Source organism: Ctenocephalides felis, unplaced genomic scaffold, assembly GCF_003426905.1.
Source record: "Ctenocephalides felis isolate EL2017-DRISC unplaced genomic scaffold, ASM342690v1 CF-g0.4_SCAFFOLD_01492, whole genome shotgun sequence".
NCBI lineage: Eukaryota > Metazoa > Arthropoda > Insecta > Siphonaptera > Pulicidae > Ctenocephalides > Ctenocephalides felis.
Window position 1 is genome coordinate 60,133,047 of NW_020537646.1, and position 55,000 is coordinate 60,188,046.

A 55,000-nucleotide genomic window follows, 5' to 3' on the forward strand; every position below is an offset into this window, starting at 1 on the left:
ATTTCTTGGCAATGGGAATGTAATTATTTATATACTTAGGTATTTATGTATATTTGTTTATACGTATTTAAATAGAGTATTTGAGGTTTTTGTATTCTAATATCAGCAATAAGATAATCATCAACAATAAATTAAAAATAATATTTTGAAATATAGTTTCTTAACATACCTCAAATTTGTAATAAAAATATAATAGTTATATATTATTGTTGTTAATTTAATTTCTTTATACATATCTTATAAAATGTTTCAGGTGTTTACAACTAATTGGCATATATATTATCAGCAAACGTGCTTTGATTCGACAATAAAAGGTCTAATTGTAATTACTCGACTACCTTATGTTAACTATAGTGATAGAATATTAGTTCTTGGTTCTATATATATATATATATATATCTATATATATATTATATATATATATATAATATAATATATAAAGTCGTGTTAATTACTCCACTTATAATACTGAAGAAGGCTGAACCGATTTAGCTGAAAATTGGCAGTAGTTTGGTAGTTTAGGGTCAGGAGAAGGACATAGGATACTTTTTATCACACGTTCGACTGGAATAACAATAAGCAAATGACAGCTATGTAATCACGTATGGATGACAACTTGATATTTGTAAGAAATTATTATAAAATTATTTCGTTTAAATAAATAATTAACAATTATATGTAATGATAGTTTCATTGCCCATTCGTATAAACAGTGAAGTGAACTATAAAACTCAGCATTGTTTGACAAATCATATTTTTCCAAACTGATGCTCTGAAAGAACTCATTTGTATAATTATATACTCATTAGTATTTATAAAACATTTTCTAGATTTTTTTTTTTATTTATGTTATTTAAAATCAGAACCTAAATTTGGAATCGATCAAAGGTACATTTTGTCGAATAACTTATTCCCAGATAATTTCCCGAATTTATCGAAGAATGGGTAGTAATATATGAAGGTCAGTAAAGCTAAGCAATGTTTAACAACACTATTTGAAAGTAAAGGAAAAAGATGTATAACCAGCTATAACCTTGATTCTTATGACTTTGCTATTGGGAGATAAATGGTAATCTTTGAGAATCCATAGTAAAAGTGTTTTCTTCCGTTGGTAGTTTTTTAGCAATTAGTTAATAATGTAATTATTTTGTAAAATACCTTTGAAATTAAAATATGACATTAGACCTGTTTGTCATCTGGCCGTTCCAAGTTACCCCGTTATAAAGTAAAAAGGTCTAGATAAAAAATTTTGAAAGACATCAAAAAAGCACATTTCTACAATGACGAAGTAGTTGGCACTTTTACTGAACGTAGTCAGATAATTGTTCGTTTGAAATGTGTCATTTGTTGTGATATAATTGGTTTGATTTTCATAATAAAACTTATATTTGCTCAAAGTCTAATTGGATCTTTGTGACTCGCCCTGCTCTACATATATACTTTTTATTGAATTTACTTTAATTCATCGATTGTTACTTGAAACTTTTCAAAAAGCAGGTCAAAGAAGAAATACTTAATTTATTTTCTATTTCTTCTCGCAGAAATTTGAATTTTTTTTATAAGGTCAGTAGTATTATTAAGAATTATACATAAAATCCAGAATCCAAAAAGAATCTGAAAAACTTGAAACGTAATCAATAAGTCGAAAAACCAAAAAAGACTTGGATTGGATTATGCCATGTTTTCTATTGAAAGTGCATAAAACTTCCAGTTTGATTGTATTGACAGAATATAGACGAACTAATGGGATTTATTGTTTTTATAATACCTCATTGTATATAGCATTCAAACAACACATCCTTATACACTTAAAGTATTAATATTTATGATTCTCTAGAAATTGTTTAGAATATACCTTACTAAGCAAAACAACGTTTGCCGGGTAGGCTAGTATAAATATAAATATAAGTATAAGTATAAATAGAAATATAAAATATAAATAGAAATATAAATAGAAATATAAATAGAAATATAAATAGAAATATAAATAGAAATATAAATATAAATATAGACTAGCTGACCCGGCAAACGTTGTTTTGCTTAGTGAGGTATATTCTAAACAATTTCTAGAGAATCATAAATATTAATACTTTAAGTGTATAAGGATGTGTTGTTTGAATGCTATATACAATGAGGTATTATAAAAACAATAAATCCCATTAGTTCGTCTATATTGTATACTGACCTTATAAAAAAAATTCAAATTTCTGCGAGAAGAAATAGAAAATAAATTAAGTATTTCTTTTTTGACCTGCTTTTTGAAAAGTTTCAAGTAGCAATCGATGAATTAAAGTAAATTCAATAAAAAGTATATATGTAGAGCAGGGCGAGTCACAAAGGTCCAATTAGTCTTTGAGCAAATATAAGTTTTATTATGAAAATCAAACCAATTATATCACAACAAATGACACATTTCAAACGAACAATTATCTGACTACGTTCAGTAAAAGTGCCAACTACTTCGTCATTGTAGAAATGTGCTTTTTTGATGTCTTTCAAAAATTTTTATCTAGACCTTTTTACTTTATAACGGGGTAATTTGGAACGGCCAGATGACAAACAGGTCTAATGTCATATTTTAATTTCAAAGGTATTTTACAAAATAATTACATTATTAACTAATTGCTAAAAAACTACCAACGGAAGAAAACACTTTTACTATGGATTCTCAAAGATTACCATTTATCTCCCAATTAGCAAAGTCATAAGAATCAAGGTTATAGCTGGTTATACATCTTTTTCCCTTTACTTTCAAATAGTGTTGTTAAACATTGCTTAGCTTTACTGACCTTCATATATTACTACCCATTCTTCGATAAATTCGGGAAATTATCTGGGAATAAGTTATTCGACAAAATGTACCTTTGATCGATTCCAAATTTAGGTTCTGATTTTAAATAACATAAATAAAAAAAAAATTCTAGAAAATGTTTTATAAATACTAATGAGTATATAATTATACAAATGAGTTCTTTCAGAGCATCGTGTTTGAGAAAAATATGATTTGTCAACCATGCTGAGTTTTATAGTTCACTTCACTGTTTATATGAATGGGCAATGAAACTATCATTACATTATAATTGTTAATTATTTATTTAAACGAAATAATTTTATTAATAAATCCTTACAAATATCAAATTGTCATCCATACGTGATTACATAGCTGTCATTTGCTTATTGTTATTCCAAGTCGAACGTGATAAAAAGTATCCTATGTCCTTCTCCTGACCCTAAACTACCAACTACTGCCAATTTTCAGCTAAATCGGTTCAGCCTTCTTCAGTATTATAAGCGGAGTAATTAACACGACTTTATATATATATATATATATATATATATAGAACCAAGAACTAATATTCTATCACTATAGTTAACATAAGGTAGTCGAGTAATTACAATTAGACCTTTTTATTGTCGAATCAAAGCACGTTTGCTGATAATATATATGCCAATTAGTTGTAAACACCTGAAACATTTTATAAGATATGTATAAAAAAAATTATAAATTAACAACAATTAATATATAACTATTTATATTTTTATTACAAATTTTGAGGTTATGTTAAGAAACTATATTTCAAAATATTTTTTTTTATTTATTTGTTGATGATTATACTTACTGCTGATATTTAGAATACAAAAACCTCAAATACTCTATTTAAATACGTATAAACAAATATACATAAATACCTAAGTATATAAATAATTACATTCCCATTGCCAAGAAATAAATTTCTCCATCGTCTATTTGGATCGCTTGCTATTATTAAGAATTAATTTACTTGCCACTTCGTAATAATTTTCCGTGGTTATTAAAACATTTCTATTATTCACGTAATAATTTTCCAAAAGTGGTGTAAAAAAATGCATATTAATATATTTGTATCAAAACAGAAACACCGAATGACAATTGACAATTGAAGGTAAATGTCATGGATAAAATTATTGATAGAATCATAGATTGAATAAACTAAATGGATATTTTATAAAAAATTAATTTTGAGTTAGAATGAAAAACGGGATAAAAAGTATCCTATGTGTTTCTCCTGGCTCTAAACTACCTCCATGCCAATTTTTATCTAAATCGGTTCAGCCGTTCGTGAGTTATAAGTGTTGCTACTTAAGCGATCCTCTTTTATATATATATAGATATAAATATAAATATAGATATAAATATAAATATAAATATAAATGTAAATATAAATGTAAATGTAAATATAAATGTAAATATAAATATAAATATAAATATAAATATAAATATAAATATAAATATAAATATAAATATAAATATAAATATAAATATAAATATAAATATAAATATAAATATAAATATAAATATAAATATAAATGTAAATGTAAATGTAAATGTAAATGTAAATGTAAATGTAAATGTAAATGTAAATGTAAATATAAATGTAAATATAAATGTAAATATAAATGTAAATATAAATGTAAATATAAATATAAATATAAATATAAATGTGAATATAAATGTGAAGTTAAATGTGAATATAAATGTAAATATAAATGTAAATATAAATGTAAATATAAATGTAAATATAAATATAAATATAAATATAATGAAACGAGATAAGGTGTTGGTAGTGTGGTTTGGGTATGGGTTGGAGGTCCGTTTGTTGAAAGATCCACAGTCCTGGATATTGGTAACTGTAGTAGCTTCTTTATGCGATATGGTAATAATGTCCGTCCAACCTTTCTTGATGCCTTGGGTCGAGCAGTAGGAATAATGTTTGATCGACTGGTTTGATGAGAGTTCTCTTCAGACTATTGGGTCCTTTCAATAAGGTATTCGCTGGAAGAGACAAACTTCTGGTTTCCAATAAAAATTCACTTGTAATGTTTTACACTGTATTTATTTCTTTAATTCACAGACATAATCTCCACTTAGATTATTTAAGACTACTCTTAAGACATTATCACTGGCTAGACTCTTGGATAAGACATCACTGCTAAACTCTTGTCTAAGACATCACTAGCTTATACAAATAATTTTGACTCATTATATATTGTATTGGACGTGAGAAATTCGGGATGGCGCGCTTCCGCATTCATACGAAGATCTTGGACTTTGATCAACATCGAACAATGAATTCATATTTTTATTAAAAGCACGTATGATCATGTTATTACAGAACACGCCACCCCTAAAGAATATTGTTAGTCCTCTAACAATTAGAAGAAAAAAGAAATTACAATTTATTGGGGTTCCTCCCCTCTAAAACAATTTATCGTCCTCGATAAATGAAAAATAATAATCTATGGTACAAGTGATTATAGCAAAAGAGAGAAAACTATTTGCAAAATATAAAAAAAGTAAAAGTATAAAATTTTGTAATATGTCTGAAATATAGTAATTAGATAACAATTCTGATGATGATATAAATAAAAAAAATTAACATCAACCTTTATTTTTTTTTTTTTTAAAAAATCTAATATTGTTATGTAATAATAAAAATACAACTATGAAAATATTAATATGTCAAATGACACAAAATAAATTACGATAAAATTATTCAAAATCAAAATTAAAATATCAAATTAATGGAATATTAATTGAATAAAAATATGTCGCCAATTAATACTTTTCATTTTTTTTTTTTATAATAATAAAATAAAGTTTTGTAAAATACATCAAGATTCATAACATTAACGAAGTTAATACATCATAAGCAAATTTGTATTGCGTGCCTTGTTAAGGTTTGAATCTGAATGTTACGTGATATTTCTTTACTCAAATTTCAAAATAGAAATACGATAAAGCTTTTTATACCATTAACGCAAATAATCGAAATTATATTTGGTACGAACAATTATAAAAATAATTAGACAAAATATTATTATTGTTAATTTACGCAATTAATGTAATAGAAAATAAATTCACTCAATCGATTACTAATTTTCAAAATAAAATTTATTATATTTGTAGAGAAAATTTAGGAAATATTTTACGTTCAATATAACGCCAACAAATTGAATTGAAAAATGAAATCATTTTGTATCAATAATTCAAACATGGCCCTTTTCTATTTTCCTATTTTTTTTCAAATTTTTATTAATTTATAATTCTATTCTATGGGGATAGTTACATTGCTATTATTGACATTAATTTAAATTTATCCCCTTCATTTCTGTAACATTCTGTGTTGTGGGCAGTTGATTAAATTTATTATTGAAATTTGCATTTTCAAGTTCAATTATTTTCACACCAAACTTCGAAATTCAAGATTAAAATTTCATTCTTATGTAATATTTTAAAATTGTTTCTATACTCAACATTAATAGTTGGAATTTATTCTCATGCAATATTTAATAATATCGACAAAATCATCGAGCGTGTTTTGGTCCAAAAATGAAAATAACAAAATAAATTTATTTGAAAGATTTTATTGACTCGTTCCCGCGGATTCATGAGTCTCTTATAAGTCATCAAAATTACGTCAAATATATTTAAGATCTCGCGGTTTTCACTAACCTTACGAGTCTCCATTCGGGTTTTTCCTACCCTGATTAATTATTTATTTGTCAGATACCTATTGTTTCTTTTGAACAATTTAATATTAGGCTATCTGATATGAAGGATTGGCACTATCGCCTGAAAAGTGGCACAATGGCTACACTAAATCCTTTAGGCATTTCGCCTTTATACTGGCATTTAAAGCCACATTAAAAATCGCGACGCTATAAAAAGATCAACAGATGTAAATTTACTCTTGATAGGATACTCAAAGTCATTAACTAGAGTCACTAACTTTTCAATATTACTTTCTGCGTCTTTTATATTATTACTTGATGACTTTGTTACTAATCTTTGCAATTATTTTACTTGAAATATTTCTGTTATGAAATTCGGACCTGGCAATGCTCGTAATTGTTTTTGTTAAAAAATGCTTAGTTAACAATATTTGCTTGAACTTAACCTTGATGGTTATATGAAGTCAACAAAATAATAGTGGTGTAAATAATAATCGAACTGCCCGTTGTTACGGAAATGTTACCCAAGTACAACCAAAATCCTAATACTTAAAGAAAAAAATATTTAAATTGACAAAATATTATTATTTATATTCTAATTGACACATAAAATCTTAAAAAAAAAATTGACGACTATGATGTTCTGGTCTGGATATTTATTTTATTTTATTTATTTATTTATTCATAAGCAAGCCGTAATCAATAATAATAGATATTATTTCAGGCTCTTGTCAAGCTTATTCATAGTTATTATTAAAAGGATAGTAATTTTATAATAACCATAGTAGCTGCACGAATTTCGCTTCTGAAAAAAAAGAGCTGAAAAAAAGCATTCGAACATTAAATACAATGTTCATCATCAAGTTCATCATATTAAAGTCTATTTGACCACCAGTCAAGCTCAAAATTCTTGCACAAGGTTGAAAGTTATACTCATTTAAAACCGTAAAAAATTTAAATTAATAAAATAGCAATAAAAAAAAGAAAAAAAAAATAATGGTTGTACAGGCGATCAAATGGTCAGACTACATAGATACAGGATAAGGATTATGCAAGAAAATAGTTATTGAATTCAAATTGAGAAAATTCAGTAATGTCATAAAAAGCTAAGTCATTAAAAAGTTTAACTAGGGAAGCATGAAATTTTTTGCTGTCTAAGTTTCGGATATTGAGTGGAAGTTTATTCATAAGCTGAATGCCTAGACCGTCGATCGTATTGAAAGAGCTGGCTAATTTATATGTGCGCGCCTTAATAAGTTTGTGTCTAGTGTTATAGTTTGAGGAGGACGAAGCCATATCAAAAAGTTTCGAATTGTTTTTGATGAAAGTTAATGTTACCAGCAGAAAAATGCATGTGACAGTTAGAATATTGTATTTTTTAAATATGGGTCTGCAGGAGGCTTTACTGGGCAAGGAAAAAATTATTCGAATAGCTCTTTTCTGAAGCTTAAATATTTTAATTAGTTCGGATGAAAAACCCCAGAATTGAATGCCGTATGAAACGTGAGAATAAAAGTTGCTATAATAAACTGAAAGTAAGCAATTTAAACCAAGTTTGGGTTTTAGGGTGCGCAACATGAAACATGTTCTAGATAAAGTTGGTGATAGAGAGATAGAGATATGATCAGACCACTTTAAATTATTATTAATATGGATACCAAGAAACTTTGATATTTGCGAAAAATTATATGCTGAATTATTGATGGTTAAAGAAGTAATATTATTGGATAAACGATTTTTTGTACAAAAAGATATGATTTGGGTCTTATCATTATTGAGAACTAGATTATTTTCACAAAACCATTTCGTTATTTATGACATAACCACGCTTAATTTATGTTGTAATTCATTAAGAGATTTGGCCTTGATGATAACGCTGGTATCATCCGCAAAAAGTATAAAATCACAAAGATTTGTACAATGAGGTAAATCATTAATATATATGAGAAATAAGAGAGGCCCTAAAATTGATCCTTGGGGCACGCCCAATGTACTTGTCAATTTATCCGAAATTATTTGCTCGTGATTGTTATTTAAGTAAACGCTTTGTGTTCGATTAGACAGGTAAGATTCAAATAGTTTGAGCGAACGTCCGCGAATACCACAATTTTCTAATTTGTCAAGAAGTCTTTGATGAGAAATACTATCGAAAGCTTTGGACAGATCGCAAAATATCGCAGTACAATATGTGGCTTCTTCGAAGGAGTCAATGATGTTATGAACTAAATTATAAATTGAGTGGGAAGTAGAATGGTTCTTTCGGAAACCATGCTGATTCTTGAACAAAATATTATATTTATTGAGAAAAGACGTTAACCTAGTATGCAAGATTTTTTCAATTATTTTATCGAAAGAGTTCAAGAGGGAAATGGGACGGTAATTATTTATATCGTCTTCATTATTTTTCTTATGAAGTGGAAAAATCTTAGAATGCTTGAGGTGGGATGGAAATATTCCTTCATCGAAGCATTTATTTAAACATAACATAAATTTATCTATGAAAAAGGGATAGAATTCTTTAAGAATAAGACTAGGTATCTGATCCGGACACGCTGAACTAGTAACTTTTATCGATAGAAAGGTTTGCTTTAGTTCTTCTAAATTTACAGGATAAAGAACGAATGTAGAATTATTTCGCGCGGATAAAGATTTAGTCGAACTAGTGGTGATCGAGTTGATTGCGCTTGTTAATTTAGACGCTTCGGTGACAAAAAAGTGATTAAATTTATTAGATATGACTACCTTATCAATAATCTTGTCGCCGTTAATTGTAAGACAATCAATCTGTGAAGATATAGTTTTCGTGTTGATTTCCGAGTTAATTAAGGACCAAATTGTTTTCTGTTTATTTGCAGAATTAAAAATCAAGTTTTCGTTGAATTTGATCTTCGCTAAATTGATTAGATCATTTAAAGTTGCCCTATATTTAAAAAAATAAATTATAAAAGCCATGTTATTATTATGTACCGATAATCTCTCTAGAAATGCTAATCTTTTGAGTGAAATTCTCAACCCTTTAGTTAGCCAAGGAGTTGAAGTATTATTTTTTGGGCAAACGGTTTTTTAATGAGAGGAAAAGCTTGATTGAAGTTGAATAAAAATGTAGAAATAAAGTTGTCGAACATTGTATTTGAGTCTTTGGACTTGTTAAGCAATGTCCATGATTCCTTTTCCAAAAGACATTTGAAAATCAATTTATTTGATTCATCAAAATAATGTTTGTGTAAGATAAAGGTAGATTTAGAAGTTGAAAAATTACAAAAATTTAATAATATGCCTCGATGGTCTGAAAGAGTGGTATTTATAACACGTGAATCAAAGTCTTTTAAATTGGTGAAGAAATTATCAATGCAAGAAGAAGATTGATGCGAAAAACGAGTAGGTTCATGTATAGTACGAGTTAAACCAAAAGACTGCATATTCAAATTGAATTCAATGGATGGCTTCGATTGCTTATCAAAGTGTATATTAAAATCGCCGCAAACAATAATTTTGGAATATTTATCAAAAAGGTTATGAATCAATTCGTACATCAGCGAGATGAACATATCAACATTCTGGTCAGGTGATCGATAAACGCATATAAGACACACGACGTCATTTGAGAGATTAATTTCAACAGCACAATATTCAAAAAGTTTTTCTACTTGAAGAGTATTAGTATAAACGGGTTTAGAACGAATAAAATCACTTACAAAAATGCACACACCTCCGTGGCCATATTGAGTTCGACAGAAATGAGAAGATAAATTATAACCATTAATTTTAATTAATTCAAGATCCGACTTATTTAACCAGTGTTCAGCATAACATAATATTTGGGGTTTATAATTATCTATAACTACTTCTAATTGATTAAGTTTATTGGATAGTTTTTGTATGTTTTGAAAAATAATTGCAAATTTGTTATCAACTTTAGACACGAAAGGAATTAGAAACCGAAGGTTTCATTCCCGCCACAGCCTTGACACTCAACAACTCGTTAGCTAAAACCCTACATAATTTTCTTTTCCCGTTGAAAAGAAAATGTAAGCCATGCCTGGTGTAATCGGACAAACCAACATGCCTGTTGACATCAAGAATCCGAAGATTACTGAACTTTCCTTGACCATAGTCTCGGTTGATCCAGCAATTGGCATCGGAAATCAGCCCGTTGCAACGCACGTCGTCGTATCTGTATGGAATTGTCATCAAACAAAGGTTTGTCTTTTGACATGAACGACGAGTCTTTTCCAATGCACTTTGAATAGCGTAATTGGACGAATCGTCATTCGTTCCAGCCAGAACAACAACATGGTCACCCGGACCAAAGTCAGATACCAGACTCTCGATATCCCCAACCACGCCAGCAAATCCGCCCCCCGGCTTGACTATGCTGAATATATCAAATTTTCGTCCAAGCAATTCTCTCAAGCATCCTGACCACCCTCTGCCGTGGCTATCGGAAAGGAACAAAATTTTACTGTTCTTAATAGAACCTAACAAATCATTATTAACGCGTTGCTCAAGGAGCTTTGCTTTGGACTCTAATTTGATAAATTCATCCCTAAGCTGTTTCAAATCTATGTTCCGTTTTTTTATTAAACCAGATAACTCATTACAGAGTTTTGAAAAAGAACGTGAAAATGTGGACGACTCTTTGAAAACTGAACCTGAAGAGCTCATATTCCCTAATACGGAACTAACACCAGTAATCCTGAGCTGAAGATTCTGGTTTCCTAACTTAACCTCAGACAATTCTTTTGTCAGCCTATCAATTTTAATATCTCTTTCGTGAACAAGAGATTGTAAGTGAAAACAATTTGAGCAAAGAACAGTAGAATTTAAATCGATTGAGTCGTCCAAAACTGAGACACTTGTATCTAAGGACTGGCTTGGCACTTGGCTCCGTGTAACAACCATTTTGAAATATTTAATAAGAAATAAGTAAACTAGAAAATGAAACTAAATAAATTGAGTAATTAACTATTTAAAAAATTCGAATAAAAAAATAAAACGATATAAAATATTTAAATAAATTCACAAATCACAAATTTAATAAACTGAAGGTACTGGAAAAACACTCGCGCAGGTATAAAGAACTACAAAAATAACGGGATTTAACGGTAAATTCAGGTAAAAATAAATAAAAACTAAGGAGCAAGAATTAGATGTTGACCGTACGGAGGTTGATGATAGACTGATATGTTGAAGGATTGGTTTTTCTTACTTGGGGAGTGAGCCTTAGTCAAGAAGTCTGCGTCGATCTGCGTAGTTCTGTCTGCGTAGTTTATCTCGGTAATGCTGCCACCTTTGGTGCCTTTAGTTCCTCGTGCTAGTCCTGGTCTTGCTGCTTGCTGGATACTCCGTTTCAGTTTAATTACTCTGCAGCCTCTGGTTGCGAAGAAAACCGGATCCAGAATTCACCAAGCACAATTCACAAAACTAACACTTCACTACAAGGAAATCTACCGCTTGACACCATGAAATGGAATAATGGTATTGGTAGTGTGGTTTGGGTATGGGTTGGAGGTCCGTTTGTTGAAAGATCCACAGTCCTGGATATTGGTTACTGTAGTAGCTTCTTTATGCGAAATGGTAATAATGTCCGTCCAACCTTTCTTGATGCCTTGGGTCGAGCAGTAGGAATAATGTTTGATCGACTGGTTTGATGAGAGTTCTCTTCAGACTAATGGGTCCTTTCAATAAGGTATTCGCTGGAAAAGACAAACTTCTGGTTTCCAATAAAAATCCACTTGTAATGTTTTACACTGTATTTACTTCTTTAATTCACAGACATAATCTCCACTTAGATTATCTAAGACTACTCTTAAGACATTATCACTGGCTAGACTCTTGGCTAAGACATCACTGCTAAACTCTTGTCTAAGACATCACTAGCTTATACAAATAATTTTGACTCATTATATATTGTATTGGACGTGAGAAATTCGGGATGGCGCGCTTCCGCATTCATACGAAGATCTTGGACTTTGATCAACATTGAACAATGAATTCATATTTTTATTAAAAGCACGTATGATCATGTTATTACAGAACAATAAATATAAATATAAATACAAATACAAATACAAATACAAATACAAATACAAATACAAATACAAATACAAATACAAATACAAATACAAATACAAATACAAATACAAATACAAATACAAATACAAATACAAATACAAATACAAATACAAATACAAATACAAATACAAATACAAATACAAATACAAATAGAAATAGAAATAGAAATAGAAATAGAAATAGAAATAGAAATAGAAATAGAAATAGAAATAGAAATAGAAATAGAAATAGAAATAGAAATAGAAATAGAAATAGAAATAGAAATAGAAATAGAAATAGAAATAGAAATAGAAATAGAAATAGAAATAGAAATAGAAATAGAAATAGAAATAGAAATAGAAATAGAAATAGAAATAGAAATAGAAATAGAAATAGAAATAGAAATAGAAATAGAAATAGAAATAGAAATAGAAATAGAAATAGAAATAGAAATAGAAATAGAAATAGAAATAGAAATAGAAATAGAAATAGAAATAGAAATAGAAATAGAAATAGAAATAGAAATAGAAATAGAAATAGAAATAGAAATAGAAATAGAAATAGAAATAGAAATAGAAATAGAAATAGAAATAGAAATAGAAATAGAAATAGAAATAGAAATAGAAATAGAAATAGAAATAGAAATAGAAATAGAAATAGAAATAGAAATAGAAATAGAAATAGAAATAGAAATAGAAATAGAAATAGAAATAGAAATAGAAATAGAAATAGAAATAGAAATAGAAATAGAAATAGAAATAGAAATAGAAATAGAAATAGAAATAGAAATAGAAATAGAAATAGAAATAGAAATAGAAATAGAAATAGAAATAGAAATAGAAATAGAAATAGAAATAGAAATAGAAATAGAAATAGAAATAGAAATAGAAATAGAAATAGAAATAGAAATAGAAATAGAAATAGAAATAGAAATAGAAATAGAAATAGAAATAGAAATAGAAATAGAAATAGAAATAGAAATAGAAATAGAAATAGAAATAGAAATAGAAATAGAAATAGAAATAGAAATAGAAATAGAAATAGAAATAGAAATAGAAATAGAAATAGAAATAGAAATAGAAATAGAAATAGAAATAGAAATAGAAATAGAAATAGAAATAGAAATAGAAATAGAAATAGAAATAGAAATAGAAATAGAAATAGAAATAGAAATAGAAATAGAAATAGAAATAGAAATAGAAATAGAAATAGAAATAGAAATAGAAATAGAAATAGAAATAGAAATAGAAATAGAAATAGAAATAGAAATATAAATATAAATATAAATATAAATATATATATGAGTGAGTTCTTGAGGGCGATACATCAAACAAAGAAAAGCCAAAGATTTATAAAATAATCTTTATTTCCATACGTTTCGACATTCAATTTAATGTCATCATCAGTGGATATTACGTTGGTTAGTTACATATAGAGAAGTGTACACAGCACTAGAGATTTGGCACTAACATTTATACAACTAACTTGTCAGCACTATGCATTTTTTTATATAATTTTTTTGTATGATGTAAACAGAAAAATGATAGTTTTATTGAACAAAAATGTAAGTAGAATTATGTAATTTCTGCCACGACTTCTGTACTTTGCTAGTACCGAGGCATGTATAAAAAAAATATATATATATATATATATATATATATATATATATATACAGTAGGCCCTCGCTTTACACTGCACTCTGGGTACACGGTTCCCATACTACACGAAGCTAAAAATCCGACATCCCTCCGACTACACGGACTTCTTATTACACGTTATTTGGTCAACAGCCCATAAGTTCGTTGTGCAAAAGGGTATTGTTCGTTGTGCAAAAGGGGATGTAAATTTTGTTATCGACTTTTATCTTTTAGACATGCCTGATTGTATAATAGCCGTCTGAGAACACGTTTGAGCTGACTACTGCGTCGCGCCAATTTTTGAATATGGTGTCAATGTCCTTCATGTCATTTCGTCCGTATTTCTCCTACTTCAAGTTGTATTTCTTGGTCTCCATACAACGCGATAAAAATGGTGCGATTTGTACCAACTCTGAGTCTCTCATAGCACGGATCCCATACTGCACTATGTAAGGTTCCATAGAACGCACTACGAATTAGCCTGAATTGTATGTTAAATACGAGTTTCTTATAGCACGGTTCCTATACTGCACGGTACGCACTTGCCGCGTAAAGCGAGGGTTTACTGTATATATATCTATATATATAAAAGAGGATCGCTTAAGTAGCAAGACCTATAACTCACGAACGGCTGAACCGATTTAGATTAAAATTGGCAGGGAGGTAGTTTAGAGCCAGGAGAAACACATAGGATACTTTTTATCCCGTTTTCCATTCTAATTCAAAATTATTTTTTTATAAAATATCCATTTAGTTTATTCAATCTATGATTCTATCAATAATTTTATCCATGACATTTACTTTCAATTGTCAATTGTCATTCGGTGTTTCTGTTTTGATACAAATATATTAATATGCATTTTTTTACACCACTTTTGGAAAATTATTACTTGAATAATAGAAATTTTTTAATAACCACGGAAAATTATTACGAAGTGGCAAGTAAATGAATTCTTAATAATAGCAAGCGATCCAAATAGGCGATGGAGAAATTTATTTCTTGGCAAGGGGAATGTAATTATTTATATACTTAGGTATTTATGTATATTTGTTTATACGTATTTAAATAGATTATTTGAGGTTTTTGTATTCTAAATATCAGCAATAAGTATAATAATCCACAAATAAATTAAAAAAAAAATATTTTGAAATATAGTTTCTTAACATAACCTCAAAATTTGTAATAAAAATATAAATAGTTATATATTAATTGTTGTTAATTTATAATTTCTCTATACATATCTTATAAAATGTTTCAGGTGTTTACAATTAATTGGCATATATATTATCAGCAAATGTGCTTTGATTCGACAATAAAAAGGTCTAATTGTAATTACTCGACTACCTTATGTTAACTATCGTGATAGAATATTAGTTCTTGGTTTTATATATATATATAAATATATATATATATATATATAAAGTCGTGTTAATTACTCCACTTATAATACTGAAGAAGGCTGAACCGATTTAGCTGAAAATTGGCAGTAGTTGGTAGTTTAGAGTCAGGAGAAGGACATAGGATACTTTTTATCCCGTTCGACTTGGAATAACAATAAGCAAATGACAGCTATGTAATCACGTATGGATGATAATTTGATATTTGTAAAGAATTATTAATAAAATTATTTCTTTTAAATAAATAATTATCAATTATAATGTAATGATAGTTTCATTGCCCATTCGTATAAACAGTGAAGTGAACTATAAAACTCAGCATGGTTGACAAATCATATTTTTCTCAAACACGATGCTCTGAAAGAACTCATCTGTATAATAATATACTCATTAGTATTTTTAAAACATTTCCTAGAATTTTTTTTCATTTATGTAATTTAAAATCAGAACCTAAATTTGAAATCGATCAAAGGTACATTTTGTCGAATAATTATTCCCAGATAATTTCCTGAATTTATCAAAGAATGGGTAGTAATATATGAAGGTCAGTAAAGCTAAGCATTGTTTAACAACACTATTTGAAAGTAAAGGGAAAAAGATGTATAACCAGCTATAATCTTGATTCTTATGACTTTGGTATTGGGATATAAATGGTAATTTTTGAAAATCCATAGTAAAAGTGTTTTCTTCTGTTGGTAGTTTTTTAGCAATTAGTTAAAAATGTAATTATTTTGTAAAATACCTTTGAAATTAAAATATGACATTAGACCTGTTTGCCATCTGGCCGTTCCAAGTTACCCCGTTATAAGGTAAAAAGGTCTAGATAAATTTTTTTGAAAAACATCAAAAAAGCACATTTCTACAATGATGAAGTAGTTGGCACTTTTACTGAACGTAGTCAGATAATTGTTCGTTTGAAATGTGTCATTTGTTGTTATATAATTGGTTTGATTTTCATAATAAAACTTATATTTGCTCAAAGTCTAATTGGACCTTTGTGACTCGCCCTGCTCTACATATATACTTTTTATTGAATTTACTTTAATTCATCGATTGTTACTGGAAACTTTTCAAAAAGCAGGTCAAAGAAGAAATACTTAATTAATTTTCTATTTCTTCTCGCAGAAATTTGAAATTTTTTTATAAGGTCCGTAGTATTATTAAGAATTATACATAAAATCCAGAATCCAAAAAGAATCTGAAAAACTTGAAATGTAATCAATAAGTCGAAAGACCAAAAAAGACTTGGATTGGATTATGCCATATTTTCTATTGAAAGTGCATAAAACTTCCAGTTTGATTGTATTGACAGAATATAGACGAACTAATGGGATTTATTGTTTTTATAATACCTCATTGTATATAGCATTCAAACAACACATCCTTATACACTTAAAGTATTAATATTTTTGATTATCTAGAAATTGTTTAGAATATACCTTACTAAGCAAAACAACGTTTGCCGGGTCGGCTAGTATTTATATAAATATAAATATAAATATAAATATGATTATAAATATGATTATAAATATGAATATAAATATGATTATAAATATAAATATAAATATAAATATAAATATAAATATAAATATAAATATAAATATAAATATAAATATAAATATAAATATAAATATAAAATAAATATAAATATAAATATAAATATAAAATAATTAAATATAAATATAAATATAAATATATTTGCGTGAGTTGAACTCACATTCACCGAAATATGCACATTTACCGTATATATACATAAAAGCACACACACACATATATTTTCACGGATTTTCATGAATCTTTCTGAAGTTTGTTCGGGAAATTTCCTAGAATTTTTAGATTCATAGAAATATATTTAGATTGTAGAAATAAATGGAAAAAAATACAAAAAACCGCTTATCAATGTTTGACCTTGAAAATATTTGAAGCATTGTTTGACATTAAAAACAAGTGAAGACTGTCATTTGCCAAACATTTTTATTCACTTATGGGCTAAGGCAATATTAAAATATAATATATTTATGATTATGAATAAAAAATGTGATGTCTACATTATTATCGCCGAAAAGCAGCTGAAATGTGCCAAAAATTAAAATAATATAATATTTACAGTCAAGATGTCTCTGAAAGGTGATGCAGTCTGCCCATGCGTCTGTCAGTGATTACACATCAAACTTAGCCTATAATTCAATTTGATAGATTATTATTTTTAACTTTTAAATGCAGTCGTGTTTTGCCTTACTTTACTAAGTCACAATACAAAAATAATTTACTTACTCAAAAAATTCTCTAGAAGTTTCATTGTGTCAAAAATTCATATGTTTGGCATTAGATACGAAAGATTTAGTCAAGTCAATGGAGCGTTTTGGGTCTGAATATTTCTCCAATTTGCATGAAATTTTGGACTTAGGTTCATCTTACTCTCGAGTTTAAATGTGAAAATAAATTAAACTCCTTTGCCACTTCCCGGGGAGATGGCATCCCTCTTCAGTGGTGCAGTGGTATCTCTTTCAAAATAACATCAGATATCGATAAAAGAACTAATTAGAAGAGAAAAATGTTTAATAATGTTTTTCAAAAAAGAAATAACTTTTCAAGTTACTGGCTACAGAAAATTTGTTTTTTGCGCTTTTCATTGTTTTTTGCGAATATTTCTAAAAATATACATTTTAACGAAAATCATGTAATGAACAAAATTATATCAATTAAAATCCTAATAAATCGATGTTTTATAAAGTGTTCTAGGAACAATATAAGGCTAATTATGAAAATGGGGTTTTATAGTGCTCAAAATAAGCTTTAAAATGAGTACTTTTGCGTGTAAAATGAGTGAGCTATCATGCAGATAAAAGACGCTTGCAATGTTTTTTTCATTTAAATCAAATAGTTTACGAGTGAGTTTATGAACTTAAGATAAAGATTAGCCTATTTCCGACACACGTTTTTCTCCTCTCCATTTCCAGTTGAAAAAAACACATGTGAACAGGATTTGACAAATTAATTCAATTCAAATATGAATATAAATGATAATGTATATTGAATTATTGGTGAGAAAAATGTAATTTAGATATTAAAATTACTGAAAGCCACTTAAAATATGGCACAAAATCATATAAAAATTAGGCAATATTATTGAAGCAATTATTTTGGGTAGAAAAGTCCAAGATATTATTGTACATTCACCGCGAATGCTATATATTAATTCTTTCTTAATTTGTTATACCTTTTAAAAGACTTCAATTTTCAACACGTGTATCTTATGCTATGACCATGAATCACAAATGCTGACGATGATTTTTTGTGTGATAAATTTGGAAAATCAGTGTTTTAGTCGTGAATAAACAAAAACTCATTCTACATCTACAGGTATGACTAAAAAATTGTATAACCTTTGGCATTAAAATAAATTGAGCTATTGGAAATAAATTTGTTCTATAAATTGCAGTGTTTAATTTTTGATATACAATTTTATTGAACATATTTTAATATTTGTTAAAGGGATAATAAAAGTGTTAACTGTGGGAATTGAGAATCATTTCATTTAAAGCAGTTATACATTTAACATCACTCACATATTGGCGTAAATAGTAATTCAAAAAAACAATAATTATTATTTTTAACTGAACGGTGAATATTAGTATAGAATATTGAAAAAACATAGATGTGGTTATAGGACAACGTCTGTCGGGTCATCTAATATATATGTATATATATATATATATATATATATATATATATCTTATATATAAAATTCTTCTGTAACAATGTAAGTTTCATTAATCCTCCTAAACTATAATTCGGATTTTCATGAATCTTTCTGAAGCTTGTTCGGGAAATTTTCTAGAATGTTTTGATTCATAGAAATATAGTTAGATTGTAGAAATAAATAGAAAAAATTACAAAAAACCGCTTATCATTGTTTGCCCTTACGAATTCGTGCGCCGTACGAATTCGTGCAAAGGAGACGAGCCATAAGTGATTGCGCTCAAAAATATTCAATTTGCAGTCGTTTTCTATACTAAGTCACAATACAAAAAAAAATATTCAGACGTTTTATTGTGTCAAAAATTCATATGTTTGTCATTGGGTACAGAATATTCACTAAATGAAGCGCTTTCGGTCTGGACTTTTTTTACTGTTTTCCATTTCGTTTGGAATTTTGGAACTAGGTTCATCTTACTCTTCAGAAGTGAAAACAATTTGGACTCCTTTAGCACTTCTCGGGTGGATGACATTTCTATTCAGTGGTGTAATTTTACTTTTTTCAAAATAACGTTGGGTATCGTTAAAAGAACTAATTATAAGAGAAAAATGTTTAATAATGTTTTTCAAAAAAGCAAATACTTTTCAAGTTACTGGCTACTGAAAATTTGTTTCTTTTTTGCGTTTTTCATCATTTTTTGCTAATATCTTCAAAAATTTACATTTTAACGAAAATAATTTAATGAACAAAATTATATCAATTAAAATCTTAATAAATCGCTATTATATAGTGTTTTAGGAACATTATTAGGCTAGATATGAAAATGGGTTTTTATAGTGCTCAAAATAAGCATAACATGAGTACTTCTACGTGTAAAATAGGTAAACTAACATGCAAATAAAAGACGCATATAATGTTTTTTCGTTTAAATCAAATAGTTTTTCAGTGTCATTTCCACCAAATTTAAAAATAATCGTATTCCATCTAGAATTAACTTGGTTTAAGAGATCTTGATGGATTCTAGAAAATACCACAACTTTAGTACAAACGATTTTCAAAAAACTCATGATTTTATGAAAAAAAAATATTAAAAAAACATCCAATTTCTCATTATAATATCTCTGAAAGAATACGTATAAAAGTATATATATATGAAAATTCGAGGTATTTTTTTGACTAATTATTGTTGTTTATTATTTTTCCATTACACAAATATTGATAGAGGTATTAATTAAGGAGTGCGCGGCTGTCCAACCAGAGGTCTTTCGAGCCCTTTAACCCTTCGCCGTTTCACAATAAGAGAAGTTACGGTAAAATTTATGATAGAGAAAGTTGTAGCTCATTTAATTATCTTTAAAATTGTGTATTACAAGTTCTGATAAAATCAGAATTAAAAGAGTAATAATCCAATTAATGCGGTGAATGGTGACGGAGTGCAAATTGATTTCTTTTCTGAACTTAAGATAAAGATTAGCCTATTTCCAAAATATCAAGTAACTTGGAGCACAGTAAAAAAATTCACAGAGCAATAATTTTGTTGATCGTAAGTTGAATAGAGCACATGTGAACAGGATTTGACAAATTAATTCACTTCAAATATAAACTTAAGCAATAATGTATATTGATTTATTGGAGAAAAAATGTAATTTAGATATTAAAATTACTAAAAGCCAGTTAAAATATGGTACGAAATTATAAAAATTATAGGCAACGTTATTGAAGCAATTATTTTGGGTAGAAAAATAAAAGGTGATATTGCACCTTTGCCGCGAATGCTAAATATTAATTCTTTCTGAATTTGTTGTACTTTTTAAAAGATTTCAATTTTCAACACGAGTATCTTATGCTATGACCATAAATCAAAAAGGCAGACGATCATTTTTAGTGTGATAAATTTGAAAAATCAATGTTTTAGTCGTGAATAAACAAAAAATCATTCATTTATACATCCACATCTACAGGTATGACTAAAAATAATATGTAACCCTTAAATGCAATAAAATAAATTGAGCTATTGGAAATAAAGTTGTTCTATAAATTGCAGTGTATAATTTTTAATTTACTATTTTATTGAACATTTTTTGTTATATGAATAATTAAAGTGTTAACTTTGGGAATTGAGAACAATCATTTTATTTGAAACAGTTCTACATTCAACGTCACTCATATATTGGTGTAAATAGTAATTAAAAAAACAGTAATTATTATTTTTAACTAAGCAGTAAATATTAGTATAAAATATTGAAAAATTGTAGACGTGGGTACAGAACAACGTCTGTCGGGTCAGCTAGTATATATATATATATATATATATATATATATATATATAGTAGAAATGTATCGTGGCTAGAGGGCTAATAGATTCGAATCTTGTCTTTAGATGGACCGGACAATATTTGTTTTCAAAATTATGGAAAATTTGGAAAATTCATGAGAGCACTGTTTTATATGGTTTATTCCAAATAAAAAACATGTTTCCCATCTGATTTACTCCTCTAATTTTATATTTACACGAATTATACATAATTTTTAAATGAGGGCGGAATCCAAGTTTTTGTGGCCGACCAAAATTTGTTTCTTCAGTATTATCGAACTTGGGAAATACATGGTATTTATAAGGATCACGAAAAAACTAACTTTAAATAATTAATTAGCACCAAAATCAATTTAAAGCTTTTAAAAAGTAATATGCTCGATCGCAATTAATAGCTTGATACATTTTTCTTATTAAATGTGGGGGTTATGCATTTTTTTCTGGGCAATCACGATTCGTTTCTTTAGTATTATCGAACTTGGGAAATATATGGTCTTTATAAGGGTTACGAAAAAAATTAACTTTAAATAATTAATTAGCACCGAAATCATGCTTAAAGCTTTTAAAAAGTCATATGCTCGATCGCATTTAATAGCTTGATACATTTTTCTTATAAATTCAATATAAATTTTAAATGTGGGGTTTATGCATTTTTTTCTGGGCAACCACGATTTGTTTCTTCAGTATTGTCGAACTTGGGGAATATGTGGTCTTTATAAGGGTTACAAAAAAAATAACTTTAAATAATTATTTAGCACCAAAATCATGATCAAAGCTTTTAAAAAGTCATATGCTCGATCGCAATTAATAGCTTGATACATTTTTCTTATAAATTCAATATAAATTTTAAATGTGGGGGTTATGCATTTTTTCTGGGCAACCACGATTCGTTTCTTCAGTATTATTGAACTTGGGGAATATGTGGTCTTTATAAGGGTTACGAAAAAAAATAACTTTAAATAATTAATTAGCACCAAAATCATGATTAAAGCTTTTAAAAAGTCGTATGCTCGATCGCAATTAATAGTTTGATACATTTTTTTACATTAATGCCTTTAAAGTGTCAATATTAGAAAAAACATGGGCTCCATATAAATCCAATATTGATAAACAATATTAAAATCCCATTCAAAACTAATATAAGCTCAATATTGAAAACCAATATAATATTAATATAAATAAACAATATTTACCCCAAATTCAAAATTATTATTTAACCCACATTCAAAAATATTATTTAATTCATATAGAAAACAGAATTTAACACATTGATAATATCTTAGTTAATACATAGCTAATCATTGATCAGCTCGATCGTAATTAACAGTTTGATATAAATTTTATATGAATTCAATATAAATTGTAAACATTATATTCACATTTATTTTTTCTTTATTATCGAACTTGAGAAATAAGTAACATTTACATTGGTCAAGAAAATAATCAATTTTAAATCATTAATTAGCGCCAAAAACTTCAATGGTGACTCTTAAAAAACATATTTTTGATCAGAATTAATTAATTAATAGCTAAATTAATTAAATCCATTATTAAACGTAAAGATATGCAAAAATTTTCATTTTCGATTTTCGTCTCATTACTATAACTACCCTATGGGAAGTTAAAAAAGCAATAAATAATTTAACTATATTGTATTTATTTATTAACTATATTATTTAACGACATTGTAAGTATGCCATCATTCAGTAAACAAAACAAAAACAAAATTATACAAGATTATAATAGTGCAAAGGTATCAGAATATATATATTAAATTTAAATAAAAAAATTCTAAACGAGAAAAAAATGTAAACAAAATGTTTGATGAAAAAAATCAAAACTCCGAATAAAATAAAAGTTAAGTAATAAAATTTTGTGGTTAGTTACATGACTTGCTTAAATTTGTTTTACCCTCGTTTAGTATGTATTAATATTATTTAAATCTGTTATATCTACTAGTAATATATCGATTTATATTTATAAATTTAGATGTTTTATATTTATTCATAGAATAAAAATTTCTGAAATTGCATCATATACATGTAGGCATGACCATACCAGATAAATGTACGAACATCTGTTTTTGAGAAACTTCTCAAGAGTGTCTCTTCTTTCTTTCATATAACCGATATTTGTATAAGACTATAGAATACGATGCGTGTCCTTTGTCCTATGTGTCCCTACGACGAAATATTCTACCTGACTGTGTCAGTTGTGGCCGAAATTATTTTATACGTATTTTATGAACTAATATTTTGTCATTGCAATTTTGTTTTAGTTACATATTTTTACATTTTTTAATAGCAATTATTATTTATATTACTATACTAGTTTATTATTTATATTAATGTTATTTAAGAGTAAAAGTATAATTAAAAAATTGATTCAAATGCAGAAGATGATTTCTTACAATTTATTATTGCGTACATAGAAAAAGAGTGTGATTAAAAAAAGTTTGTTGGTTAGTTCTTAAAGAAGGAAAGTATCCATAAGCCCCAAAACGTAAAATAAATAAGTAAAATATTAATCTTGTTTTGTGAAGATAAAATCTATTTAATATATTTAAGAAAAAAATTCTTTTTAATAATAAATCTAAACATATAAAACGTTAAAAATGTAAATATATTTGATATAATAATAATTAAAAGCGTTTTTATTAATTTTGTTTTGAATATTTTCTAAGTAACGTTTCACAGATTATGTAACTTACTATCTACTATTACTTATCTCATATTGAAATTAATAAAAAAGGAATTATGTATAAACTTTACTGACTACAATACTGAATAAACTAATAACGACAAATTAATGAACGTATAGATGTTGGGTCTATATATAATTTATATTTATAATTAAAAGAACTGAATAACGTGTATATAAGTTTAATTTATAATAACAAAACAAGTATAAAGCATCTCACTGATATAAAGTGTATTTAGGTTAGGTTTTATATCTTCACTCTTCCAAGGGTTGATGCACGAGAGGGTGAGATTGCATTTTTCGCATCCCTCGAGCCCACGCAAGTGTTGCACGATGCGCCGTCGCCAACTTGACAGTTTGCGACGTTCTTCACACGCAACGTGTCTATGAAGTTGGTATTGGCGTTTCTGGTTGTTACTCTCGCCGCTAGGTGTAGGGAGACGCCATATCACTCCCCCCAAGATGAAGGTTAGCTATCTGTCAGAATAGAAATAAGGTTAAATGTGTGTTGTCAAATATTGAACGCAACTTTCTTTTTGGCTGTTTTCTTTGTAGGTTCCTTTGATGACTCCCAGGGATGTGTATGAAGTGGTTGAGAAAGTGATTCGTAATCTGCATCTGTTTTATTTATATATGCTGGTTTTAGTCTTTCAACAGCGAAGTTCTTTGCGGCCCCATTAACGCGAAGTTTGTAAATCCTATCAGAAACTCGCTCAAGTATTTCATAGGGTCCTCTGTAAGGTGGTTCCAAGGGCTTTCGTACATGATCTGCTCTGAGGAATACATGTGTGCATGTGCCCATATCTTTCAAAATGAAAATCTTGGATTTGTTGTGGTGGGCTGTTGGAGTTGGTTTCAATGCACACATGATTCGGCGATGATTCTCTAGAAAGACATGTGGATTCTGTGAGTTATTAGATGTATTGAAAAAATCACCTGGAAGTCTCAGTGTGGTTCCGTAAACCATCTCTGCTGCTGATGTCTTGATGTCTTCCTTGAATGAATTCCGTAGACCAAGTAGTACGTAGGGTAGTGTCTTGATCCACGGTTCAGAAAAACACATCAGTGCAGCTTTTAGGGTTCTGTGCCAACGTTCTACTAATCCATTTGCTTGAGGGTGGTATGCTGTCGTACGTACTTTCTTTGCACCAACTGCCTGTGCCAAGGACTTGAAGAGAGATGACTCAAACTGCGTGCCTTGGTCTGATGTTATTGTAGTTGGTGTACCAAATCTGGAAATCCAGCACGTAAACAATGCCTGCGTGACTGTCTCAGCTGTGATGTCTCTCAGTGGGATGGCTTCCGGCCATCTTGTAAATCTGTCAATAATTGTTAAGCAGTAAGGAAAACCATTAGTATTGGGTAAGGAAATTATGTCAATATGAATATGAGAGAATCTTTCATCAGGAATAGGGATGTGCAAAGGATTGAAATGATTATGTTTATGGATCTTGGACTTTTGACAGGATATGTATTGACGAGTCCAAGTAGCAACATCCTTTCCAATTCCAGGCCAAACATACCGGCTGCGTACCTCCCTGGATGTGGTCCTGATGCTTGGATGAGAAATACCATGGACTACGTCGAATGCAGTTTTGCGGAGGCTCTGTGGGAGATAAGGTTTAACAAAGTTTGACTCAATTATACAATAGATCGGAAAACCATCCAATGTTAATTTATGTAATCTAAGAGAAGTTTCTCCACCAAGCAGCTCCTGCATTTCTGGATCCAAGCTTTGCTCTATACATATTTGTTCAGCCGACAGTCTGTTAGGCATTTCAATAGTGTTAATTCTTGATAATGTATCTGCCACTACATTTTCTTCACCTTTCACATACACAATTTCAGTAGAGAACTGGGATATGTATTCCAATTGCCTACGCTGTCTGTCCGACGCCTTTTCAGGTCTCTGCTGAAATGCATATGTGATGGGTTTGTGGTCTGTCTTGATAATGAAATGCCTACCTTCCAGCAGGTATTCAAAATATTTTATGGCCGCAAAGATGCCTAGAAGCTCTCGGTCATATATTGAATACCTCTGTTCCGTGGATGTGAGCTTTCTGGAGTAGAAACCTATAGGGTGCCATGCACCATTTTCTTCCTGCTCCAGAGTGGCTCCAATGGCTGTTGTTGACGCATCTGTTACTAAACATATATTTGTTGCAGCAGCTGGATAATGAAGTAAAGCGGCGTTTGCAAGAGCATTCTTTACGTCCTCAAAGGCTTGCAGAGATTCTGGGTTCCAAATGACAGGTGTTTTATCCTTCTTGACTGAACTACGTAGGTAACTGTTCAGCGGTGCTTGCAGTTTGGCTGCTTTTGGGACTGATTTCCTGTAATAATTCAGCATTCCCAGAAACCTACGCAGTTCCAGAACTGTTGTTGGCTGTGGGAAGTTCAAAATCTTGTCCACCCGGTCTGTAGCTGGAGAATAGCCTTACTCACTGAGCTTGTAACCCAGAAAATCTACTTGGGACTTGCCTAGGACGCATTTGTTGGTGTTGATGGTTAGAGAATGTTCTTGCAAACGCTCAAAAACTATCTGCAGGTGGCGATGGTGTTGCTCCATGTTCTCAGACATAACCAGAATATCATCCACATATATAAACACAAAGTCAATGTCTTGGAATATGTGGTTTATGTAGCGCTGGAATGTCTGAGTGGCATTCTTCAGTCCAAAAGGCATGCAGAGGTACTCATATAATCCCCATGGAGTTATGATGGCAGTCTTCTGTATGTCCTCTTCATGCATCGGCACCTGATGATACGCTTTTGCAAGATCTATTGTTGAAAAAATTGTTTTATTGTGCAGGTTTGTAAAAACATCACTGATTAGTGGAGGAGGATATTTGTCTGGTTGCGTGCTTGAATTAAGTTTTCTATAGTCACCACAGAGTCTATAAGATCCATCCTTTTTTGATACCATATGTATTGGACTTGCCCACGGACTGCTTGAAGGTCTCAAAATGCCCCTGTTCAGGAGATTTTGTATCTCGGCTTTTGCAGCTGATGCTTTTTCGCCAAAAATCTTCCTGAACCGGGCAGCAACTGGTGGACCTGTTGTGGTAATCCTGTGTGCGAAAGGAGATGGTTTAATTGTTAGTCTCTGTGGCGTTCTAGTGATTGTTATATATTTGTTTAGTAAGCTTCTGAAAGGTTGGTGTGGGTTAATTGTGGAAATGTTAATGTTCTGGGTCTTCAGCACTTTGCCATCAGAGGCTAAGCCTGTCGTTGAATCAATTAGTCTTTTGCCTTTCAGGTCTATTAGTAGATTGTAGTAGCTTAGCAAGTCTGCACCGATTATGGCTGTTGCCACATCTGCTACTGTGAATTGCCAAGTGAAGGGTCTGCGCAGCGAAAGGTCCAGCTCGAGAGTCCGCTTTCCATAGGTGGATATTCGGCTGGAATTGGCTGCATACAGAACAATCTCTTCCTTGGCACGACCGGTTGCAAACTTGCTAGCTGGAAGAATCGAGAGAACGGAGCCAGAGTCTATAAGAAAATTTATCCGTGTTTTTCTGTCTGTCACACATAGTCGGAGCTCTGGACAGACAGAATTAATATCACCATCATTACTTGCTCCTGGTGTTGATGGTGACTTTAGTTTTCCGGCTTCAGGAGAGTCTTAACCAAACAGGGTTCTATGCATTTGGTAGCCTTCTCTCCAAACCTGCTATGGTAAAAGCATAGCTGTGATTTGGACGGCGTCTTTGATCTCCCTCTCCTGTGCCTGGAGTGACTTCTGGTCCTGCTTCTCTCGTCATGTTCTCTGCTATGTTTTAAATTCTCCACTTCTGTCGTCAAGGCATTTAGTTTCTGCATCATGGCAAGCAGAATTTCTTGGGTGCGGTCACTTCTTGGTTCAGGTGCTCTGCTCGCTGTGGCCATCACCGATGATGGCAGTCCACAAGTATCTACAAGCCTGTCTGCCATCTCGCCAATGGCTTGTAGCCCAATGTTTTTCGATACAAGCAGTAGAGGCCGGATGTGTTGTGGGAGTCTGTCCAACCAAAGTTTATGGATGATATCCTCCGAGATTTCACTCCGAGCCAGGTCAATCATTTCCCGTAGTAGCTGGGATGGCTTTTTGTCACCTAGGACAACGTTTGTTAACAATTTGTCTACTTGCTTTGACCTCGACTCGGATACTCGGTCTAGGATTATGCTCTTCAACGTGTTGTATTTATTTTCGGTTGGCGGATTTCGCAACACATCGCTTACCAGGTGTAAAGTAGACCTGTCCAGAGCACGCAATACCGCCGTATACTTCGCATGGTCGGATTTGATCCTATCTCCAAGAAACTCTGTCTCAATCAACAGGAACCATAGATCAGGAGCATCTTCCATGAACGGGGTTATTGTATGCCTGCCCACGTTGTAAATTTGTTCCGTTTTTAAATCATTGTTCACTTGGTTGGAGTTGCTCGCACATGGCGTGCGAACTTGAGTTTCGTCAAAATCGATGAGCGATCGATTTAGATCTTGTGAGGCTTCAGTGTTTGCGGGTGAAGACATTATTAATGATATAGTATACCTCGCTTGTAGTATCAAGATCAGAATTCAGCCACGTGTTTTCTCAGTCGCGGTCACCAATTATATAGATGTTGGGTCTATATATAATTTATATTTATAATTAAAAGAACTGAATAACGTGTATATAAGTTTAATTTATAATAACAAAACAAGTATAAAGCTCACTGATATAAAGTGTATTTAGGTTAGGTTTTATATCTTCACTCTTCCAAGGGTTGATGCACGAGAGGGTGAGATTGCATTTTTCGCATCCCTCGAGCCCACGCAAGTGTTGCACGATGCGCCGTCGCCAACTTGACAGTTTGCGACGTTCTTCACACGCAACGTGTCTATGAAGTTGGTATTGGCGTTTCTGGTTGTTACTCTCGCCGCTAGGTGTAGGGAGACGCCATAAACGTAAACTTCGTAACAGATAATGATACAAAAACAAAAAAACCTGTTAGAACCGCCCTTTGATTAACAATGCTACACCTACACCAGCAATCAAAGCACAAACCAAACATTTTGAGTTTCGCATTTTTCAGTAGAAAGAAATTTGTTACGCAGTTCATTTAGCAATTCTTCATCCTCTGCAGGCCTAGGAGTAATATCTTGATATTGTTTATTTCGACTTTGAAACATTATATGATAAAGCTTTTCAGCCACAAGATTTATATTTACGTTCTGGTTTTATTTTTTCGACTTGTGGCTGAAAAACTTTATCATATAATGTTTCAAAGTCGAAATAAACAATATCAAGATATTACTCCTAGGCCTGCAGAGGATGAAGTTTTTATTTATCAAGATTTTGAGTTTTCACGAATTCTGTTTTATTTTATTTTGTTACTTTGTTTTATTACTCTGTTTGTTTTTTAGCTGAATGATGAGCTAGCAGAATAGCTCGAAACGTATTAAAAAGATTTATATTTACGTTCTGGTTTTATTTTTTCGACTTGGGACTGAAAAACTTTATCATATTATATATATATATATATATATATATATATATATATATATATATATATATATATATATATATATATATATATATATATAGATATATATATATATATCTATCTATCTATATCTATATATATATCTCTATATATCTCTATATCTATATCTATATATATATATAGATATATATATATATATATATATATATATATATATATATATATATATATATATACAGGGTGGCTGATATGTATTGCAACCAGTTTTAGAACGCTATCATTTCTAAACCGCTCATCAGACAGATGACAGATTTATTTCAAAAGCATTTCGATCTAATACATTCAAAAAAAAGTTATTAGTGATGGAAGTCAAGCGTGATAGTGCGATTGCTTCATATTTGGCTGGAAAACCTTAAGTGGCTATCTTTAGAGCCCTCCAGCATTTAAATGCGAACAAATATTTTGTTTCTCGTACCATATCTCGTAACAGTGATACACTCAGTGTTGCACCGCGTTCAAAAAGTGGACGAAAAAAAACACTTACAACACCAGAAATTATCCAAAATGTATAGGCAAAAATCGATCGAAATTGGGGTCGTATTGGTAAAAAAAATGGTTCGTGATCTGAACATATCGCAAAAACGGATGCAACACATATTGAGAAATAAGCTTTGACTAAAGCCACTGAAGTTCTAAAAAGTGCAAGAGCTCATCGATGCACAAAAAAAAGTTAGACGGGAAGGAACCAAGGGGTTGCTTCGCTTGCACGAAAGTGGCTAGTTACCTAATTTGGTTTTCTCAGATGGTAAGTCATTCCAAATGAAGCTATTTGTGAACAAACAAAATGATAGGGTTTACTTGCCAAAAAGGTCAGCTAAAAATTTACACCTTCGATTGGCCACCAGAGCTCAAGGGCCGCCGACGGTAACGGTGTGAACCACCGTAACGGCCGATTGTAACATTCCGCTTTTATTCATCGACCGTGGGATCAAAATAATTGCCGAAATTATCGAGAAAATGTCTTAAAGGCAGTATTGAAGTCCTAGGTATTCAAACATTTTGGCCGCAGACCATGGACAATCCAACAGGACTCAGCACCATCAAACTCAGCACGCGTCAACAGAAAATGGCTTAAAAAAGAGGTTTTTCGCTTCATTTCCATCGCACAATAGCGACCAAAACCTCTGGATCTAAATTCGTTGGACTTTTGTGCCTTGGACATTTTGGAGAGTAAGGTTCGCACTAAAAAATACCAAAGTGTCGATCATCCCAAGAAGGCGCCTCGCCGGAAATGGGCCAAAATACCCCAGAACCACTTTCGTGCAGCTCGTTATGGTTTTTCTGCCGTTTGAAGGCCATAATTCGTACCAATGGTGGCCAATTAGAACACATCTCAACTGATTCTAAAATTTGATGTCATTTCCGAAATTTTTGCGCTGTGCAGGTGTGTGTGATAGTGGTGTTAGGTATTCGATATAAATGAAACATTATTTAGAGCATATTGGTAATTTTTGCAGATGAAGCTGGTGTCTCTTCGTTTGTTTAAACAATTTTTGTTCAGAAAATTATAGGCCGATTTTGAAAAGCGTCTTTTGACTCATGATGAAGAACCTTTGCGTCATAAAAATTGAACGTATGGTTATTTAGTTTTAAATGTTCTGTGATCATTGTTTGCCCTTGATTTTGGTTTATTGAGTTATTATCGTGTTGTTTTAAACGTTTGATGAGGTTCTGTCCTGTTTCGCCAATATAGGTAGAATCACAGCCAGAATCATTGCCAGATATTTTATAGACCACATTGGATACTCGTTCCAAACTAGTGCGCGGCTTTAAATTTGAGAAGAGGGAATTGAGCGTTAAATCTATGTAGCATACTAAACGGATATTTGCGTTATAAAAAAGTTTTTTCCACATCGGATAAAGTTCCTTGAGGTAAGGCAGCCAAATGGTACCTTCAAAATTATTATCCTTTGTGAAAAATAATTTCAGGTTGGAGTTAATTAGTTTGTTTTTTAAAATAGTGAATCTATTGTTTGTGACGGATTTTATAAGATGTGGGGGATAGGAATTTTGTGTGAGGGTTTTGAAAATTAATTCTAAGTTTGAGGTCCAAAATTGTTTGTCAGAAAGGAGGATAGCATGGTCTACTAGATTAATGATAGTACCAATTTTCATATCTGTAATAAACATAGCTGTAATAAAAATAGCTGTCTATGCTGATGGAATTAAAAACTCTGGTTTCTAAATGTTGTAAAGATAATTCTGCTATGGCTGGGGATATAGAAGAGTACATGGGGGTGCCAAAAATTTGAAAATAAAGTTGGCCATTAAATTCAAAGTAGGTGTTCGTGATTATGAATTTGATCGATTCTAAAAACCAATGTAATAAAAGTGTAGTATAACAAGAAATTTCATTCCATCTAGCTGTTATAGAATCTAACATTAATTGTAAGGGGACGTTGGTGAAAAGGAAAACAACATCTAGACTTACTAATAAAGTTTTGTGAGGTAAGACTAACCCGTTTAATTTATTTACAAATTTAAAAGAATTTTTTTATGAAATGAGGGGATCGGACAGTTATGATGGAGAGTATATTGCTTAGAAATTTTGAGAATTTGGAGGAGAATTTATGTCAGCGACTATGGGTCTAAAAGGAACGTCTTGTTTATGAATTTTAGGAAGACCATAAAGTTTGGAATCATAGGGATGTAAATTTTTTAAAGAAATTTTTATTTTTGCTTATGTATATTTAGTTTTTAACATTACTTTCTGTTTTTTTCAAAATTGTAGAACCACTGACGATGACGTAGAATTTTACGTCGAAAAGTACGGAAAAATATAGATGTTTTAAAAAATCTTTAATTATTTATATTTTTTACTTGATGTTACGCCCTCCAAAAAATTAATCATTCATTTCAACATCAAATTTAAACACTTTCAACATATATATATATATATATATATATATATATATATTATATATATATATAAAAGAGGATCGCTTTATGTTATAACACTTATAACTCACGAACGGCTGAAACGATTTAGATGAAAATTGGCAGGGAGGTAGTTTAGAGCCAGGAGAAGGACTTAGGATACTTTTTATCCCTTTATTTCATTCTAATTCAAAATTAATTATTTATAAACTATCCATGTAGTTTATTCAATCTATGATACTGTCAATGATTTCATCCATGACATTTACATTCGATTGTCAACTGTCATTCGGTGTTTCTGTTTTGATACAAATATATTAATATGCATTTCTTAATGACCATTATTTGAAAATTATTACGTGAATAATATAAATATTTTAATCGCCACGGAAAATTAATACAAAGTGGCAAATAAATTAATTCTTAATAATAGCAAGCGATGCTGGATGGACGATGGGGAAATTTATTTCTTGAAAATGGAAATGTAATTATTTATATAATTAGGTATTTATGTATATTTGTTTATACGTATTTAAATAGATAATTTGAGGTGTTTATATTATATATCAGCAATAAGTATAATCATCAACAAATTAATAAAAAAAAATATTCTGAAATATAGTTTCTTGACATAACCTCAAAATTTGTAATAAAAATGTAAATAGTTATACATTAATTGTTGTTAATTTGTAATTTCTTTATACATATCTTATAAAATGTTTCAGGTGTTTACAACTAATTGGCATATATATATTATCAGCAAATGTGCTTTGATTCGACAATAAAAAGGTCTAATTGAAGTAATCGACTACCTTAAGTTAACTATAGTGATAGAATATTAGTTTTTGGTTCTCATATATTATAACCCAGCTATAAACCTCACGGAGCCCCAGACCTTTCCAGCGAATGCAAAATTGTCGAATTCGGTTTGTGCATTCTGGAGTTATATCGTCAGAACTTATAACTCAAGAAGGCTGAACCGATTTAACTGAAAATTGACTTTGGTAAAGTTGGTAAAAGTTGGTTCAGAGCCAGGAGAAGGACATAGGATACCTTTTATCCCGTTCGACTTGGAATAACAATAAGCAAATGACAGCTATGTAATCACGTATGGATGACAATTCAATATTTGTAAGGAATTAATAATAAAATTATTTATTTTAAATAAATAATTAACAATTATAATATAATGATAGTGCCATTGCCCATTCGTATAAACAGTGAAGCAAACTATGTATAACTCAGTATGGTTGACAAATCATATTTTTCTCAAACACAATGCTCTGAAAGAACTCATTTGTATAATTATGTACTTATTGGTATTTATAAAACCTTTTCAAGATTATTCAGATTTAGAACCTAAAATTTGGAATCGATCAAAGGAACATTTTGTCGAATAGCTTATTTCCAGTCATAATTTCCTGAATTTATTCAAGAATGGATAGTAATATATGAAGATCCACGACCGAAGTGTCAAAAACCAGTAAAGCTAAGCATTGTTTAACAACAGTATTTGAATGTAAAGGGAAAATATGTATAATCAGCTATAACCTTGATTCTTATGACTTTGGTATTGGGAGATAAATGGTAATCTTTGAAAATCCACAGTAAAAGTATTTTCTTCCATTGGTAGTTTTCTAGCAATTAGTTGAAAATGTAATTATTTTGTAAAATACTTTTGAAATCAAAATATGACATTAGACCTGCTTGCCATCTGGCCATTCCAAGTTACCCCGTTATAGGGTAAAAAGGTCTAGATAAAAATTTTTTTAAAGATAGCAAAAAAGCACGTTTTTACAATGATGAAGTAGCTGGTAGTTTTACTGAACGTAGTCAGATAATTGTTCATTTGAAATGTGTCATTTGTTGTGATGTAATATGTTTGATTTTCATAATAAAATTTATATTTGCTTAAAGTCAAATTGGACCTTTGTGCCTTGCCCTGTTCTACATATATACTTTTTATTAAATTTACTTTTATTCATCGAATATTACTAGAAACTTTTCAAAAAGCAGGTCAAAGAAGAGATACCTAAATCATTTTGTATCTCTCCTCGCAGAAATTTGAAAAATTTGTATAAGCTCAATAGTATTATTTACAATTATACACAAAATCCAGAATCCAAAAAAAATTTCAAAAAATTTGAAACCCATTCAATAATCGATTAAATGGAATTTGTAATGACTATATAAGTCGAAAGACCAACAAAGACTTGGATTGAATTATGCCATGTTTTCTATAGAAAGTGTATAAAACTTTCAGTTTGGTTGTATTAATAAAATATATACAAACTGATGGGGTTTATTGTTTCTATAATACCTCATTGTATATAGCAATTCAAACAACACATCCTTACACAAAAAGTATTAATTTTTTAGATACTCTAGAAATTGTTTATAAAATAACTTACTTAGCAAAACAACGTTTGCCGGGTCAGCTAGTATATATATATATATATATATATATATATATATAGAGATGAGTAACTCACTCCGGAGTTATAACTCCGATACAACTCCTCCCTCGGAGTGAATCCGAGTGGAGTTGTCTCACCGGATTTGTCATATCCGACTTCCCTAAACTGGTACTATGAATCTGTTACTGCATTTTGCATTGGGAAGGAAGCTGTCGCTTTCTCGTCTCAGAGGCAGTTTTATGACCTTTTAGGTATACGTTTTTTTCCAGAAAATACAAAAATATTACTTCAAAGATACAGAACAATGAAATTGTGTTCAAGTGTGAATAGCTCCAATGTATAATTTATTGAATAGTAAGGGGTCATATTTCTAACTACGACAATCTTTGGCCGTGGATGGCGGCAATCAGGAATATACATACCGAAAAATACACGAAACAAAAGACATTTATTCTGGTTTTTCCATAGCCTGAAATAACAACACTTTAGAGTGCAAAATATATCCGTGACGTCAATAGTATTTAAGCAGAAAAAAATATATAGTATTAAATTTTTACTTTTACATAATTATATAATTGTGTAAAAGTAATAATATGCTAATCGAACTACCCGATATAATATTAATTCTCAAATGGAAGTAGCAGAAGAACAATTAGAAATCAGAAATATTATTATTTGGTGAAAATATTTTATGATCAATGGTTTGCTTTTATTACAAAGTTTAATACATTATTTTTATATAAAATTAATCCAAAAAATCAATTATTTTCTCATCAAAAGAAAATAACTAAATTGAATTTGATTCTCAAGTTTTGCGTTTTTACTTTGGTCAACACTGTTAAAATTACGAGTCATTGAGTCGATCATGTGGTCGACCGAAAAATTTTACAACTCGTCATTTATTTGTGAATTTTTTAGAAAAATTATTTTATTGATATTTTTTAATTTTATTTTATTCATGAATATATATATATATATACATATATATATATATATATATATATATATATATAGAATATATAGAATACATGTATAAAATGTTGTGATATGAGTGGACCGAATATTAAATGTTAAATATGAACAATACAACACTCTGATTTTTAACACACACTTTATTTAATAATTACAGACGTTTTGAAACCAAGGATATAAACATCATTAATAATTTATAATTCAATAAATAATCTGTTTTCATATTTATTGATTTTTGTATGCAATCGCACTCATTTTGTTTACATTATATTAATACCCTTCCTGTTCTCCATCTAGATACTTGAGATTTGTTTAGAATATTTCTGTAAGTGTCACATGTTTTTTAGTACTGAGTCAAGCGTTGCAAGGAATAGTTGGTGTTTTTTGTATATCAAAAATTAAATGTAATTTAAATAAAATCTTAAAGAATGTGTATAAGTAACTGTTTTTGAAATTACACTGAAGATGAGGCATACCTTGGTCTCGAAACGTCTGTAATTATTAAATAAAGTGTGTGTGAAAAATCTGATTGTTGTATTGTTTATATTTAACATTTAATATATATATATATATATATATATATATATATATATATATATATCTTGATATTGTTTATTTCGACTTTGAAACATGATAAGATAAGATTTTTCAGCCACAAGTCGGAAAAATAAAAACAGAACGTAAATATAAATCTTTTTTAATACGTTTCGAGCTATTCTGCTAGCTCAATATTCAGCTAAAATACAAAGTAATAAAACAAAGTAACAAAATAAAATAAAACAGAATTAAAATTATACATACCAAACCAGTTTTACAAATTATTAGACATGCCAAAATTATTTTATACAAAATTTGACGATTAAAACATAAATATTTTGTTCTAAAAACAACAAAAAATATGTATATATACATAGAATTTTGAAAAATAAAATCGAATAATTGAAATATTTCGAATTCTGAAAGAGAAGATAAAAGAAAAAAGAAAATATCAAGTGGTAAAAAATTGTTCAAATATTAAAAAAATCAGATTTACATATATTAATTAAATTTTGATAGCTGTCAAAAAGTAAAGAAGAAGAACTATTCTTATTAACACATTGAGAATTTTAAAAAATGAAAACAGATTCAGCAAACCTTCTTAGGTCAACATTTTGTTCAATATATAAAATAACGGGATTGTTTAAATCAAAGGTGTGTTTAAAATTTTGCATATGGTCTGGAAGCATTGTTTTGTATTGATTTTTATTGTTTGAATTATATTTATGTTGAAGCATTCTCTTAGATATATATTGTGAACTATCCCCAATATAGAATTTTTCACAATTATTACAATTCACCTTGTAAACGGAGTCAACAATTCTATTATATGGTGTTTTATTTTTTACCACTTGATATTTTCTTTTATCTTCTCTTTCAGAATTCAAAATATTTCGATTACTCGATTTTATTTTTTAAAATTCTATACATATAAACATATTTTTTTGTTTTTAGAACAAAATATTTATGTTTTAATTGTCAAATCTTGTATAAAATAATTTTGGTATGTCTAATAATTTGTAAAACTGGTTTGGTATGTATAATTTTAATTCTGTTTTATTTTATTTTGTTACTTTGTTTTATTACTCTGTTTGTATTTTAGCTGAATGATGAGCTAGCAAAATAGTTCGGAACGTATTAAAAAAGATTCATATTTACGTTCTGTTTTTATTTTTTCGACTTGTGGCTGAAAAACCTTATCTTATCATATAATATATATATATGTTGATGTTGGGGGGTTTCTCAACCCCTTTCGAAGTATTTTATACTCCGAGGAATAATAAAAAAAAATTAAATGTATGCAGAAAACAAAAACTAATTGGAAAACAAATATAAATTAAAAATAAAGTTCTTCTTAATCCGTAATTAATAATAAACTAAAATATATTCTATATAAATTTTATATAAATGAAGAAAAACAAAAATGAATACTAATTAATATTGCATGAAAAATGTTATCTGTTTGGAAGTCCAAGCCGCGGCAGCTATTTGGTTGGATCTGGAAACATCAGCGTAGTCGGTTGAAAATGTTGAAAGGGAATTCGAACACACTGATAACAAAACAAAAACAACTGGCTGACTTGACACACAATAGAAACTTAATTCACTGATAATATTGCACTGATAACAAACACTGAAAGGAACTGAATGTACTGATTGAATGAATTAAACCGAAATGAATGAAAACCACGGAAAGAATGGAATTGAATACTGAAAGGAACTGAAATTACTAGTCGAAAGTATCTGAATGAAAGAAAGCCACGGAAAGAATAGCTTCGAACACAAACTATTGCCTGCATCGGCCTTTTCTGAATCGGAATTGCCCGAATGCGTAATTTTGGAACATGTTGTCCGAGTAGAAAATCATAACCTTTTGGAGGTCCGACAACCTATGCAGGTGCGGCGCAAACATTTTCCCCCGACTAAAAGGTTAGCCTTTTATACTTCTGAAAATACTCGAAATTGGTACATAATGAACCTCATGATTAGGAAGGATAGAATTGCCAAAATAAATTCAAACATTCATTCAGAGTAGATCGGGGTTACGGAAGCCTGACCTTGCGCCAGGGTCCCTCTCTCACTACCTACCACATTCACACAATCTAGATTGCGAAAGTTTTATTTTTGCGCCAGGGTCTAGATTTTTTGACATTTACAAGAATCTTCCAGAGACTATGAGGGGTGTTCTCATCGCCCTGGAGATTGAAAATTTAGCAAAACTATATATAGAAGCAAATATATCATGAGATAGAAAAGTTTTTTTTTTGAAATGAATAATTTAGATATAAACTATTGAATAGGTAGGGGGCATAGTTTGACAACAGGCCGCTTGATTAGGGTATTTCCCGTTTTCACCAATGCTACTCGAACCACTCCATCGGAGCCCGGAAAAACCTCTTCAACTCTTCCCAACCCCCAATGGAGCGGACGCGCATTCTCTTGTTTTACAACTACCAAATCACCCTTTTTAATAGGATTAGTGACTGTATTCCATTTCTGTCGGACTTGTAGCTCGGTTAGATATTCCACATTCCATCGCTTCTAGTAAGAAGCGACAATATGATCTAGCAATTGTTTTCTTTTAGTCAAATTCAAGTTTTCATAGTCAACGGGCAAATCCGACAGAGGTTCCTGCATTAAAAAGTGCGCAGGCGTAAGAGGCTGAGGGTCCGACAGATCATTGCTTAGCCAACATAACGGTCTTGAATTCAGTAAGGCTTCGATTTGATTGAGGACTGTATTAAACTCTTAGTAGGATAAAATTTGCAACCCTATAACTTTAAACAAATGGGTCTTCACTGATTTAATATTCGCCTCCCATATACCTCCAAAATGTGGGGCAAACGGTGGATTAACTTTCCATTCAATGTCATGTAAAACCAATAATTCATTGAAACGCTTTTTATACACTTCGGAATTTAGGAGGAGAAATAAGGAATCAAGAGTATTAAGTCGCCCATGAATGGAAAAATGGGTTTCGGATTCTGTCGAAAACAAGTTATACACTTGTGAAGACGATTACGAATTATTGCACGAGCCGACAAGATCCAATATTTTTGCCTCAATAAAGATAATACTAAGTTTGATCCAGTATGTAAATTATTAACATGGTAGTAATCTATGAGACAATTTACTACTTGGTCTCTTTTTGGCAAAAGAAGTGGATTGTTATTAGTTGTTAGTCCTAATCTACCTTTAACGCGTAAACAATTATTAGAATCCAAAACCAAATTTAGTCGGCAAAACTTCTTCGAACAAGACTTTCCGTTCGTTGATAGTTTGAATTCTTCGGGAAAATGATGTTCTTGGACTAATCGAATAAGAATTACCTCGGCTTGTTTCAAATCTGAAGTCAAAAGTCGGTTTCGATTTGTTATAATTTTACAAAACTTCAATATATAAGCGAAAGTTCTTACAAGTTTGCACCAATTAGAGAATTTTTGCGTTAATTCATATAAAGGATTGATCGGTGGTATGACCCTCTTTACTATTAGAACGTTAGCTTTTCTTTCTTGATCAATATCTCCGGAAGGTTCAACCGCCTTTGCGGGCCAAGTTGATATAGGACCGTTTAACCAATCCGGCCCAAGCAACCAATTCCTATGTTGGATAAATTCCTTAGGTCGAAGACCTCGGGAAACACAATCGGCTGCATTTTGATTAGAAGGAATGTGAAGCCATTGTGTATTAGGAATGAGATCCCGTATTTTTGTTACCCTATTGGCGACAAATGTCTTCCAACGAGTAGCCGGTCCTGCTAACCAGTGGCGGACAATCATAAAATCGGAAAAACAGTAAATGGAATCAAAATCTATACTATATTGGTTATTCGTTAATATAAAATCCAGAAGTTTTGACAGTAAATGACAAGCACAAAGTTCAAGCCTGGCTAATGTTTGGTTTTTAATCGGTGTTACTCGTGATTTTGAAATCAATAAGAAATTCGGATTGCCAAGAGATTTAATATAAACTACCGCTCCATACGCTTGCTCTGAGCTATCCGCGAAACCAAATAATGTACATTTGTTTTGTTTTGACGTTTCGAGATAACGCGGAATCTGATAGTTATTAAGATGCTCTAATTCGGAATATACGGCTAACCATGATGTAATAATAAATGATGGTAATTCCTCATCCCAATCGATTTTTAAGGTCCAAATTTTTTTCAATAATATTTTTATCTTAACAACTATCGGAGTGAGGAAACCCAGAGGATCTCAGATTCGCGCTATTACCGAAAGAAGTTGTCTCTTTGTCGATTTTCTCCACGTAAGCTTTATTTCGAATGAAAAATTATCTGATAAGGGATCCCATTTTAATTCCAATACCTTTGTAGAAGATTCTATTTCAAAATCCGATTTAGAGAAATGTTTGTTTTGTACATCAGAATTAGGAAAAAGTTTACGTAGATTAGAATTATTAGATTCCCACTTTTTTAATTCAAAACCACCAGACGATAATACAGTCTGCAAACCCTCGCAAATGGTTTTAGCGCTATCCAAGGAGTCGATACTTGTAACCACATCATCAATATAGACATCGTTCTCAAGAATTCTAGAAATAGATTGAGAGTATTTGGAACATTCGTCTCGGGAAAGTTGTTTGATGGTTCTGATAGCTTGGAAGGGAGATGACGATAGACCAAAAGTTACAGTATTTAATTCATAAATGCCAATGGGTGCATCAAGAAACGGTCTCCATAAGATTTTTTGATATTTTCTATCTTGTTTACGAACCCAAATATTACGATACATTTGTTTGATATCAGCTGTTAATGCTATAGGCCCGAAACGAAAATTTAGAAGGATTGAACAAATGTCGGTTTGTAATTTAGGACCAACATGCAAAATTTCGTTCAAGGAAGTGAATTCTGAATTTTTCGCAGATGCATCAAACACAACGCGTAAAGGCGTGGAGGAACTTTCTTTTTCGACTGCGAAATGTGGAATATAATATTCATTTTTTATTTTAATAAAATCATCGACATCATGATCTACAAGACAATAATCGACAAAGGATAATTGGTTTTGAGTCAGGTAATCTTTTATGACGGGGGCATATTTTTTATGAAATTCGGGATATTTAAAAAAATTATTTTCAAGCATGTGGTATCGCTTTAAGGCTAAGTGAAATGATTTGTATAAATTCCTGCCTTCACTTTTAAAAGGCAGTGCTACTACATATCGTCTAGGTCTACGTTCTAATCATCGTTAGAAGAGGGGATTATTTCGGGAATGTCTTCTAATTGTAAGAATTTATTCATTTGTAAATAAAAATCTGAATCTGAAACATTACATAAATTAGTAGAAGTGCCGGTATTTTCAAATAAATAAGGAATGGAACCTAATATTAAATAACCCAACCGGGTTTCTAGGGCCACAGGTAATCCTTTATCATTTTTAACCTGATTAGTGTCAAGAATTTCGCCGAAAACATCGCAACCCAAAATTCCGTCGACCTCCTGGGGTGTATGAAAGTTAGGATCCGCTAAAGGATAATTCAGAAATGTTTTGATGGATGAAATCGGAATGGTAATTTGTGGTTGCTTTCCCACTATCTCGTGTACTACGTATGCACAGACCGATAACTGATAAGAATCGATTAAAGATTTCAAAGTGAAATTAACTAATCCAATAACTTTATGTGACGAATTGCCTAACCCGATCACTTGGGTTGATATTGGAAGAATTTGTAAATCAGCCTTTTTGCACCAAGTTAATGTCACAAAATTTCTATCGCTTTCCGAATCAATAATTGTCCGTAATAACATGTTTTCTTTTCTAGTAGTAACTTTTACTACTGCTGTCGGCAATATGGTAATATGATGTGCGATTTTGTTTTGATTAAATACGCATAAAACCGTACTATTTGATTTGGAGTTAGGAAGATTATTTTGATCCGTGCTCGCAAAATTGCTACCAGTATGCAATAACGAGTGATGTCGTTCGTTACATAATAAACAGGTTTTATTCAATCGACATGTAGTCGTTATCTTATGACCCAAACAATTGTCGCATAAGTTTAAGTTTTGAATAAGGGATCGCCGATCAGGTATACAATGATAGAAATTTCGAACAAGTAAACACTCTGTGTTGCTCCCGACACACAAAGCATTTGTTATCATATTTATTTTTCAACAAAAATGACCGGTTAATTTTAGTGTTTTTATAATTTGGTTTCTCATTAGTGAAATTATTGGTCATACCATAGACCTGATTTTTCGCTTGTTGTGATTTTTGAAGAAAATGCAGGAGGTCTTGATATTTGGGAAACTCACCTTGATAAAAATGCTCGAATTTTTCTTGTAACAATGGATCGAGTTTCGAGAATGCTAGTGACGTTATAAGGAAATCATAGGCGTCGGGAATATTCAATAGGGAGAGCGCTTGCACCGCGGTATCGAATTTTTCAAGAAATAAATTTATTTGTCCAGAAGAAATGATTTTGAATGATAATAGTTGTTTGAAGTAATTTGTGGCTAAGTAGCGTTTATTTTGGTATTTTTTTATGAGCGCTTCCCAAAGAATTTGATAATTATTTGCGGTCGGTAGTATCGAATGAAATATTTTTAATACCGGACCCTGTAACGCTCCTTTTAAAAAATGGAATTTTGATACATTATCTAACTCGGTATTTTCATGAATTAGTGAATTGAATGTTTCATAGAATAATGGCCATTGTTGAATATCTCCTGAGAATTTAGGTACTTCAATGGACGGTAAATGTTGTTTGGGTACAATGTCTTTAATTGAAGAACTATGCGCATTTTTATTATCTAATAATTTCTCAGCGTGTTTTATTTTGGCATACATCGTTTCCAGGGCCTTTATTGCGGAATATTCCGGAATGAAACTAGGATTATCTAAATATTTTAATTTATTTATTTCATCGCACAATTGAATAAATTGTTCACGAGCATTTTCAGTAATATATAAATTTTCAAGAAATTGTGTCTTATTTGAAGATACATCAATCTGTTGCGATAGATCGTACGTTTCTTGCACAATTGAAAAGTACATCTCTCTCTTGGCGGTTAGACGTGCAATTTCTGCACCAATATCGATTTTAGGCGCCATTATATATTTTTGTTTTCTGTATACACCCAATTAATCCTAATAATAATTAGGATCCGGCTCGAAGGACCAAATGTTGATGTTGGGGGGTTTCTCAACCCCTTTCGAAGTATTTTACTCGTACTCCGAGGAATAATAAAAAAAAAATGTATGCAGAAAACAAAAACTAATTGGAAAACACAAATATAAATTAAAAATAAAGTTCTTTTTAATCCGTAATTAATAATAAACTAAAATATATTCTATATAAATTTTATATAAATGAAGAAAAACAAAAATGAACACTAACTAATATTGCATGAAAAATGTTATCTGTTTGGAATTCCAAGCCGCGGCAGCTATTTGGTTGGATCTGGAAACATCAGCGTAGTCGGTTGGAAATGTTGAAAGGGAATTCGAACACACTGATAACAAAACAAAAACAACTGGCTGACTTGACACACAATAGAAACTTAATCCACTGATAATATTGAACTGATAACAAACACTGAAAGGAACTGAAAGTACTGATTGAATGAATTAAACCGAAATGAATGAAAACCACGGAAAGAATGGAATTGAATACTGAAAGGAACTGAAAGTACTTGTCGAAAGTAACTGAATGAAAGAAAGCCACGGAAAGAATAGCTTCGAACACAAACTATTGCCTGCATCGGCCTTTTCTGAATCGGAATTGCCCGATTGCGTAATTTTGGAACATGTTGTCCGAGTAGAAAATCATAACCTTTTGCAGGTCCGACAACCTATGCAGGTGCGGACAACCTATATATATATATATATATATATATATATATATATATATATATATATAGATGACCCGACAGACGTTGTTCTATAACCACATCTACGTTTTTTTCAATATTCTATACTAATATTTACCGTTCAGTTAAAAATAATAATTATTGTTTATCGAATTACTATTTACACCAATATGTGAGTGATGTTAAATGTAGAACTGCTTCAAATAAAATGATTCTCAATTCCCACAGTTAATACTTTTATTATCCCTTTAACAAATATTAAAATATGTTCAATAAAATTGTATATCAAAAATTAAACACTGCAATTTATAGAACAAATTCATTCCCAATAGCTCAATTCATTTTAATGCCAAAGGTTATACAATTTTTTAGTGATACCTGTAGATGTAGAATGATTTTTTGTTAATTCACGACTAAAACATTGATTTTCCAAATTTATCACAAAAAAAATCATCGTTAGCCTTTGTGATTCATGATCATAGCATAAGATACACGTGTTTTAAAAGGTATAACAAATTCAGAAAGAATTAATATATAGCATTCGCGGTAAATCTACAATAACACCTTGGACTTTTCCACCCAAAATAATTGCCTAATATTTTTATGATTTTGTACCTTATTTTAACTGGCTTTCAGTAATTTTAATATCTAAATTACATTTTTCTCACCAATAATTCAATATACATTATCATTTATATTCATATTTGAAGTGAATTAATTTGTCAACAAAATTATTGCAGTAAATAAATGGAGAGGAGAAAAACGTGTGTCGGAAATAGGCTAATCTTTATCTTAAGTTCATAAACTCACGCATAAACATACTATTTGATTAAAATGAAATGTTTTTACGTCAAAACAATGGAAAAATAAAGATGTTTTAAAAAATTTTTACTTATTTATATTTTTTACTTGATTTTACACCCTCCAAGAAATTAATCACATATATATGTGGCGGAATGAAAATCTTAAGTTTCATACATTGAAATATAAGTCAGAACTTATACGGCGAATGAAAATAATCAATAATAATAATTATTGTTTTATTCAGCGCGTTGGATTTTTTATTATGACTGATGAATATACTTATATACAAGATATAAATAAATTTTGGTTTTAATAAATATTTCCATACTTATATACATAATTTGTCAAAACACGCGATAACGACGAGCCTTACGCTTGCTCGGGTGTTCTTGTACCGGCAGCGCGCGTACTAGCTTAAGTTTTTCCAACTTCTCTCCCAAAGTTCCACTTAGATTCAACTGAATTTTTGAATAATAGAAGAAAAATGTAGAGGCTTTTGAATGATGCTAATATAAAAGTAGTCAAACAAGCCGCACTGGTAGAAAATGGAAAATGAAAAATCATTTTCACCTTTTTCACGCACTAACAAATAATTTTTTCACATTATTTGTTATGAACAACATAGACAAGATCAGTACATAAAGAATGATGTCAACAGTTTTTTGATATCTCTCATATTTCCGACAAAAAATGAGTTTGAAAAAAGGGGCCACTTTCACATGTTTTCACTGATATCTCGGCCAAATGATGAGCTACAGATTTGAAATTTGGTATTTCTAATTTTCTCAAAAATACCTATAAAATGGCATCAAAATTATTTAAATTCCAGGGTGGGGCCAATTCTGTATGGAAACACGCCCATACCCTTTATATCAAAATTTATGTAATATCAGTTTCGTTGTAAATTGAGTTATTAATAAACTCACATTATCATCGAGTCTACAACAGTTAATTGCGGTTTCACTTCTAAAATATAATTAATTAATAATAAATGGCTCATTAGCGCCATAACTGGTGACTCCGAACGTGAAAGTGAAACAGTAAGCAAGAGACATACATAACGTCCTAGTACCCATAATTGGTGACGTCGGACGAGGAAAAAAAGCTCTTGTCAGCTACAAAGAAATTTACAAAGGTAAATTATACCAATTTTTCCAAAGATGTCGACTCGATCTACGTTCATCAATGATGAAACAGCGCTCAACAGATCTCTGATCGATCTGGATCACGAGGCGATCTTTAACACGAGCAGTCTACGTGTTTTTGAACATGACAGTTATGCTGAGCAATATAATATAGCAGCATTTAATAATCACCGTCTCACTCCATTCAATGAAGATTCTCCAGACCTATGGTTCCTAGTCATTGAAGCTGAGTTTCAGTCTGTCAAGATCAGGAGTGACGATACTAAGTACACGGCAGTTCTTAAAGCCCTAGATTTTGAAACACTGCGCCTCATTCAAGATGTCCTCAGAAATCCTCCAATGACGGGCAAATACGAACACATTAAAAAGACTATATTAAGCAGAATGTCTGAATCCAGAGGTAAGCAGATTGACAAGTTATTAAAAAACTTATCTCTAGGAGAGAAAAAACCATCACAGCACCTACGAGAGATGATGGATTTGGCTAAGGGAGAGGTCAGTGAAGACATCGTAATGAAATTGTGGTCAGAGCGCCTGCCACACCACATTCGGCCCCAGTTGATAGTTTCTCGTTATCTAGGTCCGGAAGCCCTGTCGGAAGTAGCCGATGTTTTGGTTGATCACTATGCGCCCACATCATATGTGATGTCCATAACACACAAGCCTTCAGTGGAACAGAGACTGGACCGCCATGAAACTCTTCTTATGTCATTCTTTCAGGAAATCAAGGAACTAAAGTCATTGTTGAAAACTGAAAGGCAGAAAAATGATCAGCAGGAATCACAACACAATCGGTCAAGATCAAGAAGTGGTTCTCGACATAGTTCCAGGACATCTTCTCGTGGATCAGTTTGCTACTATCATTACAGATATGGTGAGAAAGCCACAAAGTGTGAAGAGCCCTGCCTGCTTAAATCTTTAAACCGGTCGGAAAACTTACCTCGCCGTCATTAATTGGAGCTTGCCATGACGGTGAAATAAATTCTGTCTGCTCTGAGCTCCGCCTACATATTTCAGACAGAAAAACTGCAATCCAATTCCTTATAGATTCCGGATCAGTTTTGTCCATTTTACCAGCTCATAAGTTTGCCAATGGTCATGCCATGGAAGAGCTAGTTTTATTTGCAGCAAACTCTAGCAGAATATCCACGTATGGAAAGAGATCTCTGGAGCTGGATCTATCACTACGCAGAAGCTTTAACTGGCAGCTTGTTATTGCCGATGTAGCCACAGCCATTATAGGAGCCTATTTCCTAAGCAACTACAATCTATTAATAGACTTGAAGGGCAGAAGATTGATTGATTCGACCACAGGCCTTACCTCTGATGGAAAGGTTCTCAAGGCACAGCAAGTCAACATCTCCACTGTCAACCCGGCAGAGCCTTTCAAGGAATTACTGGCACAATACATTGCAATAACAAAGCCGCAGGTAACCACCAATATTAAATAATCTCATTTTTCCCACAGGATAACCACAACAGGTCCACCATTAGCTTCCAGATTCAGGAAGATCTTCGGAGAAAATGCTGTTGCAGCCAGGTCCGAGATACAAAATATCCTGAACAGGGGTACTTTGAGGCCTTCCAACAGTCCATAGGCAAGCCTTATTCACATGGTTTCCAAAAAAATGGCACATTCAGAATGTGCGGAGATTATAGGAGGCTGAACGCAAACACGCTGCATGACAGGTATCCTCCACGCTTAATACAAGATATGTTTAATACTCTTCATCAGAAAGCAGTATTTTCTACAATAGACTTGGAAAAAGCCTACCACCAAGTACCCATGCTTAAATACGATATCAAAAAAACTGCAATTATCACACCATGGGGACTCTTCGAGTATCTAAGCCATTTGGACTCAAAAACGCCGCCCAGACATTCCAGAGGTTAATCAATCACATCTTCCAAGATTTTAATTTTGTTTTTATTTATATAGACGACATCCTGGTAATGTCGACTGATATGAATGAGCACCGTCGTCATCTTCAAATGGTTTTTGAAAGGCTACAGGAGTATTCACTCACAATCAACTTAGAGAAATGCCTCTTTGGTAAAGATGAAGTAAACTTCCTCGGTTACAAACTGAGTGCAGCAGGATATTCTCCTTCACCTGACCGAGTAGAGAAAATTATTAATTATCCAAAACCTTCGACAGTTATTGAACTCCGAAGATTTTTGGGCATGGTAAACTATTATCGTAAATCAATTCCTCAAGCAGCAAAGACTCAAGCACCACTTTATGAGTATTTGAAGCCCTCAGTTAAAAACGACAAGACTCAAATTGTATGGAATCACAATTCACTATCAGCATTCAGCAAGCTGAAGGATGCTCTAGCAAATTCAACTCTTCTTCATTTTCCTCCAAGCTTAGCAAATATTAATTTAATTACATATGCATCCACTACTGCTATAGGAGCTACATTAGAACAAGAACTTAATGGTGCCTGGCATCAGGTTTCTTCTCGAGAAAACTGTCTTCCACAGAACAAAGATACTCCACATATGATCGGGAATTATTAGCCATTTTTGCTTCAATCAAATTTTTTGAACATCTCTTAGAAGGCAGACATTTTTTCATTAAAACTGACCACAAACCTATAACTTATGTTTTTCAACAAAAACTAGAGAAGGCTTCAGATCGTCAGCGACGGCAGCTGGAATACATATCACAGTTTTCCACTGACATTATATATGTGAGGAGTGAACAGAATGTGGTTGCTGATGCCTTTTCCAGGATCAATTCCATTCAAATGCCTTCAAAGTTAACTGCTGAGAAAATTTCGATAGAGCAGAGCAAGGACGTTGAAATAAATACTTTATTAAATGGCAATACTTCTCTGAACCTACAAAGTTGACATTAGGGAGCTATCCAGTTTACTGCAATACTCAAGATAATTTTGTGAAGCCCTGCCGTCCACAAAGTATTCGCAGAACAGCTTTTGACATACCACATGAAAGTCAACCAAGCACACCACAAGAATTTAAATCACATAACTTGGAGTCAACGATGGATCCTCCAAGAATGATTAATTCTAAAAAGTCTCCTTTAAATTATAATACTTAAATTTATTTATTTATTACGAATACTTCATTTACTTTTGAAGGGGAGTGATGTGGCGGAATGAAAATGTTCTTGACAGATGTCAGTTGATTGACGCCAATTTGATGACTAAACTACACAGCATACTTGGAGCTACGCTGATGCGAATATCACATCTAGCAAGCTATAGCGAAATTATTTTTTTCACGATCGTCAAAATTTCTTTCGGTTTTTAGTCAGCGATCAATTGTCGGGCTAATAAATTTATATCAAAATTTATATAATATCAGTTTCGTTGTAAATTGAGTTATTAATAAACTCACATTATCATCGAGTCTACAACAGTTAATTGCGGTTTCACTTCTAAAATATAATTAATTAATAATAAATGGCCCATTAGCGCCATATATATATATATATATATATATATATATATATATATATAAATTTTTATAATTTTGATGTTGAGATATGTGAGATTCAATCTTCAGGGCAATACATCAATTGGTTTTATTGTGCATTGTGAACAATTATAATTTTGAAATAATTAGGATTATTACAATTACATGTAAGTTCATACCATATCACTTTCTTATATATTAGTTTTAATTAATAATTTCTATCTGTGCTTTCAAACTAGAGTCCACTGAAGATGACACAAAACAATGTGTCGAAACGTATGGAAACAATAAAAATGTTTTAAAAGTCATACAAGTTTTTAATTGATGTGCCCTGAAGATTGAAACTCATATATATATATATATATATATATATATATATATATATATATAGATATTATTGTGTAATAGCAATCGATAATGCTGCATTGTGTAATAGCAATGCTGATATGCCAAATTCGATATCGATTGCAGTAATTATCACAATCAGCAAATACTTTAAATACGCCATCGTAAGGTGTTTGCAGTCCCACTTAAGCAGTATATAAAGAGTACTGATTGAGTTGGAAGTCAGAGTTGCTGGAATCACAAAAGAGTTGTCTTTATTACATCAGAGTGTCTGTAGGCCACAGCATAGTTGCTGTTGGCCTCAGCAGAGTCGCAATATTAGTCGTGTAAAGACAATTGTTAATCATCATTGTGGGTGCTAATAAAGTGTTGTTGAAAATAGTCAATCAGAGTTGTTCTTTAGAAGTAATATTTCAGCCAATATCTTAATAAGAACCCAAGGCAAATCCGAAGCCTACTATTTCTATAACCACCGCTCGGCAAGGCTGTATTGACTAGGAGGTCAATACGAACACGTTACCAACAACCCCAATACATTTCATGGTGTCCAGCGGTGCGATACCTTGTAGTGAAGAATTAGTAATCGACGTTGCCTGTGAACGCAAAAACCGATTTTTTCGCACCCCGGAGGCTGCAGACTCAAGGGCGGATCCAGCAAACCAGCGATACTAATTCGAGGAACTAAGGGTAGTAAGGTGGCGGCTCTACCAACACTAAACCGTGAGCAACCCGCAACGACAGCGACTCATTCTAAGTAAGTGACAAATTTATTTTCCTTTTTTGGATATCACACTACCAGAAGATGTCAGCAACTCTCCCCAGGCAAAGTTAACCATTTTTTCTTTGGACAAGAAATTTGCACATCCAGGAATGACAACCAGTTCATCTAAGATTTGAAGAGAAATTTTTTTTAAGATGAAAATTATGTAGATGAAAATCCTGTTAGTGTAATTATTTTTATGTCAATTATATTGATTAGAATGGTAGCTTGGGTTAATAATTCTATAACAGCGGACAGTTGATTAAATAACTATTACAGCAGTTTTAACAATCACGAGCGAAAAAATAATTTTAATTTTATAATTTTATATAGAATTCTCTGAAGATTAAAGGAGTCATCTTCAACTAATATTCATTCCTTGAACTTCGCGAATCAGTTTATGTATGTTGATAAAGTTAGTAACCCGGCTTTCGAGCGGTCTAACGCCAACACAGATGATATCGCAGTTCAGTATGATAACATTTTCATTTAAATTAATATTTATTCCCTGCAATCGCAAATCATTTTATTTATGTTGATAAAGTTAGTAACCCGGCTTTCGAGCGGCCTAACGCCAACATCGTCGATATCGTCGATTCAGGATGATATAACTTCAAATTTGGCTATTAATGCCGTTTCTAAGGCCAATGTGCCTGAAGGTCCTCTTATTACAGACTTCCACATTTTATGTATAGTTCCGGTAAACTTATCGGGAAATCTGCCAATAATTAATAAAGGAGACATAAAAGTTCTCTTATTTCAGATTTTCACGTTTTTAATAGTTCCGGTAAACTTATTGGGAAATCTGATAAGATTAGTAAAGGACATAAATGGGGTAGGAAAACCCAAAAGAATAATTATAGGGCTATTAAAAAAAACGCAAAATAAAAATTGTAGGATGATTAAAATCTCTCATAATATTAAATTTTGTTAGTAAAGCTAACATGTTATTGATGACTATTTGGCTTATATAGAACCTCAGAGGTCAAGTAACTTGTAAAGTGCACTAAAGTGCACAATTTTCTTTCTAAATATTTTATTTTTACGCTCGATAAATGTACTGAATAATTTAACTTTTAATTAGAAAAAGTATTAATAAAAAATTGCATTATTTACTATTAATCAACTGCCCAAACTACCGAATGTTATAGAATAGAAGGGGAAAATTTTAAGTTCATGCCAATAATATATTACAAATCATCCCCGCAATAAAGAAAAAAAAATTAAAAAAAATTTATGTTAGAATTATTGATGCAATATGATTTTATAATTTCATGGTGTTATAGTAAATTTATTGAACGCACAACGTTTATAAACTTTAGCTGCATCTATATTAAGGTAATTTTTCTTTAGTAAATAAATTTAAGTAATATTCCTTCCGATTATAATAATTGCATTATTTTACGAAATCTTTAAGTAAATTCTAGTTAAATGTACGTAATTGTACATACTATTTGTATTTTTCGATTATTTGGGTTAATAGTGTTAAAGGATTCATCATATTTCTCTTTTGAAATTTAAATAAAGAAATATCATATAACGTGAACGATACAATTTCAAAACAATACTAGACTTAATTCATTTATGATTTATTTTGCGAATCTGTATGAATCTTATTGTTTATTACAAAACTTTATTCTGTAATTAATTATTTGAAAATTTGAGTATATTATTAATGTTCAACATATTAATACCCAATTATTATCTCATTAAATTTGAAAATTTATCTTTGATATATTAAATTACTTTACAGTAAATTATTTCGTATTATTTAAAATTTTTAATTTATATATATATATATATATATATATATATATATATTGATAATAATCAACTATAATTTTCAAGCGTTCGATACAGTTATAACACCAATGAGAGAAATAAAAATTTATAGTGCATTTAAATTTTTATATACTTACAAACAAAAATGTATTTGAAAGCGTTTGTATCAATAATTCGCATTTACATAAAATACAAAAATTATTAAGTAATGATTCCAAATTTGAATGGCCACTAATATTTTATTATTTCTAAATGTATTATTTATTTCTAATATTGAAGTCTTTCAAAAGTTATGAATCAAAAAGGCCCAGGAATCTATTGTTAATGTTGAAGTATGTAGCAATTAGATCAATTAATCAAAATTCAAATTAATTATATCACATAAATTTTCCAAAAGCATCATATTTAAAAACAATCTATAAACAGTTTAAATCAAAGAGGTCAAAAGCCTGTTCTTTTTCGTCTACCTAATCATTTTTATGCTACATACATTGACATAGCAGTAACACGAATTATACAACTTGAGTGTTTCATTGAATTCAGATAGTATTAAATTGCATACTTCGTCAAAAAAATTGAGCTGAGATAGAAGAAATAGTAGTCAAATTGCTCTCATATATAAAAACAATTATTACATCGAAAATTTTATATAATTCATGTTTAATTAATTTAATTATCGATATTTCATTTTTATTGTTTACTAACATTTCTGCATTAATTGATAGTAGTAAAATGCGAGTTTAATTACATAATAATAAATAAATAAATTGGAATCTATAAAAATAAATAATAATTTATTGTACCATTTTATTATATGAAGCCATATCATATTTAAATTTCGGTTTCCAATTCTAATTCTCGACTCCACTAGCACTAGAATAAAGCAGCAAGTCTGATATTATGTCAACTCATTTAAAAACATATATTATTCTTGAAATCAATTTACTTGTGATTTTTAATTTTGTCTTATTTGAATTAAATGCAATCTTCATTAATTACAACAAATTACAATGAAAAAAAAATTTATAGGTGTCTGTTTTAAGCAAATATTGTGGTTAAATAAAATAAATTTTGTAATTTAAATTTACATAAATAAATATAAAACAAGAAACATTTCAGATTATATTATAAAATTAAGCAACCATTATCGAAGTTTTAGGTAAATTTAGAAAATTTTTGTTTATTAAATTTTTTTTTAGAATGAAATTATGCTTAAGTGGACAATAATTTTTCCAAGGGGGAGGAGAAGCACAAACTTTCGTAATTTTTTTTTTTTAATCTGTCAAGGGACTGACAGACACTTTAGGGGTGGCGTATTGTGTAATAGCAATCGATAATGCTGCATTGTGTAATAGCAATGCTGATATGCCAAATTCGATATCGATTGCAGTAATTATCACAATCAGCAAATACTTTAAATACGCCATCGTAAGGTGTTTGCAGTCCCACTTAAGCAGTATATAAAGAGTACTGATTGAGTTGGAAGTCAGAGTTACTGGAATCACAAAAGAGTTGTCTTTATTACATCAGAGTTGCTATAGGCCACAGCATAGTTGCTGTTGGCCTCAGCAGAGTCGCAATATTAGTCGTGTAAAGACAATTGTTAATTATCATTGTGGGTGCTAATAAAGTGTTTTTGAAAATAGTCAATCAGAGTTGTTCTTTAGAAGTGATATTTCAGCCAATATCTTAATAAGAACTCAAGGCAAATCCGAAGCCTACTATTTCTATAACCACCGCTCGGCAAGGCTGTATTGACTAGGAGGTCAATACGAACACGTTACCAACAACCCCAATACATTTCAATATATATATATATATATATATATATATATATATATATATACTAGCTGACCCGGCAAACCTTGTTTTGCTAAGTAATGAATATTCTAAACAATTTCTAGAGAATCAAAAAAATTAATACTTTAAGTGTATAAGGATGTGTTATTTGAATGCTATATACATATTATAAAACAATAAACCCCATTAGTTTGTCTATATTTTGTCAATACAATCAAACCAAAATTTTTATACATTTTCTATAGAAAACTTGGTATAATCCAATCCAAGTCTTTTTTGGTCTTTCGACTTATTGATTACGTTTCAAGTTTTTTCAGATTCTGGATTTTGTGTATAATTGTAAATGATACTACTGATCTTATACAAAATTTTCAAATTTCTGCGAGAAGAGATAGAAAATGAATTAAGTATTTCTTCTTTGACCTGCTTTTTGAAAAGTTTCAAGTAACATTCGATAAAT

The 55,000-nt window shown here is 30.6% G+C and overlaps 1 protein-coding gene across 1 annotated transcript; it reads right to left on the minus strand.

Moving 5' to 3' along the window:
* Window positions 1–26,732: 26,732 nt before the first annotated feature.
* On the minus strand, window positions 26,733–28,810 carry LOC113371461. Its single transcript, XM_026612086.1, has 2 exons — window positions 27,931–28,810; window positions 26,733–27,757 (listed from the first exon to the last, which is right to left on the minus strand). The coding sequence occupies exons 1-2, from the start codon at window positions 28,808–28,810 to the stop codon at window positions 26,733–26,735; spliced, it is 1,905 nt and encodes a 634-aa protein (XP_026467871.1).
* Between the last annotated feature and the right edge of the window lie 26,190 nt (window positions 28,811–55,000).

Excerpts from the sequence above, each read along its gene's own strand:
- LOC113371461 (XM_026612086.1), bottom strand. The coding sequence starts at position 28,810 with ATGTCTTCACCCGCAAACACTGAAGCCTCACAAGATCTAAATCGATCG. Across the intron at positions 27,758-27,930 it reads TACCAAATGCATAGAACCCT|CTAGCAAGTTTGCAACCGGT; the intron begins GTTTGGTTAAGA and ends CGATTCTTCCAG.